Source organism: Phascolarctos cinereus, unplaced genomic scaffold (assembly GCF_003287225.1).
Source record: "Phascolarctos cinereus isolate Bilbo 61053 unplaced genomic scaffold, phaCin_HiC Scaffold_4;HRSCAF=312, whole genome shotgun sequence".
Taxonomy (NCBI): domain Eukaryota; kingdom Metazoa; phylum Chordata; class Mammalia; order Diprotodontia; family Phascolarctidae; genus Phascolarctos; species Phascolarctos cinereus.
Window position 1 is genome coordinate 202316869 of NW_027555847.1, and position 72089 is coordinate 202388957.

The window sequence follows — 72089 nt, forward strand, 5'->3', positions numbered from 1 at the left end:
TATTAATAAATATATACATATGTTTTTAAAATGTACTATATATAAAATAGTAAAACTGACTTTCTTTAAATATATTCTACAATTTTGACTTCCTACTGCATTCCAAAGAAATAATGGTGTATTGAACTTATGAACAAGACCTACTCATTTTGTATGTTTCTGTATGTACTTACATGTGTCTGTGCATACTATGTATGGATTCCAAAATGTTAAAGGTCCACATTGTGAATTGGAAGATATAGTTATATCATGAAAAATGCACATATTTTCTTAACAGATACTTCAGTGGACTTCCGATTTCATGGATGTTTGTATCCCTTGTGCAAATCACAACTCTTCTATGCCTTCTCATCTTAAGAGAATGTTGTCATGACTTTCCATAAATCTTCCATACAAGGGTTCACCCAGCTTGTTAGAGGCCTTCTTCTAAACCTCTTGCTATTGCACGGATACCATTTGAATACACTGACTTTCCATCGTTTGCTCTTACCACACAACCAGCTCATGTCCCTTTCTGGTTATATAGCTCTCTGATGGAATGCCTTACACTGCTTCTCCTGAGCAATTCACTGTGATTTTTTTTTTGTCTTTGTATACCCAGAATGCAGAATAATATTTTAAAAATCTTTTATCAGATTAAGTAGTAAAATGCTGCAATCTATTCATGGCCACCATGTGTTTCTCCAATAACCTTTGGGTGACATAACATTTTTTTCAGAGACTTTCATTCTATGACTTGCATCTATACAGTATTGCTAAAAGCATATTGATGATTAAAAAGATAAGTCTCTATTTCAGGGAGAAGCTTGGAGTCATTAAAACAACCAAATATAATGTAGCACATTCTCTTCTTCCTCTTCAATTCAATTCCCATGCATTGTGCACTTGGACAGTGTCTGTCCAAAATACATACCAGTGGACCATTTCTACGGGCTCTCTATCCAACTACTTATCCTAGTCTGAACAGTAGGCATTTTTCATCCACTTAAGTTTTTTAATGTGCGGATAGTTAGGCATAACTGTTTTGTGTGACAATGGATCTTACTTCAGAGTCTCCATGATGGACCAGGGCTTTAGTGAATCAGTCCAGTATCATTTACAAACAGGAGCATCAGGAGACTGCTGTATTTGTAGGAAATATCTCTTTCATTTGGACTATGTGGTACATGACAATGGCAAGTACCTTTGGTGAACATGTACCTTTGTTTTATGCTTTGCTTGATATTAGTAATTAGAGAAGCATCAAACAGAATTATCAGAATTGTTACATCTTGATATTTTGACACGTGTGAAAAGCACCTTGTTGTAGGAGAGTCTTTAAGATGATTCTTTGCTCTCTCAAATAAAATGCTTTTTTATAGCCAACAAACAATAATAAGCACAGTGGAATTTTCTTCCATCAATCATATGACTATAAAATGTGTTTAGCTATAAACTATCATGTGTGAAAACATGCCTCTTTAGCACACAGTCATAAAGGATGCCTAATATATATGTACAGATTATTTTCATATTTTCCCAATTAATAATACTGTAACCTTTATATTAGAGTGATTTCCCAAAATATAACCCTCCTCTCCATTGTACCAGACTTAACCACCATATCAACTTCATCAGGAAGTATCTCCACCACTTTATACTCATTGCCCTTTCCTCCTCTAATGAGGAGAAAGAATATGTATCTTCCTTCTTTTTAAAAAAATTGTGAGATTAATAATTGCAATAAATCTGAATTTGACAGCATTTTGGTGGTGTTTTAATTTACATTGTTGTAGTCAGTATTTTGCTTTTTTGGTTAAAATATCTTCTTTACTCTTTATCAGTTCATATAAATCTTCCTATATTTCTCTGTATTCCTCATATTTGAGATTTCTTATGGAATGATAATATAATCTTACCCACATTTACTACAGTCTGTTAGCCATTCTTCAGCCAATGAGCATCCACTTTACTTCCAGCTTTTTGCTCCAACAAAGTGTGCTGCTATGAACTTCCTTGGGGCATATGTCGACTAGTGGAGATAAGAAAGTAGGTAAGCAGAGTGGTAGTGATTGCTTTTCTCTTGATCATATTTCTTTTTTCAGTAATAATAAAATCAATGATTTTTCCCAGACTCTTATCTCCTCTTTTTGTCAGATATCTTAAGAATCAATCCAATGATGTCCTCAAAAGTATGTTACTTCCAATATGTACTTTCTATGTATGCACTTGGTGCATACATAATTTAGATGCTCTTCACATCTTTTTTTTTTCTTTAGTCACATTTCTATTTAATCATGTAGTATATTGGGAATTATGATGTTTTAGTACCATGATGTCGTTCAACTGTCATTTGATAGAGAAAAGAATTTGTTATGAAAGTCTCATCTAACTACCAAGGTGGGATTCTTTAGCAAGGTTAGATAATGGCAGCATCACTTGTATACTCTGGGAGTGTCACATTCTCAATTGAAGCTCACCATCTCAGTTACTGTACCTGAAGGGCTTTTTTCTTCCTGTACCCTCCAAAATATTTCCATACTGGGTGCTGTCTTTTTCTCCCAGTGTAGCTTTTCTATAGAGGCGACTTGTGACATCCTAGGAATATACTTATGAATCCCAAATAAATTCTGGTAAAATTCAGAAGCAGTAGTGCCTCTATTTAATTTTCCAAAATTTCCTGGTTCCACTCCCATCTTAGCTCCTGTTGAGCATTACATCTCTGCTAGAAAAAGTATTTCCCTATAACCCTTCCCAAACTCAAATATTAATCAAATAAAGGTCAAATTACTAGTAAATGATTTTTTAATAGTAGGTATCAACATGGTAGACCACAGACTATCAGAGTTTGTGCTCCACTACCATAATCTTCAAGAAATGAAGTTTTCCTCCATCTATGATGAAGCAGCAATGGAGCAGAATGAATAGTTTGCGTGAGAGGAAGAGGGAGCCTGCAATTGGAGAAGATATGAGAGAGAGAAATTAGAGAAACACAAAATATCTTTGATTTGCCTTTATTGGCATTTTCAAATGAGATCATATTTGGAAAAAGCACTTAGCACTGTACCTAGCACATAAGTAAGTTCTATATAATTGCTTATTCCTTTTTCCTCCCCTCCCCATTGCTTTATGAAAGAATGTGAACAATCTAAAGATGGTTAGTGTTTTCCAGATATCCAGTTTCATTATCCCCCTAAAATTAAATTAGATTTTGAAGGAAAACATTATTTGAATAGCAATTACTGCCTTCTGCAAGGCAATAATGTAGATAGATTCCTTGTCAGCATGTCTTTTCTCTTAGAAGTGGTACTAAAACACTGAATCTGTCACTCTGGAGTGGGAATCCCAGCAGTTGGCCCTAAAGTACTCTCCTAAATGTATACAAAGTTCTGAACTGACTTGCTTGAACTTCTCAGGTTTACAAGAAGTTGAGAAGTCATCTCTGCATGCAAACTTATTTTCAATGGCTCATGAGCCTGATCTTCCATGTACAAGATTTTTGGTGCTGCCTGTTCCCAGTTAAAATCATTTTTCAGCTTCTGTTTATTTGATTTTCTTTTTACAAAAATCTCCATTTACATTTCTGACTGTAAAATAAAACTATTTCAAAATGACTTGTGCCCTTAGGGGGAAAATAATCTGAACTAGTCAAAATTGCACTGTTATTTTAAGGAGCAATATACCAAGGGAGTTGGGGGTGGAAGGAGCCCTTCAGTGATCACAATCTTTCATCAAAGGTTCAGGACAAAACTTTTCATTTTCCTGGACTATTGTATTCACAAAAGTCTTTTAAATAATCCCTTCCTTTACTGAAAGATATTGAGGAACACACAGTAAACTCACCATTTTCTGGCATGTCTATTAAATGAGGCATTCAGACTGAGAGGCCACTCAGTTTAACAGAAAAAGGATTGAACTTGAAATCTGAAGACCTGAGGTCTGAGTACCATTGCTTTCTAACTGTAGGCATACCTCAGAGATATTGCAGGTTTGGTTCCAGACCACTGCAATAAAGCAAATATCACAATACAGTGAGTTATACAATTTTTTTTGTTTCCCAGTGCATATAAAAGTTATGTTTACATGATACCATGGTCTATTAAGTGTGCAATAGCATTATGTCTAAAAAAAATCCTGATGTACAAACCTTAGTTAAAAAATACTTTATTGATAAAAAATGCTAACCACCTTCTGAGCCTTCAGTGAGTGGTAATCATTTTGCTGGTGGAGGGCCTTGCCTTGATGTTGATGGCTGCTGACTGATCAGGGTGGTGGTTGCTGAAGATTGGGGTGTCTGTGGCAATCTGTTAAAATAAGACAACAGTGAAGTTTGCCACATGAATTGACTCTTCATTTCACTTGAACACTTAGAGACCACTGAAGGATTGTTAATTGGCCTAATACTGTTGTGTCTCAGGGAATAGGGAGGCCCAAGGAGAGGGAAAGAGATGGGGAACTGGAGGTCAGTGGAACAATAAAGACAGCACGTATTGCTTAACTTCACCATCTTCTATGGGTGCTGTTTGTGGTGCCCCAAAACAGTTACCATTATAACAGAGATCAATGATTACGGATCACCATAACAGATAAAATGATAATGAAAAAAATTTGAAATATTGCGAGAATTACCAAAATGGGATACAGAGACATGATGTGAGTACATGCTGCTGGAAAAAATGGCATAGACAGATTTGCTTGACACAGAGTTGCCACAAACCTTCAGTTTGTGAAAAAACAAAAAAACAAAAAACCCCCTGCAATATCTGCAAAGTGAAGCACAATAAAATGAGCTATGCCTTTGTGTGCTTTTCTTTATATCCCTAGAACTTAGCACAGTGCCTGGCACAAAGCAAGTGCTTAACAAATGCCTGTCAAGTGACTATTAACCAATTGACTGTGGGCACATTCCTTTGACCTCTCTGAGCCTCAGTTTCCTCCTTTGGTAAAATACAGTCATCTGACCATGTCATTTCCTTACTTCAAGAATGTCCAGTGGCTCCCTCTTGCTCTTAAGATGAAATACAAATTCCTTTATTTTGCTTTAAAGTCCTTCATAATCTGATTCTACCCTACCTTTCCAGTTTTGCTGTACATTACTATCCTTGTTCTAACCAAATTGGCTTATTTGTTCTTCTTCAAATGACATTCCTGATGAGGTCTAGAGGTTTAGGGGTGCTGGGACCCCGAAATCACGACACATGGGTTCTGCCTGAATGAATTTGACCCAAGCATTCTTTCAGCCGGAGACAAGGTTTATTAAAGATCCACCACATTGGTCAGACTCCTAAACAGAGTCTAAACATTTGTAAGCTATTGGCTAGGTTCTTAAAGAATCTGAGCACCTTAATGGAGACAAGATGGACCTTTTATACAGAAGGACTTGGGAGGGATCTAGGAAGAATCTGAATTGGAGTGGCCAGTAAGCTAGGGTGAACAGAATGCCAGGGACCTGGCCAAGGAAGAATGGAGTCTAGATAGGGTCAAGGGTGGGAAATAGCCAGGGGGCATAGGGAGGTAAGACAATGGAGGACTAGTCTAGGTTGAGGTAACAGGGAATTGGGAGATTGGGCTAGGCAATAATGAAAGGCCAATTGATAGGATTATAGCCTCAGATGACTGCCAGAGACCTCCTTGATCAAATGGGAGAATTCTAGGAGAATCCCTTAGACTAATGGGACCCAAATTCTTTTTGGGGTAAAGGGCAAAGGTCTCACCTTGGGCCAGTACCTCATTATTCTCACACCCATCTCTGTCCTCACTTCCCCTCTCCTCCCATGTTCTCCCTCCTAGTCTTCCTCATCTCTACATAATAGATTTCCAACTTCTTTTAAAACTCAATTTAAGTGCTATTCCTACAGGAAGTTCATCCTAATGCCTGGTCTTCCCATATTACTGCTCTCCCCACTCAGAAATTATTTTCCATTTGTTTTTCCTTTACTTTTCTGTGTACAATTTGCTCCCCATCACTCCCTATGGAATGTAAATTCCTTAAGGTAGAGATTGTTTCATTTTTTCTTTGTATCCTCAGTGGCTAACACAATGCCTAGTAGTCATTTAATAAATGCTCATTGAATGACAGTTGAATGAAGGTGGGGGGAGGGAGAATAATTCTTGCACTCTACCTTAGAAGATAGTTTTGTGGAAATTGCATTGCAAATTCCAACACTTCTAAAACCATGGCAATTCTGTTGAATGTTGTTCTTTGTCCTTTGTTTTGAAGAGGACCAGTGACATCACAGAGTGATGTCTCAACTTGAATGAATTGGATTTAGGTGAGACAGAGTTGCAAAAAGTTGCCAATCTCACTATCTCTTCCAGAGTCATCAGTGGCAAGACCAAAGTCAGGATGCAGTAGATGACCTTGGCATCTTTGATGTCTGACCAAACTCTGAGTGGTCCACATCTTCTGGTTCAGCTGCTTTCATGGCAGTTGGAACAAATTGTTCTCATTCAATCCAGGGGAAGTCTTCACATGTTTAGGGTAGATACTCCCCTAACCCACCAATGGGTTCATGGCCTGTCAGTCAGCCTCAAACTGGTTTAATTTGTCTGCCAAGACACTTACCAGGATGTGGCTACTGTATGTGCTACAGCTTCTTGGAGCTACAGGTGAGAGCTGGGTGGCAAGTGGACAGCTAAGGTGAATAAGTAGCCCTGAAAAATGCTTGGCAAACCCTTACCCCAGAGGTGCTAGCCCTCCTTGAACACCCATACCCCCAAAATGAATACACTGTTGAATGAAGGAAGGAATAAAGCATTTATTAAGTACTTATTATATGCAAAGCACTGTGCTAAGTGTTGGAGATTCAAATAGAAAAGTAAAACAGTCCCTGCTCTCAAGTAGCTCACATTCTAATGGGGGAAACAACACATATTGAAGGGTATAAGGTGCAAGTCAAATGGAAAGATCCCATGGTCCTTACTGTGTAGTGGTAAAACAGATATATTAGTACTTTTTCTTCAATGTTATTTCCATTGATAAAATCATTTCAGTTTCTCATGTTGAACTATTTGATAGTGCCAAAGATTATTAGTAGTTAATGTTTAAAAAGTTATTATTTTTTGGAAGAGACCCATGATTTCATTGGCAATTGACCTGTAATTTCTAGTCTTAGAGAATTGCCTGGGGCACTAAAACATTAAGTGATTTGCCTAAGGTCCAGCTGATTAATAAAAATCAATTTCTTGTCAAATCAATAAAATAGAAAATCAATTTCACTTTCTACTCTTCAATGCCAATAGTTAACCTTACAAGAACTCTGATATAAACAAAGTAAAAGGATGGGTAATACTTATCATCAAATAGTTAACTCTTAGTGAGGGTGATCTAGTACAGTGGTATCAGAGCATCTGGGTTCAAATCCAGACTCTCATTTATGAATTTTGTGACATTGGGCAAGCTAACAAGTCTCTCTGGTCCTTTTTTAAAAAAATTTGTTTTTGTTTTTTGTTTGTTGTTATTGTTGTTGTTGTTTTTGCTTTTTGCTAGGCAGTCAGGGTTAAGTGACTTGCCCAGGGTCACACACCTAGTAGGTGTTGTGTGTTGTGTGTCTGAGACCGGTTTTGAACTCAGGTCCTCCTGACTCCAAGGCCAAAGCTCTATCCACTGCGCCACCTAGCTGCCCTTTTTTTTTAATCTGTGAAATGAAGAAGTTAGATTATTTTACCTCCAGCTCAACATCTATGATCCTTCAGATGCCTTTTTCTGTTAACATTTTGTTATATCCAGTATGCTGATGCTACTCAAATATTTAACCTAGGGCATGCAGACCAATTTGCTTCCCTATTTTGTTGATATTTCCAAAAGTACCCAAAATATGCATTGCTTAAAATGTTTATACACACACACCCATATATGTATGTATGTATGTATATATGTACATACACACACATACACTTTTCAGAAACGGTTTCATTAAATGTGGCAATTAGGGCATATATCAAATAATATTTTGCAGATATAAAATTTAGTCCCTGGGAGAAGGATGTAATTTACCAGCAAAGCCAGAGAAAGAATATAGTAATTAGTTTCCCACAAATGCCTTTGTTACCAGTGAAATTTAGATTCACAGGATAAGCCAGGCTAAGTAATACACATAGAATGTGATGATGTCTTTTTCTCCCACTGAGCTGATTTAAAATTCAAATTAATTTGATTGGATTGTTCTGTACACTTATTTAATGACGTATAGTGTGCTGTCTTAGGAATCTTCACCATGCGAGGGAGTGTAATTGATGGGTATTGTTGGAATGTCCCATAGAAAAAGTGCACATCAACCAGACATACTGCAATGGCTCAATATGACCCACTTTATGCTACAATTTCCATCAACCAGACTGATCTCCAGCATAAATAAGGAAGCTTCTGTGCTTTTTGGAGACTAGGAACTGACCTGGTGTTTACCTGTGTATTACTCTTCATAGCAGTTACAAAAAGAGACTAGCTGGCTAATAAGAGTCCCCTGGTATGCAGTTATCTAAGGGTACTTAGAAAATTTGATTGTTGTCTATAAAAGGAATTGCTGAAAAGGGGATTTAGGAAAATAATCTCTCACAAAGAAAAGTCTGGTGTTCCAGCCTTGTACCTCACCCAGAACCAGCTGGGGTTGCCTAGAATAGAGACAGGACTTCCCTGAAATGCTTCTTCATTTTGGTTGGGAGGAGCTACGCTCTTGGCCAATTTTGGAGGGGTCCTGGTAACCTTATGTGGGATTTCTGATTATCCTGGAATAAAAATAATTCCTTTTTTCCTCCTGCAATATGTTCTTGGAAATTGTAGCATAAAATGGGTCATATTGAGCCATTGGAGTATGTCAACCTTCAGAGTTTGGTCTAAGAAAGACAAACTGAATTAGATTGTACCTGTGTTTATTTCTCTCAAAGTGGGTGGCGTGTGTGCATCCAAGCATGGGAGCTGCAGTTTGGAACTGAGATCACTTTCACGTTAGGGTGCACAGTTCATATACCTTTCAATAGGGGCTGATGTTCTTCCATCATCTTTTCACCCCTGGACAGAGAAAATATCTCTATACCAGACCACTTCCAGCCTTGGGCTAGCTAGACAAAAGAATCTGTCTTCACCCAAGCTTGAGTAGAACACAATGGACTTCCCTACTTTAGATTAAATTACTTGCAAACTTGGGTAGGAGGAGCTGACCAGGATAAGGGGAGTCAATGCAATTTCATTATCAGTAATGTGCTTCTGGAGAAAAACTGAATTTAAAGTGAGGACTTTGGTAGAAGAGGGTGGCTTGGGGGGGGAGGAAAGCTCTGAATCTCCAAGATATTTGTTATTAAATAATTTTTTCACAGGTAAAGAGGAAAGGTCATTAGATGTAGAGTCAAGAGACCTTTGTTCAAATTCTGCCCCTGCCACTTTTGCCTGTGTGACTCTGGGGAAGTCACTTAATCTTTCTGGGCCTGGGCTTCCTTACCTATAAAATTAAGGGATTAGGTTGGACTAGAGAACTTCTGAGGTTTCTTCCAGTAGTAAATCTATGGTCACAGTGTTCATAGGAAAAATGTTCTAGTTGGGCTGCTTTGTGTTCCTGGTCAGGAACTGTACACCAAATAAATCATAGCTATGGCCATATGTTATTAAAATAAAGATAGAGCAAATGGTAATTTGTATAACATTTATTAAAATAAAATTAAACTCCAAGTGTTCTTGACAAAATGTTGAGGTTCAAGGTTTGTGTGTGTCATGTCAACAGAATTTGCTTAGGCTGTCTCCAAATAAAGGAAAGGCATGTATTCCAGGTAACACACCAAGTAGGTTCCTTTTTAAGGGAAGTCACAGTCCCTCAAGGGAGGCAGCTTTAGAGCACATTATTCAATTCCTTTCTGTGGTTTCTGATAGGTGCAGAATTGTCCATGTAACTCAGATTTCTTTTCCTTATTATTTGAAGCCCTTTCTCCTGCTTGCTGGAAGAATTTGTTGTTTGTCTTTGGAATTATTAAATCTAACCACCATATGTCTCAATGTTTGTGATACCATAAACAGGGTCTTTTTTTTTTCTGGAGTTGATTTGCAGATTCTTTTATTTGGCATTTTGTTTTCTGTGTTCATAAGTTCTGGTCAGTAATCTTGTATTACTTTCATCATAGTGCTCAGGTTTATTGACTTATTGTGTTTTTCTGGGAGATCTATACTTCTTAAGATATCACTACACCTTGTCTTCTAGATCAATATATTTTCTTATGTGACATTGTTTCTTCTTTTAACATTTTCATGTTTTAATTTTCTTCTTCCAGATTGTTCCTTCATGTTTTTCTTTTTGTATTACCAATCTATTGTTTTCTTTTTCATTCATTTTGTGAGATTTACAACTCGTGGGAGATAAAGGTAGAGAAATATGTTTGAGGGATGGCTAGGTGGCACATAGAGCACGGCCCTGGAGTCAGGAGGACCTGAGTTCAAATGTGATCTCAGACATATAACACTTACTGGTTGTGTGACTCTGGGCAAGTCACTTAACCCCAATTGCCTCGCCAAAAAAAAATTTATATATATATATATACATATATATATATATATATATATATATATATATATATATATATATATATATAAATGAGGGAATAGGGGGAGAAGGGGCTTTGTGTTCCAGGCTACAGAGTTTAGACTTTTGAGTAGATCAATGAAAGTTGTAAAGCAGAGGGATTGATATTCTCAAAGCCATGCTTTAGACAAATTAATTTGGCATTGATGTGTAGAATAAATCAAAAAGAACAAACCCTAGATATGGAAAGACCAGTTAATAATTCATTTTCTGAATTTTTTCCCCACATAGAATTTGCCTACTTTTGACTGGGTCTCATTTGGTAGTTTCTTCATAATTTGATACTAATTAATGAGGAAGAAATATGCCCAATTAAGTTATTTTTAAAATTTTTCTTTATTATGAACTTAAAAACCATCCACAAATATTCCACATATAAAAAAGAACAAGAGGCTCATATAATTATAATTATGTATAATTTCTTTCTTAAGAAGAACGTAAATATACGTATGCATGTAATTTGACAAGTCATAACAAGACCATTCTATTTTGTTTGTGTCCCCTTCTGTAATTTTTGGTTTGTTTTTTACCTTGGAAATGTAGTATAATGCTTTTTTTTTTGCATTTCTATCATAACCCGCTACTCTACCACCCCCAGTGTGCCTCCCCAAGGAGTAGCACTCCTTTGAAACAAATAGATACAGTCCAACAAAACAATAAACATATTGCCGTGTCTGCTGTGTCTCATTCCGTATCTCAAGCAATACTGTTAGGCATGTATCTCAAAGAGATCAAGGACAGTGAAAAGACTGGTACATATAAAAATATTGATAACTACAGTTTTTGGAGTGATAAAAAACTGGAAACAAAATGGGTGCTCATCGATTGGAGAATGGCTGAACAAATTGTGGTAGAGGAATGTAATAGAATATCATTGTACCTTAAAAAATTACACAGTTGGGGCAGCTAGATAGTGTAGTGGATAGAGCACTGGCCCTGGAGTCAGGAGAACCTAAGTTCAAATCTGGCCTCAAACACTTGACATTTACTAGCTGTGTGACCCTGGGCAACTCACTCAACCCCATTGCCTAGCCAAAAAAAAAAAAGATCATATAGTCAGAGAAATCTAGGAAAAGCCAAATGTGAAGTTGAAATAATGATGCCTGGAAGAACAACTTATGTGATAACAACAATAACATGAAGAAAAACAACTTTGCAAGACCTCAGAATTCTAATGAGAGCAGCAAAAAATAATGACTTTGATGCACTGATCAAAAATACCTTCTTTTGTTGTTCAGCTGTTTCAGTCATAACTGACTCTTCATGACCTCATTTTGGGGTTTTCTTGGCGAAGATACTGGAGTGGTTTGACATTTCCTTCTCAAGCTCATTTTACAGATGAGGAAACTGAGACAAACAGTGTTCAGTGATTTGCTCAGGGTTACACAGCTAGTATGTGAGACCAGATTGGAATTCAGGAAGATGAGTCTTTCTGCTTCTTAGCCCAGTGCTCTATCCACTGTACCACCTAGCTGTCCTCCTAATGCTTAGCAAAGAGGCAATGGACCCATCAAATTAGACTCTAGTCACAGAGTTCCCAAAGTGGATGATACCACCTCCTGGGGGTGCTGGAACAATCCAGAGGGGTGGTAGTAGCCTTGGTGCAATTGGGGGACATTGAATAAAAATAAGGGGGCAGTAGAAGCATAAGGAAAGAAGAAAGATAAAATTTTGAAAACCTGTTCATACATGTTTCATCTGTTGTGTAACAGAGTTAAAGTTGTAGTTATTACATTATTTTCCAAATAAATACAAAATGCAAGTTATAACCAGTTTGCTGAAGGTCTTAACAAACAAGCATTGGCAGGTGAGCGTGGTGTGCATTATTGGGAAGTCCAGTATGCATTGACAGAAATATGTGTGTGTAATGACTTGTTTACAATACAATACTAATGGTTACATGACTCAATATTGTGTCATCAAAATTTCAATGCAGGAAAATACCACAAATTTACAATAAATTATTAAATTTGAGATGTGTCATTTAAAAAAATTATGTTTTTTAAAAATTATGCAAATTAAAAAAAAAACATTTAAAGGTTAATGAAAGTAGATTTCCAGAGGCATGCTGAGCAATTTTTTTTATTTAAAAGGGGGTGGTAGGCCAAATAAATTTGCTAACTCTGCTCTAGTGGGAAATTGTGGCTCTTTTACAATCACACAAACAATATTGATACCATCACCATCATCATTATCACCATAGCATTTACATAGTTCTTCAAAGTTTGCAAAGCACTTTACGAATATTTCATTTTATCCTCACAAGGAGTCTAGAAGGTGGGTGCTATTAATATCCCTATTTTACATATGAGAAAACTGAGGCAGACGGAGGTCAAGAAATTTGTCCAGTGTTACACAGCTAGTAGGAATCTGAATTTGGATTTGAATTCAGGTCTTTCTGACTCCAGGTTCAGTGCTCTATCCACTGTGCAACTTAGCTGCCCACTAATTACACATATATATGGTATATATATATATGTGTTAATAGATGTTGTATCTATCATATATATATATGTATATATTAAACAGATCTTTATATAAGCCAATTGCTGTGATGAGTAGCAAAACTTGGACAAGCTTGTATTTTTACTGGACTGAGTTCTTCATATCCTGTGAGGGGAGGACCTCAAAAAATATTGTGTGTCATCACCACCAACACATGAGTTTGCCCTTGTTATTTTATTTATCTTAGTTTCACTTGAAAAGTTTACCCAATGGTTGAATTTCAGGATCTCCACTAAAATATGCTTTCCTTAAAGGGAGCTCATGGCTAATCAGGAAGCCAAGCTGGTTTAGCATCTGGCTTCTATTACAGAATGGTTATACATCTGAATGGTGAGCTCATACCTCACAGGCAAAAGCAGTACCTTGATCTCTATCATACAGTCTTTAGGGAATGGCAGGGGAGCAGCAAAGTTCATCACTTATATCTGAAAGGGAGAGTTCTGAGGACAGTCACAGCAGTGATGGCTTTCCATTGGAAATGCTTTCATTTCATATGATATTCTGATACCTGACCTTCTAACTCTAAGCAGAACAAGGACATATTTATCTAAGGAGAAGGATGGGAAATTTCCCTCTCCTTTACACTGTCTCTTCACACCTTAATTCCATCAAATTCACCACTACTATCACTATTTCCCCCTACTTATTTTTCCAAATTATTTGATGTTGGGTTGGAGATAATAGAGAGGATCTTGCTTATGTAATCTTCAAATTTCCTCTAGTACATGGTGCTTTGTATGAGTTAGACACTGGTTAAATTGAAGTACAGGGGGAAAAATTTACAGAGAAGATTAGTAAGTGGATATAGGTAAGAGACTATGTATTTAAGGCTATAGGCATATGAATCTGGGGACACGAAGGATGGATAAGAATTTGAAGAGCATGAAATGGAAGAGGTAAATAAAGTGGAGAGTGATAGCAAAGATGAAACATAGACAGGTGTTCCTACTCTGCCCCTTTTCCCATTGATTTGCTTACTTTTTACTATGAAGAAGAAAATCAATTGCTTTTGATTTCATAAGGTAAATTGAGATTGGGATGATTATATTTCACATATGCTGCTGTAGATGCCATTTTTAGGAGAAAAGAGATATCTGTCCAACCAATTTTCAGTTCTATGTAATAACAGAGAAATTAAATGATATCTCAAATATTGGAAACCAATTTTCTATTATATTATAATGGAATACATGAGTAATGGAAAATGTGGGGTTTGAAAATAATTGTTAAAAGTTTTATTAGAAATTACAAGGAAGCAGGTGGAGCCAAGATGGTGGAATATAGGCTGAGACCCAACTGAACTCTCCCAACAATTTGAAAATAATGCCTCAATTAAACTTTTGGAGTGGCAGAGCCAAAAAAAAGAAGAAGAAGAAAGAAGAAGAAGAAGAAGAAGAAGAAGAAAGTCAGAGGGAGATATTTTTCTAGCCTAAGACAACTTAGGAGGTCCACAGGAGAGATCTGCAGTCTTGGGGTAGGTGTAAGCCTGTGGCATGGTAGGAGCACTAGTGGTGAGTTTTGGAGATGGCTTCAAAAGCAGCAGTATCACTGGGAGCTCTCAGCCCAGAAACAGTGAGGGGATCAGACAGCTGTCAGAAAGAGACTACAGAGGACCCTTTGCTGGCACTGTGTGCAGCTGTCACTGATAAGCAACTCTATTGCCCATAAGCAGTTCTGAGTCACAGTTCCAAGGCAGAGAGGAGCTCTTGTGATTGGTCATGAGGGAACAGGGGTCCTAGTCACAGTTCCAAGGCCAAGAAGAGCATTAATACTTGTGACCATACGAGAGCAAAAGCTCTTCCTGGATAAAGACCAGAGTACAGACCAGGAGAGAAGTGACTATACCTCTCCCAGGATAATACCACCTTGGAAGCACCAAAAACTTGCAAACCCCAGAACTGGCTTTGAAAACAGCAGCATGAAAAAGTCTGAAGCTTGAGACAATGCCTCCCCATCCTTAGGTGAGCAGAGCCCAACTTTAACATGAAGGTCAAAGTGAAAAAGTGGGCTGGGAAAATGAGGAAAAACAAAAAAAGAACTTGACCATAAAAAGCTACTGCAGTGGCAGGGAAGACCAAGATGTAAAGTAAGAAGAAGACAACAATGCAAAATAGCTACAAGCTGTCTCAAAGAAAAATGCTAATTGGAGCCAAGGCCAGCAAGAATTCCTGGAAGAGTTCGAGAAAGAATGAGTAGTAGAGGTAAAATTCCGGAAAGAAATAAGAGTGATGCAAGAAAGCTATGAAAAGAGAATTAAGAGCTTGGTAAAAGAGGCACAAAAAAATACTGATGAAAATAACACCTTAAAAAACAGAATTGGCTGAATAGTAAAGGAGGCACAAAAATTAACTGAAGAAAAGAACTCCTTTAAAAGCAGAATAGGCCAAATGTAAAAAGAAGTACAAAAGTTCACTGAAGAAAATAATTCCTTAAAAATTAGAATTGGGCAAGTGGAAACTAATGACTCCATAAGGCTTCAAAAAAGCAATAAAAGAAAGTCAAAAGAATGGAAAAATAGAAGAAAATGTAAAATATCTCAAAAAAAAAGTGACCTGGAAAATAGGAAAGATAATTCAAGAATCATTGGACTACTTGAAAGTCATGATAAAAAAAAAAGAGATTAAACATCATCTTTCAAGAAATTACCAAGGAAAATTGCCCCAGTATCTTAGATCCAGAGAGTAAAATAGAAATGGAAAGAATCTGCTTATCACCTCCTGAAAGAGATCTCAAAATGAAAACTCCCAGGAATATTATAGTCAAATTCCAGAGTTCCCAGGTCAAGGAGAAAATATTGCAAGCAGCCAGAAAGAAACAATTCAAATATCATGGTGTCACAGTCAGGATTACACACAATTTAATAGCTTCCATGTTAAAGGAACAGAGGACTTGAAATATAATATGCTAGAAGGCAAAGGTGCTAAGATTACAAGCAAGAATAATCTACTCAGCAAAACTGAATGTAATCCTTCAGGGGAAAAAAATAGATATTTAATGAAATAGAAGACTTCCAAACATTGCTGATGAAAAGACCAAGCTCGATAGAAAATTTGCCATTCATATGGAAGAATCAAGAGAAGCACAAAAAGGTAAACACAAAAGAGAAATCACAAGGGAATCAATAGAATTAAACTGTTTACATTCCTAAAGGAATGGAAAGATGATACATGTAACTCCTAAGAACTTTATCATTATTAGTGCAGTTATAAGGAGTCTACACAGACAGAGGGCATGGGTATGAGTTGATTATATTACAATGATATTAAAAAAAAGTAGGGGTGAGAAAATGATGCATTGGGAGAACGGGAAAGGGAGAGGTACAATGGGTAAAATTTTCTCACATAAAAGAGGCATGGAAAAAAAAGAGCTTTTATAGTAGAGAGGGAAAAGGGGGTGGTGGTAGGCATTACTTGAATCTTGTTCTCATCAGAATTGGTTCAAAGAGGGAACAATTTTAATATATATATATATATATATATATATATATATATATATATAACTTGAATCTTGTTCTCATCAGAATTGGTTCAAAGAGGGAACAATTTTATATATATATATATATATATGTATATGTATACACATACTCATTTGGGTAGAGAAATCTATTTTCCCCAATACGGAAATAGGAGGGAAAGAGGATAAGAGATATAGGGGAGGGAGCTGATAAAAGGGAGAGTGGATTAAGGGAGGCAGTAGTCAGAAGTAAAACAGACTTCTGAGAAGAGAAAGGATAAAAAGAAGAAAATAGGATGGGGGTGTGGGGGAGATACACAGTAATCATAATCACAGTGAATGTGAATGTGAATGGGATGAGTTAACCCATAAGATGGAGGCAGATAGCAGAATGGATTAGAAACCAGAATCCAACAATATGTTGTGCACAAGAGATGCACTTGAATCAGACACACACACACACAGAGTCAAAATAAAAGGCTGGATCAGAATCTATTATGCTTCACCTGAAGTGAAAAAAGCAGCAGTAGCACTCATGACCTCAGAAGAAGCATAAGCAAAAATAGACCTAATTAAAAGAGATAACCAGGGAAACTGCATTTTGCTAAAAGGTACCATAGACAATGAAGTAATATCAAAAAAACTTTTATAGCAAGTTTCTCTGATAAAGGCCTCATTTCTTAAATATAGGGAACTGAGTCAAATTGAGAAAAATAAGAGTCATTCCCCAATTGATCAATGGTCAAAGGATATAAACAAACAGGTTTCAGGTGAAGAAATCAAAGCTATCTATATTCATATGGGGAAAAATGTTCTAAATCACTATTGATTAGAGAAAGGCAATTAAAACAAATATGAGGTACCACCTCACACCTATTAGAAATGACAAATGTTGGAGGGGATGAAGGAAATAGGTACCTTAATAAATTGCTGGTGGAGTAGTGAACTGGGCCAACCAATTTGAAGAATAATCTAGAGCTATGGCCCTTAAAGGGCTATAAAACTGTGCATACTCCTTGATCTGGCAATACTACTACTAAGTCTGTACCCCAAAGAGATCAAAGAAAAAGGAAAACAACCTATATATACAAAAAAGTTATAACTTCTTTTTGTTGTGGTGAAGAATTGGAAATTGAGGGGATGATCATAAATTGGAGAGTAGCTGAACAAGTTGTAGCATATGATTAAGATGGAATACTATTGTGCTACAAGAAATGACAAGGGTGGTGGTTTCAGAAAAACATGGCAAGACCTATATGAATTGATGCAAAGGAAGTGAGAATAGCTGAGAGATCATTGTGCACAGTAACAACAATGTTATAATGATGGATTAACCGTGAAAGACTTGGCTACTTTGATCAATACAATGATCCAAGACAATTCTAAAAGACTCATGATGAAAGAATGCTATTCACCTCCAGAGAGAGAACTAATGAACTCTAGGTGTAAATTGGAATATCATTTTCTCTTCCTTCCTTCCTTCCTTCCTTCCTTCCTTCCTTCCTTCCTTCCTTCCTTCCTTCCTTCCTTCCTTCCTTCCTTCCTTCCTTTCTTCCTTCCTTCCTTCCTTCCTTCCTTTTTTTGGGGGGATGGGGGCAATATGGCTAATATGGAAATATGTTTTACATGATTTCACATGTATAATTAATATCGTATTGTTTGCCTTCTCAGTGTGTGGGGGAGGGGTGCATGGGAGAGAGAGAAAATCTGGAAATCAAAATTTGAAAAGAATGTTAACAATAAATTTTAAAAAAGAAAACTGAAAAAATATGGTAATAACAATTGTAGTGGTGCAATGGAAAGAGCACTGCACATAGGAGTCACAGGAACTTAATTCAAATCCTGGTTCTGCTACTTACTACCTGTATGACTTTGGACATGTCACCCTCTCTGCACCTCAGTTTCCTTATTTGTGAAATAAGGCCTTTGGACTAGGTGATTTCTAAGATTCCTTCCAGCTCTAGATTTATAATCATAAGTCTGTGCATGTGAAATCTGAGCTTTTTTAGGAGACCAATCCCATGAAAGGAAAATAAAACAGAGAGGAATAAGTAGTCTTGCCTCAGCATTTCCAAGCTCCTCAGTAGGAAAGCTGTCTTCCCATAGATTTGGAACAGATGAGAATTTGAAGAAACCTTGGAAACCATCTAATTTTTTTTTTTTTTGCTTTTTGGTGAGGCAATCGATATTAAGTGACTTGTCTACACAACTATTAAGTGTCAAGTGAGATCAAATTTGAACTCAGGTCCTCCTGACTCCAAAGCTGGAGGTCTAGCCACTGCACCACCTAGCTGCCAGGATGGAAACCATCTAACAACTCACTTTTTATAGATTAATCAATCAATTAATCAATCAATAAGCATTTATTTATCACCAACTATGTGCTAGGCACTGAGCTAATCACTGGAGATACAAAAGATTGTCCCTGCCCTCAGGGAGTTTATAATCTAATGGGAAAGATTATATTTAAACAAATCAAATAGCCAAGGGCCAGAGGTATAAAGTAATTTGTCTTTAGTCTCCTGACTCTCAATTCAACTTTATAGCTTTAAAAAAATAGATTCAAAAATCACAGAACCTGAGAATTCAAAGGTAGCTTGTAGACTCTATAGTCCAACCCATGCAGGAAAAGAATCCCTTCTATACCATGCCCAACAAGTGGGTTTGACATATGAAGAGGGGAAAAGTATGATCATTTCACTGCTTTTCCTTTCCAAGACACAAAAACCTATATTCTGTTATAGTAAGTTGATTGCCAACCTTCATTCAATGCAGCATGTAAATTTACAAGATTCAAGCAGATGTAGGTTATTAATATAGTAATTTTCAGCCACAGCTATGTCTGTTAAACTCCACAAGACAGAATAAGAGAATGATGGAATTTTAGAGCAAGGAGCAGAGTTGGAGAGTGCTTTAGATTACATTCCATTTCCTTCCTTGGAAGAGGCTAATTCACTCTCTTCTTCTCTCAGCCTCTTAGGATCCTAGGCTTCCTTCAAGGATTAACTCTGGAGACATCTCCTAAATGAAGCCCTTCTTCTTCCACATAGATAGGGTCCTCTCTTTTCTCTAATTATCTTGTGTTTACTTATCTGTTTAAATGTTGTTGAATATGAACTCCCTAAGGACAGAAAGCTTTACCTATTTTTCATTTTTGTCTTTGTATTCCTACATTACTTTATACAGGGTAAATACTAAATATTTGTTGGAAAGAAAGGTCTTATACACACTAAAATATTCTCATTTTGTGTAGCAGCAAACACCTGAAACAAAGTTGATGCCCGTAGACTGGGAAAGGCTGCACAAACTTTGATACCTGAATTTGATATAATATTGCTGTGCTATGAGAAAGGAAGCAGCTAGTTGGCACATTAGATATAGCACTCGGCCTGGAGTCAGGAAGAACTGAATTAAAATTTGTCCTAGACACTTACCCTGTGACTCTGGCCAAGTCATTTAGTCTCTGTTTGCCTTAATCCACTGAAGAAGAAAATGACAAACCACTCCAGTATCTTTGCCAAGAAAACCCCATGGACTGTATTGGTGTGCTACAGTCCATAGGATCACAAAGAATCAGACATGACTGACCAAACAAAATAAGAAACAGTAAATATGAAGAATTCAGAGAGCTACAGGATGACTGGTACAGACTGGAATAAGTATAATTAAGAAAATAATATGCACAATGACAATAGCAATGTAAAGGGAAACAACACAATGGCACACAGTGTAATTATTGTAACTAAGTTTGGCCTCAAAGAAAAGACAAGAAAATCCATCCCTTTGCAGAGGCAGAAGACACTATAGATGTGCAATGTGACATATAATGTCAGACTTGGGTGACCTGTGAGTTAGTTTTATTTAACTTTTTTTCCCCCTTTTTTTATTATGCTCTTAACAAAGGAGTGGGGAGACAGAAATTTGGAAATGAAGATAATGTAAAAACAAAATGGAAATATAGAATTCTAGCTGTTTATTAAATAAACTGAATAAATTAAATTTAAAAATTTTCCAGGAGCCAAAGGGCTTTATTCTCAGCTCTCCTACTCTACCTATTCCATTCCCAAAGCACTGAATTGCCCTGATACCTCAATGCAACTTGTCAACATTATTCCTGCTCACTTATTCCAAATACTACTTGCAGAGAGGAAATGAATTCTCCTATTTTACCCTACTATTACTATTTACTTTGTCCCTATGCTATATTCTTCAGGCATCCCTTTAAGAGGACCTTCCAGCTGACTGTCATTTTGCCTGCTAGGCTTATTGTATTTCCTGTATATTTCTTTTTTTGAAACTAGATGGCATAAGAAGAAGGATTTCTTTCTCCCACTCTCACTAGCTCTGTTCTTCAAACAGGTAAGGAGTATTATTATCTCCATGAACAAGGAAACACAAAATACCCCAGCTTGAACCCGACTTACATGCTATAATTCATAATTGAACAATTTATCTAGTATCAGTCAGTAAAATTTATTACTTGCCTAACATCTGCCAAGCACTGTGGTAGGTGCTGGTGGAGGTTGATTGTTGGCCTAAAGAGGACCAAAATAACATCACTATGTTGGAGTCAAGGTGCAGTGCGTCCAGCTGTGGCTGATCAGACTAATACAAACTCAGAAGAGTCTATGACAGGCCGGGTACCAGTAGTCCACATAAACATTTGGATGTCTTTAAATTTGCACATCTGAAATTTCTTTTGAGCTACTGCAATTCTGTCTTGCTCATAGAGCACAGCTCCTTCTTTGATGCAGCCATGCCATGCTAGGTGGTAATGTGCCAGTGTCTCCGAGGATTTCAAAGTTCTTCAGAGAGACCTTGAGAGTGTCCTTGTATCACTTCTTCCAACCTCTGTGTGATCACTTCCCTTGTGTAACTTCTCTGTAAAATAGTCTTTTAGGTAAACATACATTTGGCATTTGAACAATACGGCCAGTCCATCGGAGTTGCACTCTCTGCAGTAGAGTTGGAATGCTTGGCAGTTTAGCTCAAGAAAGGACTTTAATGTCTGGTACCTTATCTTGCCAGGTGATCTTCAGAATCCTCCTAAAACAGTTAGGAAGTACAAAGAAGTAACCTTTTGCTAGTTTTACTTGCTAGTTCTTACTAGTCATGAAACTGAATAAGTAAATTATCTTGGGTAGTTTTTTTCTTTTAATTACATTGTCAGGGCCCAATCATGAGTAATAGAATTTCCCCAGTTATTTAGGGAAGATATTCTGTCTTTAATTATGTAAAGACTGTTTTCTAGTGGTATTTATATAACTAAGATAGTTTCTAACATTTTCTTTTATTTTGTCTTCATTTGTTGTGAATTCTTTTTCATTTCTGATGTTAAAGATACAGCTTTTTAAAAAATTACTCATCCATTTTATTGGATTTTAAGAACAGCTTCTAGTTTTGTCAATTGAATTTTTTTATATTTTATTGAAATTTTTTTTTGTTTTCCAGATTTCCATTTTGATTTTATTTGGGGTTTAAAAAATTTTATTGCTTCTCTTCAGTTTGTCTTTAGCTACATGTCCAATTTATTGATCTGCTTTCTTTCTCTTTTATTGATGAAAGTACTTAGAAATATAAACTCTTCCATAAGGACTGCTTTGGCTGCACCCCTAAAATTTTGGTATGTTTCATTTCAATCATGGAAATTATTTCGCTAATATTGGTTCATGAATCTTCTTTGACAAAATCATCTATTATTTCTATGATATATTCTTTGACATATAAATTCTTCAGGATTAAACTATTTAATTTCCATTTAATTTTGAATCCTTTTTTCAGAGGCCTTTTATTGACTATAATTTTTATAGTGTTGTAGTCAGTAAAGGATGTTTAATATTTCTGCTTTTCTTCATTTTATAAGGTTTTTGTCTTAGTAGATGGTCAATTTTTTGTAAAGGTGCCGTGTGTAACTGAGAAATGTGTAATCCTTCCTATTTGTATTCAGCAATTAATAGAGATATATTATATCTAACTTTTCTAAAATTCTATTCAGGTGCTTAACTTCCTTTTTGTTTATCTTTTGGATAGTTTTGTCTAGGATTGAAAGGGATACACTGAAGTCTCCAACTGTATTTTCCTTTCTATTCTTCCCTGTAACGTAAATAAATTTTACTTTATGTATTTAGATGAAGACCTGAGTCCAAATCTGTCCTCAGACACTCAGACACTGTGTGACCATGAGCAAGTCACTTAACCTCTGTCTGTTTCAGTTTCCTTAACTGTACAATTAGAATAGTAATAGCACCTATCTCCCAGGATTGTAATGAGAATCAAATGAGATAATATTTTTAAAGTATTTAGCACAGTGTCTGGCACATAGGAGATAATTAGTAAATCTTTCCTCCCTCCATCCCTCCATCCTTCCATGCCTCCTTTCTTACTTTCTTTTTCCCATTTGGAATATCTATATTAAATATTGACATTGTTTCATTATCTATAAAGCATTTATTATAATGTAGTTTCTCTGTTTATCTCTTTTAGCCATGTCTAATTTTGCTGTTGCCTTGTTGGAAATCATGTTTGCTATCCTTGCCTTTTTGAGTTTACCTGAGGCATACTAAATTCTGTTGTAACCTCTCATTTTAACTTTGTGGTATTCTTTGTTCTCTAATAACAATATATTGTTGGACTCTTCTAATTCAATCTGCTACTTTCTTTCATTTTATAGGTTACTTTATCCCATTCAAATAACGATAATGATAATAATAATATTTACATAGGACCTTAAGGTTTGCTAAATGCTTTACATATATCATTTAATTGATCCTCATAAGAACCCTTTGAGATATGCTCTATAATTATACCCATTTTACAGATTAGGAAGTGAAGCATGAGAGAGGTTAGATAATTTGTCCAGAGTCATGCAGCAATTAAGTAGGCAGGATTCAAATTTAGGTTTTCCTAACTCCAAGTCCAACAACACTTTATACACTACGCCACATAATGTTATGAATGGTAATTTTGTATTTCCCTTCATTATACACTCTCATACTTTTAAGAAATAGTTTTAAAATATTTTTTCCTTTCTCTCCCTGTGTTCCTTCTCCCATTTGCAAGAAAGAAGAAAATGGTAAAAGAAGAGAAATGTGATCTATAATTAAAAGTATATGCTTCTGCTGCCTAACTTCTCCTGTATTTTTCTTCACCAAGACCCTGATCTCTGGCCTTATGCTTTATTTGTAATTCCCCCTTTACAATCCACCCTTTGAATTTGAAATGTCTTTTGCTTGTGATTATCCCTTTCTCACATCTACCATCTCTCTAAATTCCTTTTCTTTCCTTTCCACATCTCTGTTTCCCTAATGAGTTTAATATATTAGTACAACAATCTTTTTGTGTGTGTCTGTATATGTTGACCTCTTCTTTGTCCCATTCAGATAATGAGGTTCATGTGATACCCAAGCTGCACATCCCTGCCTTCATGGTTTTTTAATCTCATGCATCCTAAATGTGAGGTATAATCACTTACATCCATTCTCTCTCATTTATTTCCTGGAATATTCTCTTATCTTTCTTTTTCTGTCCTGTGTTAAAAATATCAAAACAGAACACCAACCCTACCATCACCTCATCCCACCTCAACTTTGGTGAAACAACAGTATTCTTCTGGGTTTACTTCTTGTGAGTCTGATTCATAATATTTCTTCACAGCGTCTTGTGCATTCTTTTATTTACTTACATCTCCGGTCTCCATTACTAATTTGGGACTTTGTGTCAGGACCAAGTTCTGCCATCATCCTCCTGGATGGGGTGATTAAACCCTGTTTGATCACAACTTTGAATTCCTGGGCTCCCAATGCTTCCTTGCATCTCCCCTGGTTTGGCTTCATCCAAACTGGTAGCCTTCCCTGCGGACCTAAGTCAAGGTACCTCTGTGGGTCAATTTCTTTCTCTCCCTTGCTCTCCCTCCATGTTGGATGTAGCTATGGGTTTCCAAATTTCCATTCCACTCTGCCCTTCCCTGGTCAGGGCATTGCTCTAGGTTTCTGTCCCAACTGTGGTCCCCACCTCCCCAAGCTGATCCTTCCTGTAAGCTTCCATATCTCACAGGCCTTCCTTTGTCAGTGGGCTTCTGTGGGTCTATTGACCTGAGGTCATTTTGCTGGCTTCTCTGGAGGAACCCTTTCCCAGACTGGCAGTATCTGGCTGTTTCATTATATTGCTCTGGGTTAGATGAAGTCTTTTTACTGTTACTTCTCTTTGGAGTTTTTGATCAATATTCAATCTGATTCTTTTTTTTGTTGTTGTTAATCATTACTGGAGTATATATATATATATATATATATATATATATATATATATATTATATATATATATATATGGAAGAGCTATTCTCCTTTCTAGGTGTTTGGGTTGCCATCTTGACCAGAATTCTCCATTGCTCACTTTTTAAAAGCTCTCCCAAATTAGCAGGGACTACCTCACCTCCACCCATCATTCACAAAGAGAAAAAAAAATAATAAAATAAAGGAGCAAAGTAGAACTAAGCCTCTAATAAATGCATATCAGATTGGATTGGATTGGATTGGATTGTTGGGCCATTAAACTAAGCAGCATGACTTGTTGTGTTTACATGAGAGAAGGAGAAAAAGTAATTTTCTTTGCTGTGAAATGTTGACTTGTTGAGAAATGAATTGGACATGTAAATTTTAAAGAGAATATAATAATGAAAGATAACATTACTGGGGATAGTGAAGGATAGCACTGGGTTGGGGAGGGGTTTTTCACTGAAAAACTTATGTGGTCTACAGCACAGCATTTTGATATCATTCTCAGAGTTACATAAAATCCAATAAAAAATGTTCTTTGGTGTCTGGGGAAAAAAAATAAAAACTGCTGAAGGAAAGAAGGAAAACATGCCTACTTCACAAGAGACAGATTAGATTTGTATTTTGATCTTCATAAAATAATAACTGACCTCATAAAATGTTTATGTTGTTGGTTGGTTGTTCTTCATGCTTGAAGAGGACTAAATGTATCCAACTACAGCGGATCAGACTAATATGGGGTTGGAAGGCTCCACCACACATCTGGCACAAGTAGTCCATAGGAAATTTTGGAGTGAAGATGACTCTAAATTTGAGTATCTCATGTTGCTTTTGAGCTACTGCAATTCTGCTTTGCTCATAGAGCACAGCATCTTCTTTGACGTGGGTATGCCATGCTGGGCAGTCCTATGCCAGTGTCTCCCGTGTCTCACAATCAATGCCGAAGTTCTTCAGAGAAACCTTGAGAATATCCTTGTATTACTTCTTCTGAGCTCTGTGTGAGTTCTTTCGAGTTCTTTCCTTGCTTGGCTTCTCTGTAAAATAGTCTTTTAGGCAAATGAACATTTGGCATTCAAAAAACATGATCAGACCATTGGAGTTATATTTTCTTTAGCAGAATTTGAATGCTTGGCATTTCAGCTCGAGAAAGAACTTCAGTGTCCAGCACCTTATCTTGCCAGGTGATCTTCAGAATCTTCATAAGACAATTCAAATGGAAGCAATTCAGTTTCCTGGCATAGAGCTGGTGTACTGTTCAGGTTTCACAGGAGTACAACAATGAGGTCAGCACAACAGCTCTGTAAATGTTCAGTTTGGTAGGTTGTCTAATAACTGTTCTCTCCTACACTTTCCTTCAGAGCCTCCCAAACACTGATCTAGCTCTGGCAATGTGTGTGTCAACCTCATCATCTATTTGTACATTCCTGGGAAGTATACTGCCAAGGTAAGAGAACTTATCCATAGCATTCAAAATTTCTCCATTTGCTCTAACTGATGTTTCCACGTATGGATGGTACAGTGCTGGCTGGTGGAGAACCTCTGCTTTCTTAGCATTAATTGTCAGGCCAAAATTAGCACAAGTGGCAGAGAATCGATCCATACTGTGTTGCATCTCAGCCTCAGAGGCTGCATTGAGTGCATAATCATCTGCAAATAAAATGTCATGCACCAACTTTCCCTTCAGTTTTGGCTGACCTCATAAAATGTTTATATTGTAAGGAAGTGGAGAAGGAGGCTAGTTAGGGAAATATTTGACCTTTCAGCTATAATACATGAGACATTTATTCTCACTTAAATTAGAAACATCTTCCTGCAAGTGTGTGGAGGTTTTATTTCTAACAATTAGAGCTGTCTGGAAATGGGAACCGCTGTCTTGATAGGTAGCAAGTTATCTGCCACTGAAGGTATTCAAGTGGAATCTGATGACATCATAGGAGGGATTTGTCCATTAGCAAGAAGTTTGTCTAGATGATTATTAGAATTCTAGAATTCCATAGCCACAATAACTCATTTTGACCCAGCAGCTAATTTGTGATGTGCATTACATTTATAAGCTCCAAAAATGGATACTATTTGGGCTAATTTGACAGCAGCCAATCTGATCCAGAATTTGTCAGCATCCCTGCTTACTTCATATTTCCTTTTTGTTTCAAAATGGTAATGCCTAATACATTAATATCTTTCTCCTTTGCTGGTTGTTTAGAGTAGTTTTATGTGTCTCTACATATGTTAGCTGTGTGACCATAGGTAAGTCACTTGACCTCCAAAAGTCTCAATTTCCCCATTTTAAAAATAAGTATAAAGCTTGTATTACCTAGGCACGAAGTTATTGTGAAGAGAATGCTTTTTAGACTAAAATATCAATATAAATGTGAACTATTATTATTTTTAATATCACTTTGTCTTTCAAAATATATATGTGTGTACATATTATATATACATACATATACATGTGCATATGTGTGTGTATAATTTGTGTGTAATTCATAATAAGAATAAAATCAGGGTGGAAATAAATGAAATTAAATAAATAATATAAAATAAAATAAAATGAATGAATGAATGAATAAATATATGTGTGTATATATATAAGTATATGTATGTGTATGGGGGGTGTATTTATATACACATATATACAACATTTTCTTAAATATACACCACACATATATAATATACTCATACACGTACACAAACACACGTACATATATATCTTCATGGACCTTGCAGGAAGAATAGTACCTGCCCCCACAGCTGTAATGGTGTGGCCTGACATTTCCTCTATTAGCCAAGTATCATCTTCCAATTGAGCATTACTTTGCAATGTGATAAAATATTGCAAAGAAGGTACCCCATGGTAGCCATTCTCTACAAGTTTATCTTAGAACCTTAAAGCTGTTGTGGGTTAAATCCTGTCTGAAAGCAGGAAGTTAGACTAGGGATGTATGGTTTTGTCTGAACCAAAGGGCTCAAAATATACCTTGAGGAGTCTGCCAACAGCTCAGTGCAGTCTTGGGCCTTTAGATTTGAGATCCCTAGCCCAGACAAAGCTTACAGCCAATCCCATGAAGTTTCAAGACAAATATGTACTAGGGCAAATAAAGCAATCCAAGAAATAACAACTTAATTTGTGTGTCTTTAAAGACTCCTAAGTTTTGCCAAGAGGGTGTGTTGAAGACCAGGCTTCCCCAGGAGTATATATGTTTTCCCAGTGTGAGAAAATACATGTCAAGGCTCTGATTCACAATATGGTGGAAAGGGAACTGTGGTAAGATTCAGGAGATATGGCTTCTAGTTCTCTCCTCAGCTATCCATAACCTCAATCCATTATTTACAGCTTAGCTGTATGATAAATAATTAACACAATCTCTTAAGCCCTCATTAACTCTTCTGTAAGATAGAGATAATAATCCATGAGACATTTGTACGCGCAGTACTGGACCATATGACTTCTTGAGAGCTTAGCTCTAGGATTTGTGATTCTAGAAAACATTATATTTTTAAATTTGCTATTTTTATTTTCTTGCTATTTTTTGTTTTTATGTCACCCTCATTTCCAAATGCCCTCTTTTCTTTTTCACCCAGCAAGCTGTTTCTTATAATGGAGAATTTTTTAAATAAAGAAAAAAAATTTTTTCAGCCTAACCAACCAATATACTAACTAAGCCTACCAATGTATATTCCACACTCATAGTCTTCCTGCCTCTACAAAGCGGGGCGGGGAATGTTACATATTCACAACCTCTCTCCAGGGTTAAAACTTCTTAATCATTATATTTACACAGTGTTCAATTTCAGTTCTTTTTGGTTATCAACTTTTATATTGTTGCAATCATTATATATATTTTGTTATTCTGGTTCTACTTCTTCACTCTGCATCAGTTAATATGTGTATACATCTCTGAATTTTTGTCTAGCTTCATTTAAACCTTGGTGTTCAGAATAACTCAGTACTTAAATTTATGATTCTATAGAATATACAGATTGAGTAACATAGCTAATATGAAGAAGCAAAAAGTGACCATTGTTTTTACTAATAGGTTTTTGAGGGCATAGATATTGTTTCATCCCTTATAAATCTTAACTATGGTAATTGATTACAAAAGAAGTTCCCCACTAATTTATGAGCTTGAAGTAACTTAGAACAAGTTACCCCATTTCCCTGAGAATCTGGTCACTTACAATTACTCTTTTATTACCTATTTCATAGGCTTTATATAACATGCTTTATTTTTTAAATTTGTTTTTTCTCAATCACATGCAAAAAACAATTTTTAACATTCATTTTTTAAAATTTTGAGTTCCAGATTCTCTTCTTCCCCTCCCTTGGGAAGGCAGACAATTAATAGGTTATAAATGTGGAGTCATGTAAAACACATTTTCATATTAGCCATGTTACAAAAGAAACAAAGGCTCCAAAAAAATCCCAAGAAAAATAAAGAAAGTAAAAAAAAAGTACACTTCAATCATCACTCAGACTCCACCAGTTCATTCTCTGGTAGTAGATAGCATTTTTCATCATAAGCACTTTGGTACTGTTTTAGATCATTGTATTACTGAGAATAGGTAAGTCATTCACAGTTGATCATTGTACAATATTGCTTTACTGCCTAAAATGTTCCCCTGGCTCTGCTCCTTTTACTTAGAGCAAGTACTTTTTACAATGCTTTCATTTAAATATATGAATGATTATTATTATATCTATTATTATTATTTTGATCTGTTTTCACCCATTCAACTCAATAAGCATTTATTTGAATGCTTACTCTTTGTCAGGAATTGCACTTGTCACTGGGGGTACAAAGAAAAAACAAAACTCTTCCTGCCCCCAAGGGAACTTACGTTCTATTAGAAAAAATAGCATATAAACACATAAGTATATACAAAATATGTAGAGAATAACTATAGGGAAACCAGGACAGGGATTCACTCACAACTGGGGAAATCAGGAAAGACCTCCTTTAGGAAATGGTAACTTAGCTGTATTTTGAAAGAAAGATTCTGTTGGGTTTTTAAAAACATGTTTTTATTTATTTCATTACATCTTTTCTAATTACTTTAAAAATTTTAATATTCATTTTTAAAATTTTTCAGTTCCAAATTCATTCCCTCTCTTGCCCATCCCCAGACCCTTGAGAAGGCAATGCTTGCTTTATGATATGATATTAATTATACATGTGAAGTCATGCAACATATATTTCCATATTATCCATACTGTGAAAGAAAACACACGCACAAAAAACCCTGAAGAAAAATAAAGGAAGTGAAAAAAAGTGCAGTTCAATCTGCATTGAGAGTTCTCTCTGGAGGCAAAGAATATTTTTCATCATAGGTCCTCTGAAACTGTAGCTAAGTCTTTCACATCATTACAATATTGCTATTACTGAATATAATGTCCTTCTAGTTCTCATTTCACTTTGCATCAGTTCATGTAAGACTTCTCAGATTTCTCTGAAACCATCCTGCCTTCATTTCTTATAGCACAATAGTATTCCATTACATTCATATACCACAACTTGTTCAGCCATTCCCCAACTGATAGCCATCCCCTCAATTTCTAATTCTTTGCCATCACAAAAATTGCTGCTATAAATATAAATATAAATATTTTTGTACAATAGAATCTTTTCTTTGATTCTCTTTGTTATATAGACCTAGTAGCAGTATTGCTGGGTCAAAGGGTATGCACAGGTTTATAGCCTGTTGAACATAGTTCCAAATTGTTTTCCAAAATAGTTGGACCAGTTCACAACTCTACCAACTGCATTAGTGTTCCTATTTTTCCACATTCTCTCCAGAATTTGTCATTTTGCTTTTTTGTAATGTTAGCCAATCTGACAGGTAGTAACCAGGATTCTTTTTTTTTAAATATAAATTTATTTATTTTTAGTTTTCGATATTTACTTCCACGTGTTTTTGAGTTCCAAATTTCTCACCCCTCCCCCCAAGATGGCATGCATTCTGAATACCCCTTCCCCTGTTCTGCCTTCTCTTCTATCTCTCCCCCCTCCCTTCTCTTATCCCCTTCCCCTTCTATTTTCCTGTAGTAGTAACTAGGATTCTAATCCATGTTTATGAAACAGAGCAAAAGAAATTGATCTGGATGGAGTTCAAACTCACAACTGTAGGCTCTTTATTAGAATCATTGAATCAAAGACTTTCAGAGTTGGAAGGGACCTCAGAGATCATTTAGTCCAGGCCCTACTTGAGTTCCAAACTCACCTCAGGTGTTAGAAAACTCATTACCCTTTAGAGTAGTCCATTCTGCCTTGGATAGCTCTAATAATTGGAATGTTTTTCCTTATACTGATCAGAAATCTGCCTCTCTGTGATTTCTTCCCATCAGTCCTCCTTCTGCTTTGTAGCCAAGCCAAAGAAATCTATTTTTTTCTTCCTTTTATAATAGCTATTCAAATATAAGAAAGTTATTTTATGTGTCCTAAGTCTATGCCTCCCCAAGCTAAATATCCCCACTTTCTTTAGTGAGTCTTCTTTTGGCAGGGTTCCCAATCTCCTACCATCTCCCACCTCCCAGGGGAATAATAATAGCACCTATCTTCCAGATTGTTAGGAGGATCAAATGAGATAATAATTGCAAAGCACATAGTAAATGTTATATAAATACTAAGTATTGTTATTATTAATATTAGTTGTCATCCTCTTGATGAGTTCCTACTTGTCAATGTACTTTCAGTAATAGTATCTAACATTTATAAAGTGCTTTAAGGTTTGCAAAGCATTTTCTTTACATATATTATCTCATTTGATCCTCACAACATCCCTATAATTTTACAGATGAGGAAACTGAGGCTGAGAGAGGTTGAATGACTTGCTCAGGATCACACATTTAGTAAGTACCAAAATCAGGATTCAAACTCAGGTCTTCCAAGTTCAGCACTTTATTAATTATGCCACCTAGCTACCTCAAATACGTCACTCAGAAGTGAACATAATAATACCCCAGGTGTGGTCTGACCAAGACAAAATACAGCAGAAACATCATATCCCTGTTTCTAGACGCAATATTTCTTTTAATGCAACATAAGCGCGCTTTGGCTCAGGTAAGTGGCACAGTAGATAGAATGCCAGGCCTGGAGTCAGGAAGACTCATGTCCCTGAGTTCAAATCTGGCCTCAAATACTTACTAGCTATGTGACCCTGGGCAAGTCACTTAACTTTGTTTGCCTTAGATGCCTTATCTATAAAATGAGCTGGAGGAGAAAATGGTAAACCACTCCGGTATCTTTGCCAAGAAAACCCCAAATGGAGTCAAGAAAAGTCTGACACGACTGAAACAACTGGACGATAAGATCACATTAGCTTTGTTGGATGCCATATTGCACTGTTGGCTTATATTGAGCTTGTTCACTAAAGGCTCAAGTCTTTCTTACATGAACTTTTATCCATGCAATTGATTTTTTAAAAAAACACCTTTCCATTTATCTCCACTAAAATTCATCTCGTTAGCTTGGACACATCATTTTAGCCCGGTGATGTCTTTTCAGATTCTTATGAGCATGGTCATTATATATTCATAAAGAAATAGCTCAGCTATTGTAATAACAAGAGATCGTGTTCTCATTCACATTAAATTATTCTTACTATACATACAGTTTTTGAACAAATGGTTTGGCTGTTGATGCTGTTGTTGTTGAGACTTATGATTTCATCAGTGTAGGGAATTCTTGGTGTGAAAACTCTCTTCCCCAAGCAGATTGACAATGATAACAACTCAGAGTTGTCTTAGAGTTGTCTGAAGGCACTGAGAGTGACTTGCCTATGGTCGCATGGCTTGTATGTGGTTATGCTTACGCAAATGTTTAGCTGATTAAATACATGCCTTATTTCAGGTGAGTTAGTGGGTTCTGACACCCTCAGTATTTGCATCTACCCCTTTTTCTGAGCTTATATTTGCAATCTATTTTATGGGTTTTGAATGTAATTTCTTTTTATTCAAAGAAAAAAAGAAAAGATTCTACTTAAGGGATTGATTCACTTGTATTTTCATAGTAATGTAGGTAGAAATCCAATTTGAAAGCTAATGGGATTGTTTTCATTAGTCTAAAGAAATGTCTGAAGTGCTTAACTTGGTGGGCTCTTTGATTCAACAGAAATCAGAATTTATTTTCTGAAGGTCAAGTGAGTTTGGAGTGAAAGGTGTTTTAGAATTTTGTCTGTGATCCTTAATCCCAGCCCTATTGCCCACTCCTGCCTCACTTAGAAACAGCTGTACATTCATCATAAGGCAAAAGACAATGGTTTGAAAAATTTCAGTATAGAAATATGTATTTAAGAAACCACCTTTTCCCTTAAACTGTAGTCCTAGCTTTGTAACCAACTAGTTGTATGTCTTTGGACATCTCATGAGTTGTTTTGGGTGAAAATATTCACCTTCTAGTTGACAACCTTCTGGTGATGAATCCTTTAATAATATGTAAGCAGCTAGGTGACACAAGGGTTAAAGCACTGGGCCTGTAGTCAGGAAGACCTATATTCAAATCCAGACTCAGATACTTACTAGCTGTGTGACCCTGGGCAAGTCACTTAACCCTTATTTGCCTCAGTTTCTTCATCTGTAAAATAGAGATAATAATAGCACCTACTTTCAAGGGTTCTGGTGAGGATCAAATGAGATAATTTTCATAAAGCATTTAGCACAGTGCCTGGCACATAGTGAATGATATATATTAGCTATAATTACTATTATTTAATATATTATTTACAACATTGAGGAATATGTCTTATCCAATTTTACAAATGACTAAGATGAGGCCAGGAAAAGCAACTTTTTTTTTTTTTGGTGAGGCAATTGGGATTAAGTGACTTGCCCAGGGTCACACAGCTAGTAAGTGGCAAGTGTCTGGTTTGAGACCGGATTTGAACTCAGGTCCTCTTGACTCCAGGGCCAGTGCTTTATGCGCTGTGCCTCCTAGCTGCCCTAAAAACAAAATTTGAAAAGCAAAAATAAAACAACAAACACTACGTGCTTCTAGTTATTCTAGACTGTGCTGGGTGCTATCAACAACAAACACTACGTGCTTCTAGTTATTCTAGACTGTGCTGGGTGCTATCGGACATGAAAAGGTGAACCTATCTGGTTTTATGGGTCTATCGCCCTGCCATGTTTCGACTATTTCTGGACTCATTTTCTGGGTCAGCAGCTTCCATATATGGCTTGTCTGAAAAATGATTCTAAAAATATTCAGGGACAACTCAGCAGTAAGTGTGGTTTCAAACCTGTCATTCTTCTTTGGGCATCTAAGTTTTGTATCTTGTGTCTGAACCTAAACTCTGATTGTGGGAACATATTTGACTTAACAAGATTTCCATTCTTGCTACAAATAATTAACCAGATGCTCTTGAAAAAAAAAATCCAAACACATTTCTCAAAGCTGCCTCTCTAGGCCAGTCACCTTGTGCCTCCTGGTGAAAGTCTGAGAGTCCCACGGTGTTCATCTTTTTATACACCCTTTGAAATTCGGCACAGGAATTCCAGTGCTGAAACAGTCGGGTGGCCTCTGCTGACACTCCTGTTACATCTCCTGTTACCAGATTCAGAATGTGTGAATGAGGCTTTTTGAAAAGAAATAAAAAAGAGCTCAGAGGCTAAATCTTGGCACATTTCTCAGTTAAGGATTATTTTTTTATGCTCTTTTATTTTTAGGGGAAAGTAAGGTTTCTTCTGATAGCTGGGGAGCTATGATTCCCGAGTATCATTTAATTGACTATTGAAGCAGCTTTGATATAATGGATGAGGTAGGTGCTGGGAGATGTGGCTTCAAATCCTCCTCCCTGTCAGGCCCCTTAAGTCAATTAACCTCTCTGGGCCTCAGTTTCCTAAATTGTAAAATGAGAAGACCAGACTCACTAGCTTCGAAGGTCCCTTCTAGCTTTAAATCTATGATACTCAAGGTCCCTTCTAGCTCTAAACCTATAGATTTATCTATTCCTCTACATAGATAGATATAGATATATAAATGCTATAGATTATACAATGGGTCAGCTACATGACTCAATGGATAGAGTGTTGGCCCTAGAGTTAGGAGGACATGAGCTCAAATCTGGCCTCAGACACTTATTAGCAGTATGATTAGTCAAGTCACTTAGCCCTGTTTGCCTCAGTTTCCTCATCTGTAAAATAAGCTGGTGAAGGAAATGGCAAACCACTCCAGTATATTTGCCAAGAAAACCCCAAATGGGGCCACAAAAAGTCATATACACCTGCAAATGACTAAACAAGCCTTTGGAAACAGCAAATCCCTCTGTTAGAGGACTTTGGTTGGACGATTTGTTTCAAGTTCCAGTGATTCTCTTTTACCTCTAGAATGACACCCTCCGTTTGGCTAAAGCCCTTCACAACATGGCCCCTTCCTACATTTCTAGTCTTCTTATGCCTTACTTCCTTCCATATAGTCTATGACCCAGAGACACTGGCTTTCTTGAAATTCCTTGTATGCCACACACCATCTCTTGATTCCATTCATTTTCATTAGCTGTCTCCTATGCCTGGGGTACTCTCTCTCCTGACCCCTGCCTCCTGACTTCTCTATCTTCTTCTAAGCCTCCGCTCAAATCCCATCTTCTCCAGGAAGCCCCTCCTGATCTCCTCCCCCCTGCTCACTTCCCACTTCCCACTCCCCATAGCTTTTCCTCTTTCCCTTTTTTCTCTTTCCTTCTGAGATCACCTTCCTTTTACATAGTGTGCCAATTACCATCCTTGTGGCAGGCCATTGCACATCTCCAGTCCTCAGTTTCCTTCTTTGCCAAATAGAGTGCTGGATGAATTTGTGTCAGGTTTAAGATTCCAAAGAACGAAGATAAAATCTACAGTACATTGATCTAAAAGGCATAGAGAATGATATCCAAACCACAAGGACATAAGTGCAAAACTGGCACCTGCTGGGTACCCAAGTTTGTAAGGCCCAAGGACACAAAAGATGCATATGGAACTGATTCTAAAAGGACAGCGCTATCCAGACCAGGATAATCCAAACCCAACTGGCCCATATAAGTTAGAGGCTTTATGGTTTTATATGAACGTGATCACCAGAAGCTGGATGGAACCTTCTGCAAATGTACTAATCTTAAGTAGACAGACTTACATGTACCTTTAAATTCATCAATCTTGAACAGATCAAATAAGGCTGAACACATGGAGTTGATAGACTTCCTTTGAAGTCAGAGACTACACTTATGGAGATTCATTAATCATTCTGTCTTGATTCATGTTCTCCTGACCCCCTCCTTTGTGGCAGAGGTCCTGATCAGCCTAAATCTAAAATGTTTTAAGTAATATTTTCAAGGGGAAAGTGATCTCTTCCTTCTCAAGTTTCTCAATACTTTGTCTGCATCTCCTATTTGCCTTTATCTTACCCTTTCTGCTATTATTGTGTGTGTGCATACTTCTCTTCCTTTTCATTATATATTGTAAGCATTTAAAGAACAGAATCTATATCTTATCTATTCCTGTATCCCTTGTGCTTAGTACAGAGCTTTGCATACAGCGAGTGTTTGATAAATGCTCATTGTCTGAACTCCTCTTGGGATAGTTGGAGACAGAGTAGGTATCAAGGTGTCATAAAAACTAGGGTCCACTAGTCTCAAAAACCAATGAAGCTAAAATTAGAAGAAAAGCACAAAACTTTGACAAGAGGGGGGGAAGAATCTTTGTATCAAGTTTCTCTCATGAAGTTCTCATTTCTAAGATATGTAGAGAACTGAGTCAAATTTACAAGAATAAGATCTGTTCCCTAACTGATAAATTGTCAATGGATATGAGTGGGCAGTTTTCAGAGAAAGTTGCCCAAGCTATCAATAGCCATACCGAAAAAAGCTCTAAATCATTAATAAGTAGAGAAATGCACATTACAACAGTTCTGAGGTGCCAACTCATACTCATTACATTGATGACAGAAAAGAAAAATGACAAATGCTGAAGGGATATGGGAAAACAGGTACATCAATGCACTATTGGTAGAGCTGTGAACTAGTCCAACCATTCTGAAAAGCAGTTTTGAACTATGTCCCCCAAATTATTAAATTACATACATCCTTTGACCCAGCAATCCTACTACTAGGTCTGTACACTGAAGCAATCAAAGAAAGAGAGGGAAGGAAACACATGTACAAAAACATTTATAGCAGCTCTTTTTTGTGTGTGTGGTGGCAAAGAATTAGAAACCCAAGGGATAGTCATCAATGTGGCAGAACAAGTGATGGTATATGAATATGATAAAATACAATGGTACTAGAAGAAATCATGAAAGGGATGGTTTTAGAAAAACATTGAAAGTCTTATATGAATTGATGCAAAGTGAAGTGAGCAGAACCAGGAGAAGAATTTATATAGTAACCGCTATATTGTAAAAATAATCAACTTTGAAAGATTTAGTAACTCTGATTAATGCAGTGGCCAACTACAACTCCAAAGGATGAAACATACTCTCCACCTCCAGATAGAAAGTTGATGCATTCAGAGTGCAAACTGAAGCATATTTTCTTCTCCTTTTTCTTCCTGGTTTTAGATATGGCTAATGCTGGAATTTGTTTTACATGACTATAGCTATTTGTTAGGAATTTCATTTTTCTTACCTTCTCAATGGGTTGGGATGCAAAAGAGATTTAGGAATTGAAAGTAAAATAAATTTGAGTTTTTTAAAAAGAGACATAATGCATAATTATGGCTTAAAAATTAATGTAAGAGAATCATTGGTCTCTACTTCCTGATTTATATTTTAATCTTTAAATGAGTGTTAGCCAACCTGAAAGGTGTAATGTAGTACCTCAGAGTTGCTTTGATTTACCATTTCTCTAATCAATAGTGATTTAGAGCATTTTTTCATATGAGTATAGATGGCTTTAATTTCTTTGTCTGCAAACTGCCTATTCACATTCTTTGACCATTTGTCAATTGGGGAATGACTTGTATTCTTATAAATTTGACTTAGTCATGAGATATAGTTTTAGAAGTTTGGACTCACAGAGTATATTGAACTTAAAGTAACTTATTTCCTTCACCCCTAGGCTTAAACCAACATTTGAGTGAAAATTGTGAAGTGTAATTCAGAGGTAGTGCCACCCTAGAACTTAGAAACAAGAGGTTTGGTTTAAGGAGAATAGCAATAACCCAGTTACTTGAGCCAGAATAAGAGGTCAGACACCAAGCAGTATCAAGGTGACTTCATTATAAGCCATGGACTCATGAGTCTTCATATTTTTCCTGCATAGGGACCAAAGTGCTTGTGAAATCTAAGGAAAGGTTCAATCTGCAAAGGGGGTTCAGTAGATCCAGGTCTACGTACTGAAGTAATATAGGGAAAGAGAATTAGTATGGTGTAGTGCTCTGAAAAGAACTCACGGGACCTGGCTACTTTTGTATCTGTCACTAACTCTCTGTGAGTCTTGAGAAAAGTCACTTACCTTCTCTGGGCTTCTGTCCTCATGTGTAAAATGAGAAGATGGGAGTAGATATTTCCTCAGGGCTGCTAGGTGACACAGTAGATAGAGTGCTGGGCCTAGAGTCAGGAAGATTCATCTTCTTGAGTTCAAATCTGGTCTCAGACACTTACTAATTGTGTGACCTTGGGCAAGTCATTTCACCCTGTTTGCCTCAGTTTCCTCATCTGTAAAGTGGGCTGGAGAAGGAAATGGCAAACTACTCCAGTATCTTTGTCAAGGAAACCCCAAATGGGGTCATGAAGAGTCAGACACAATCGAAAAATGACTGAACAGCAACAACAAAGGTCTCTAAAAGTTCCAAAATTTTACTTCTGTAATTCATACATATATACACATATACATACATGTATATATATATCCATGCGCACGTACATATATATACATATACATATATACATATACATATATATAGATAGATAGATAGATGTCTATGACTATAACTATATATAAACAAAGGGTGTATATGTGTATATGTATATGTACACACACCAACATTCAGAGAGAGAAAGAGGGAGACACAGAAGGAGGAAAAGAGGAAGAGAGAGAGAAAGATGATGATGATGAGGGTTTGACTTAAGGTTTCAAGGTCACCACATGCACATTTCCTTGCTGTGTTTGACTCCCTATCCATTTATCTAATTAAAAGCAACCTTATTAAAGTTAAGTTTGAGGCAATGTTTAAGCTCAGCCACTTAGAGGATAAAGTTATTTGTTAGAAAAGTACCCAAATTCATCATAATATTTAATTGTTTCTGGCACTAAAGTGAAAAACTTCCAAACCTAAGTAGTTGAGGGGTTTCTCCCCAAGGGTAGGAAGTCTAAATTTAATTCAGTTCTGAATGGCTTAAATTAACAGCAATGCAAATTCCTTGGCATAAACAGGTTTTAATTATAGCCTAAGTAATCATCTGTAACCTCATGCACAGAGGGATGTTCCTCACAAAAAAAAAAAAGCAAACCCATAAACTGAGGTGGTCTTGGCACCATAAATTTGAAATTTGAGATTTAAGGTATTGTCCTTTAAGAACTATTGGATTTAGAATTCACTTCTTCCTCTTATTAAACAGAATCCATTTTACTGAACTTCTGGCCTTATGTGAAAAATAAAAGGACTAAACTCTTATAATTGACTAGCAATATATGCCTTTGACTTTTAGCATCAGTTTTGGCTGTTTCAATAGGAAGGTATCAAAGATATCAGGTAAGGTATCAAGTTTAGAAGGGAAGATATCAAATTATGAAATATCTAGAGTAATTGATAGGAAACTGGAAAAAGCAATAAGCAGTTTATAGTCACCAAGAAGGATTTTTCCACACATTAAGTTGAAATGCTGTGATAAAAAAAGATGACATGGAGATTGTTATAAAATATTTTAATGTTTATGCCTTTGTATACTTTGGGGTGACATGGAACTGGAGTAAGGAGACAGAGGTTTTAGTTCTAGTTTTCTAATAAACTTGAGAATTTGACCTAATCACCATTCTATTATTAATTAGCTGTGTGATAGTTTGCTCATTTGAACCAAGATAAAAGAAAAAAGAAAGCCTGGATTAGATGATTTCTGAGGTTCCTTCTAATTCAAAATGTCTATGACTTAGAGTACAATTTTACTGTTTTAAATGCCAGTAAAAGTCTATTGCTGTGTCTTTGATCCTGCTCCTCACCTCCACCACTTAGAATCTGTGGCTTCCTTCATAGGTCAGCTCAACAGTCACCTTCTGGAGGCCTCATAGCAGGCCTTTCCTAATCCTCCTAGATTTTGACATTGCCCCCTGAAATTGCCTTGCATGTTTTTGCATGGTTTTTTTTTTATTTGTACAGGTTATTTCCCCCCATAGACTATAAGCTCCTTATTTGCCTGGGATTATTTTATTTTTGTGTCTATACTCTCAACTAGGAGTGTTGGATGTGAAGTCAGGAAGACTCATCTTCCCAAGTTCTAATCCAGCTTCAGACACTTACTAGCTGTGTGACCCAGGGCAAGCCACCTAACCCTCTTTGCCTCAGTTCCTCATCCCTAAAATGAGCTGGAGAAGGAAATGGCACACCAGTGTCCTTGCCAGGAAAACCCCAAATAGGATCACAAAGAGTTGAACGCCACTGAAACAACTGAACAACAACAATATACTCTTAGCACTCAGTATACTGTCTTGAAACACAGGAGGTATTTAGTAAATGTTTACTTATTGATTGTTGAAGATCTCAGGCCCCTTCCTGTAGTGTCTATGATTCTATGATGGTGCTTAAGGTACCCCATTTGTGTTTGATTTGATGCTAAGTTTTTGGTGAAAAACCTCACCCTCAATCATAATATTACTGCTATGGGAAAATATAAGCTATGGTCCTCTTTATGGAGTGGTTTCAAACTATTTATTAGAGGTGATGAGCTGAATTACCACACAGGGGTATATATAGTAGGAGTGATTTGGTATAGTAGAAAGGTGATTGAACTTAGAGTCCCAAAGCCCAAAGTTTGATTAGATGCTATACCATTTTAGTCATGTCTTCTCCAAACCCTAGTTTCCTAAAAAGTGAGATGGGAATAATAATAGTGTCACATTACCTAACTCACAAGGTTATTGAGAAGAAAGTATTTTGTGAACTTTAAAGTATTACTATGTGAGGAACATTTTGGAAAGGTTATAAGCATTCATGACTAAATAGCCTAGTTTTTTTTTCTTAATAATTTTAATAATTGCATCTATAATAAAATCTTTTCAAGGAGAGCAGTGTAAAGGTTATGTCAACAGTAGTAATCTTAAACATCTTTTTAAAAGCACCATCAAGGGCATGTATGCTTGGAAAGGAGAGGAATCGATCATATATTTAAAGGAACAACAGAGGGACAAACCAAGTATGTTATGGTACCCGCCTATATATGCCAATGATTAAATAAATCTTCAGGCCAGGGAAGAGTAATCCTTACCGGGTTCTAGAGATCTTTTAATTATTTATGAAGAGCGGGGGTGGACTTTCGAGGGTATTTGGTCCAACTCCCCCTCATTCATTTTACATATGAGGAAACTGAGGCTCATAGAGTTTAAGTAATTTGCCCAAGGACACAAAGGTAGTAAATGAAAGAACCAGGATTCAAATCAAATATCATGTCTCCTAGTTCAATGGGAAAGTACAATGTTCCTTCTACTAAATCCCAATGCCTCTCTAAGGGTAGAATAGCCTAGAGAAGATGTTATGTGAGGGTTAGGCTGAGTCACTACCAGAGGGACCATGGGGTTCTGTGATCCAAGACATTAAGACAAAGGGTAGGATGATTGTCAGAATTCAAAACTTTAGGAATCTGCCAAAAATGAGGGGACCGTAAATCAGAGACTGCAGAAAAGGAAACACTCAAGCTGCTTCCTGGAAGCTTAGATCTTCTTAGATTTCCAGAGAGGTGCTTTGGACTGTCCTGATGGATACTTAGGTCCTGCTTGGTTCTGAATGGGGACTGCTGCCTCCTGGGACTCACCCTTTGTTGGGAGGGGTGCTACTAATAGAGCTAAAAGAATGCTTTCAGGATACTGAGTGGATCTTCTATGACAGATTTATAGGACATAGATAAGGCTCACACAAGATGAGAAAATATGAAGGGAGAGTGTACCCACCTTCATGACATCATAGATCCATTGAAATATTTTTCAAAAATAGTGGCCATAGAACAGAACCATTCCTTTACATAGGCACAGTAGGCAGTTGTGCGCCTATGATTAGATATGCTTATAGTATGATATTATATGACATGATATGATTTAAAAAAGGAGAGTACTACTAACCAGTACAAAAATTGAACTTATGCCAAGTCGTGGTGATAAGTCAATCACGTGTTCTGTGTAAAGTACCTGCACCTTATTTGTCAAACAGATAATAATGATAATCATTATAGCTAGCATTTTCTTTTTTAATATTTATTTATTTTTAGTTTTCAATGTTCACTTTTATAAGATTTTGAGTTTTAAATTTTCTTCCCCTTCCACCTCTCCAAGACAGTGTGCAATCTGATATAGGCTATACATGTACAATCATATTAAACCTATTTCCACATTAGTCATGTTGTAAAGAAGAATTAAAACCAAAGGGAAAAACCACAAAAAGAAAAAAAAGAGAGAGAAAAAAAAATAGTACACTTCGATCTACATTCAAACTCCATAGTTCTTTCTCTGGATGTGGATAGCATTTTCCATCATGAGTCTTGGAATTGTCTTAGATCATTGCATTGCTGAGAAGAGCCAAGTCTATCAAAGCTGGTCATCGCACAATGTGGCTGTTACTGTGTACAACGTTTTCCTGGTTCTGCTCATTTCACTCAGCATCAGTTCATGCAAGTCTTTCCAGGTTTTTCTGAAATCTGCCTGCTCATCATTTCTTATGGAGCAATAGTATTCTATTACATTCATATATTACAGCTTGTTCAGCCATTCCCCAATTGATGGGCATCTCAATTTCTAATTCTTTGTCACCACAGAAAAGGCTGCTATAAATATTTTTGTACATGTGGGTCCTTTTCCCATTTGTATGTTCTCTTTGGGATACAGACCTAGAAATGCTGAGTCAAAGGGTTTGCACATTTTTATAGCCCTTTGGGCATAGTTCCAAATTGCTCTCCAGAATGGTTGGATCAATTTACAACTCCATCAACAACGCATTTGTGTCCCAGTTTTCCCACATCTTCTCCAGAATTTATCATTCCTGTTTTATCATGTTAGCCAATCTGATAGGTATGATATGGTACCTCAGAGTTGTTTTAATTTGCATTTCTCTAATCAATAGTGATTTAGAGAATTTTTTTCATATGACTGTAGATGGCTTTTAATTTAAGACTTCCTGTTCATATCCTTTGAACATTTATCAATTAGGGAATGGCTTGTATTCTTATAAATTTGACTCAGTTCTCTATATATTTTGGAAATGAGGCCTTTATCAGAGACAATGGCTGTAAAAATTGTTTCCCAGCTTTCTGTTTCACTTCTAATCTTGGTTGCATTGGCTTTGTTTGTGTGAAATCTTTTTAATTTAATGTAATTAAAATTATACATTTTGCTTTTCATAATGTTCTCTATCCTTCTTTGGTCATAAATTCTTCCCTTCTCCATAGCTCTGACACATAAACTATTCCTTGCTCTCCTAATTTATCGTATCCCTATGTCTAAATCATGTACCCATTTTGACCTTATTTTGGTAAATGGGGTAAGAATTTGGTCTATGCCTAGTTTCTGCCATACTATTTTCCAGTTTTCCCAGCAGTTTTTGTCAAATAGTGAGTTCTTATCCCAGATGCTAGGGTCTTTGGGTTTATCAAACAATAGATTACTATAGTAATTGACTACAGTGTCTTGCATATTTAACCTATGCCACTGATCCACCACTCTATTAGTCAGTACCAAGTAGATTTGATGATTGCTGCTTTATAATACAATTTGAGATCTGTTATGGCTAGGCCACCTTCCCTAGCATTTCTTTTCATTAGTTCCTTTGATATTCTGGACCTTTTGTTCTTGCAAATGAATCTTGTTATTTTTTCCAGCTCTATAAAATAATTTTTGGTAGCTTGGTATGGCACTGAATAAGTAAATTAACTTAGGTAGAATTGTCATTTTTATTATGGCCTACCCATGAGCAACTGATGTTTTTCCAGTCATTTAGATCTGACTTTATTTGTGTGAAAAGTGTTTTGTAATTGTGTTCATATAGTTCCTGGGTTTGTCTTGGCAGGTAGACTCCCCAATATTTCATATTATCTACAGTCACTTTAAATGGAATTTCTCTTTCCATCTTTTGCTGTTGGGTTTTGCTAGTAATATATAGAAATGCCAACGATTAATGTGGATTTATTTTATAACCTGCAACTTTGCTAAAGCTGTTAATTATTTCAAGTAATTTTTTATTTGATTCTCTAAGTATACCATCATATTATCTGCAAAGAGTGATAGCTTTGTTTCTTCATTGCCTATTCTAATTCCTTCAATTTCTTTTTCTTCTCTTATTGCTAAAGTATAGCAAGCTTTTCACAGCAATATGAAGTTTACAAAGCACTTTACGAATGTTATCTTATTTTATACTCATAATAACCATGATACTATTATTAGTTCCATTATATAGATGAAGAAATTGAGGCAGACAGATTAAGTGACCTACCCAAGGCCACACAGCAAGTAAATTTTTGAATCAGGATTTGAAACTGGCCCTGACTCCAAAGTCAGTGCTGTATGTCTTGCATCTATCATTTTTGTTGTTATTTTACATAATTCTTTAATAAATACCTAAATTCAAATTTTGGTCAGACATTTATTTCTGTAATTATATTTTAGAGCACTAGAGTAAAAAAAAAAGTTTAGCATGTAATTCTATATCTTTCTCATTAACCTATAGCATATCTTTATCAGATCAGATTTTATCTTTATCAGATCTGAATTTTATCTTGGTGTCAAAAACTCTTGCTGTTTTTCTCCCTGTTCTTCTGATTGACTCATCATTAAAACTTTTTAGGTTACTTATCTCAAGATGGTTATATGACTTTTCTGCCTTCATGCAGAGATGGCATACATTATAGTTGAAAGAGCACATGACTTACAGTCACAAAGATTTGAATTCAAGTAGGCTAGGTGGCACGGTGAATAGAATGCCAGCACGGAATCAGGAGGACCTGAGTTAAAATCCAGCTGCAGACACTTACTGGCTGTGTAATTCTGGGCAAGTCACTTAACCTCATTTGCCTCCGTTTCCTCATCTATAAAATGAGCTTGAGAAGGAAATGGCAAACCTCCCCAGTATCTTTTCCAAAGATGGGGTCACAAAGAGTTGGACATGACTAATTGATTAAACAACAAACAACATTGTCTCTGGTACTTTATTTGCTTTCTGAACTTAAGTCACTAACTCTCAACCTCAGTTTCTTCACCTGTCAAATAGTGATAATAATTGTTGTGTGAGTTACATTACCAGGTTCATTGTGAGGATCTACTGAAATGTATGTGAAACCACTTTTCAAACTGTAAATCACAATAAACAGTTTTCTAGGAAAATTTGTTCTAGACTGTTTGATATAACTAAAGGAAATACCTTAATTTACCTTTCTGGCACTCAGAACCTTTGCTTTCTTTAACAATTCAAGAAGCTTTTAAAAATGATGTGCCTTTCATGTATCAGATATAATGCTAGGTGCTGGGGCTATAAGGTTAAAAAAATGAGACAGTTCCTGCTTTCAAGAATCTTACAGACAGAGAAGTCAATACAAGAGATATACCAAGTAAATTATGGGGGTGGTAATAACTGGGATGATAAGGAAAGGCATCCTGTAGGAAGAGCATCAGAACCGAACCTTGGAAGAAGCTAGGGATTCCAAGAAGTGGCAATGAGGAGAAAGTATTACAGGCTTGGAAAGCAGGCTGTGCAAAGGAATGTCATGAACAGGAAATAGGAAGTTTGGGTGTGTGTGTGTGTGTGTGTGTGTGTGTGTGTGTGTGTGTGTGTGTGTTGTAGGGGAGGAGCAGACAGGTAATAGGGGAAGAGGGAAATTAAAAAGCATTTATTAAGCATCTAGTATGTGCCAAGAACTATCCTAAGAACTTTACAAACATTATTTCATTTGATCCTCACAACAGCCCTGGGAAGTAGATGTTATTATTATCTCCATGTTCTAGATGAAGAAACTGAGGTAGGCAGCAGTTAAGTGACTTACCCAGGATCAAATAGCTGGTAAATGATAGAGGCCACATTTGAACTCAGGGCTTTCTGACCCCAGGCACAGTGCTCTATCCACTGGGCCACCTAACTGACAAAGAAAATGTGATTTAAAACTTTAAAAGGTAAACTAGAAATATCACTTCTAGTTCTGTGTCCCAAAGAGAACATACAAATGGGAAAAGGACCCACATGTACAAAAATATTTATAGCAGCTCTTTTTATGGTGGCAAAGACTTGGAAATTGAGGGGATGTCCGTCAGTTGGGGAATGACTGTACAAGTTGTAGTATATAAATGTAATGGAACACTGTTGTACTATAAGAAATGATAAGCACATAGACTTTAGAAAAACCTGGAAAGATTTATATGAACTGACGCTGAGTGAAGTGAGAAAAACCAGAACATTGTACACAGTAACAGCCACACTGTGTGATAACTAACTTTGATAGACTTATTTCTTCTTAGCAATGCAAGGATCCAAGACCACTCCAAAAGACTCATGGAAAATGCTGTCCACATTCAGAAAAAGAACTATAGTGTCTGAATGCAGATCAAAGCATATTATTTGTGCTCTCGCTCTCACTCTCTCTGTCGCTCTCTCTCTCTCTCTCTCTCCCTCTTTTATTTCTTCTTTCTTGTGGTTTCTCCCATTGGTTCTAATTCTTCTTTACAATATGACTAAAGTGAAAATAGGTTTAATATGAATGTATATGTTGAGTCTATATCAATTTACACACTGTCTTGGGTAGGAGTAAGGGAGAGAGGGAGGGAAAATTTGGAACTCAAAATCTTATGGAAGTGAATGTTGAAAACTAAAAATAAATAAATAAATTTATTTTAAAAATAATAAGCCAGAGTCAGACTGAGGGTTCCAAATGTCAAGCTGAGGAGCTTGAGCAGGGGTTCTTAACCTGTAGTCTATGAACTCTTTATTTTAATATTGATTTTGACACCTGTATTCAATGTAATTGGTTTCCTTTGAAAATATATATATTTTATTTTGTACATTTAAAAACACTATTCTATCTAAAATGTGTTATCATTATATGAAAGGAACTATGGAAGATAAAAAACTGAATAAGACACAGTCCCTTTCCCTCACTACATTTAGTCTTATAAGCTACACATTAGAGTTGTACCCTTATTGGAAAAAATAAAAAGCTGTGGACATTCGAATGAAAGTGTATCAGTGAAAACTTTGTGGAGTTGCTATCATTTCAATAGGGCCTTGAAAGATGGCCTAGGATTTCAACAGACAGAGATGGGAAAGAGAGGCCACTTTTCTTGAACAAAAGTGTAGAGAAATGAAATATAAGATATACAGGCAAGAGTGAGTTAGTCCAGTCTGGCTAGAGAGAAAGATTCATGTATTTCACACCATTTCCTTCTTTTCACCATACATTCCAGACAAGATGGACTGCCTATTTTTCCCTCTCTCCAGCCTTCTGTTTCATACCTTCCACAAGCTGTCCCCCATACCTGGAATGCTTTCTCTCTTTGCCTCCATGTTTAGGAATCTCCAAATTCATTAAATGCTCAACTCACATGGTACCCACTATAAAACACCTTTCCTGATCTTGGTTGTTAGGGCTCTCTCTGAATATTCTGCATATACTTTATACACGTATCTGTGAAGTTCTTTGCCCCCAGTAAAATATAAGCCTCTCAAAAGCAGACACTTTCCCCATTTTTGTCTTTATATTCCCATTACCTAATTTAGTGCCTGTCACAGACCTGTAGGCTATTCCTAGTGCTGGTTGACTTGAACTAAATTATGTAGGGGAATAATAGAGGCTAAAGCAAAAAGATAGGTTGAGGCCAAATTTTGGAAACACTTAAAATTAAGAGCAGTGAGTTTGGTCTTCATCCAGTAGGCAATGAGAACCACTGATGATACTTGAGTAATGAAATTATTTTATTACAGCCCCACATTAAAATTAATATATGGTGGTAATACTGGAGGAGAAGACTGAAGGCACTGAGACTGGTTAAGAGGCTATTGTAAAAGTCCAAACATGAGGTAATCAGGAACTGAACTTGGGTCATGGGAATGGAAAGAAAGGGACACAGATGCAAGAGATATTGGGAAGTAAGAAACAACAAGATTTGGCAACATTCATGTTCAGGAGCAAAGGAGAAAGAGGCACCAAAGATAATTCCAGGATTGCATGACTAGGTTTCTCAGAAAATGGTGGTGTCATTTACAAGTATAAAGTAAAGATATTATTTTTTCTCCTTATCTCATAGACCCAGGGGCACATAGAAAGTGGAGAGGCTGACTGATAATGCATTCCAATTTTGAAAAACAAGAAAATTTTCTTTCTCACCTTACACAGTGAGGATGAGAAAGCCTGGCTCTGGGCTTAATAAATGGATGTTAAATGACTGTCCATATCCATGCATGCCTCAAATGACTTATTAGACAAATAGTGGCATGTAGCATCACTCCCCCCACCCCGATTCCAAATCCCAACCCAGGCCATTCTATGTATTGGGTTAAAACCCCTCCCTATTATGAACTTTAATGGTACCAGTTATTTTTCATGCTCTTTGCTACTCAGCGTTGTCATCTACTTATCTGTGAAATAGTTCCTAAACTTTCTATTAGATTGTAAACTCTCTGAGGGCAAGTACTATGTATTGCTCATGTTTGCAACTCCATGATATGTCATAGTTCTTTGCTTTTAGTAAGTCATCAGCAAATATTTGTTGGATTGAATTTCACAATGTTATATAGTTCTCCGAGGGATGTAGCTCCTAACGGGTTCAAGCATATGACTACTGTGATCTCACCCTTGCAAATGGCCTTGAGGTCAGGAGAGGGACAGTTGGATGCTCCTGTTTTAGAGAATGGGAAACTGACCTATGACTGGGTTAAATAACTTACACAAAATCACACAGGACAACATAGATCTTGTTTTAAGCAAAAGTTTTCATTTAGATCACGTCTTTTCAGCAGTCATTTTTCTATTACTGTGATGAAAAGTGAACAGTACTCTTCTTATCTGCTCCTCCGAATTCTCCTGTGGCACACTGCTAGGGTAAAAACGATTCATCCTGAGTGAGTGAGTGTGTGTATATATGTGTGTGTATATTTCCCAGGTGTGTGTATGTACCCATCCACATGAATGCCTACATGCCTACTGAAGAGTAGGGGAAGTCAATTCCGTATTCTTCAAGAGTGATACTAGAAGACAAGATACCTTCTTTCCTGTCTCATAGAAGTTTCTACAGAGAAATCTCTTACTTCCTCGAATTTCCACCTCAGGCAAAATATTCTTTGACCTTTGAATCCCACTGCTTACCTGCGATTCTATTACATCTTTAAGTAACTCAGTCAGTAAACATTTATTAAGCACCTACTATGTGCCAGGCACTGTGTTAAGTGCTTAACTTGAAGTTAATATCAATTCTTGGTTCCCTGGTATCCTATGTTGAATTGACCTCAAGACCAGCTCTATATTTACTATGCCATGTAATCTCTCCTATAAATAGCATCTTAATTTTTACAAAATACTTCCCTCATGACAACTGGGCAACACGTAGTGAATTGTCCTCTATTTTACAGATGAGGAAACTGAATTTGTTGAGAAGTTAAATGTCTTACATATATGACCATATATTCAGAGACGGAAGGAACATTTGAGGGCATCTAGTCCAATTCCCTTTTTTTATACATGAAGAAATTGAATTTTTCTGGCCCAAGGCCACACAGGTAGTAAGTTGGAAAGGTGGAATCTGCTTTCCTGAGTCGAAGTTTAGCATTCTTTATACTATACCATGCTGGGTCCCAACACCTTCATTTACCTTTGTCTTTGCCCTGTATTGATGAATTTTGGCACTGGGCTTAATCACTTACCAATGTCCTCTTATCAAAGCAACAGCCTGACTGACACATTGTTGAAGAAAAAGTATTAGGTGTCTAGCACTCTATGGGAAAATTGCTCTATCTCAAGAGGCAGCAGTGGTCTGATAGAAAGTGCATTTGCGGGAGGGGGGAACTACTAAAATAGACAAACCATTAGCTAATTTCATTCCCCTCAAAGAATGAAAAACCACATTGCCAATATAAAAAATGAAAAAGCAGAAATTGAATGAATTAATAAAAGAATTTGTTAAAAATTATTTTGCCCAATTACATACCTCCAAAACTGATAACTTAGAAATAGGTGAATACTTAAAAAATCATAAAATATCAGGATTAACACAACAAAAAAAAGAGGATTTTAATAACCTGATTTCAGAACAAGAAATTAGATTATAAATGAACTCCCAAAGGGAACAAAAACAGGCTCAGATGGATTTAAAAGTGAATTCTATCAAACATTCAAAGAATAATTAATTCTAATGCTGTATGTTATTTGGAAAAAATTTCAAAAGTATCCAACTGAATTCTTTTTATGAAACAAATATGATTCTAATACCTAAGATGGGAAGAGTCAAATCAGGAAAATATACAAATATCCCTAATGATTATTGCTGCAAAAAATATTAAACAAATTTTTGGGAAAAGCCTACAACAACAGATTAAAAAGATTATCCAGTATGATCAGAATAAATTTATTCCAAGAATGCAGAGATAGGTTAACATTAGGAAAATATATTATATACCATGTGAAGGATAATAACAATAAACTCGCATAGTTATATCAAAAGATTCAGAAAAAAATGAGACAAAATGTAGTATGCATTTATGTGAATAACTACTAGAAAGCACAGGAATAAGTAGATATTTCCTCGAAATGACAAATAGTATCTAGCAAAAACCAAAACCCGTCATTCTCTGTAATATAGCAATAGTAGAGATCTTTCCATGAAGATAAGGGATAAAGGAAGGATATCAGTTGCTACCAGCATTATTTAATATAGTTCCAGTCATGTAAGCTATCACAATACAGTAAGAAAAAGAATTTGAGGAAATTAGCACTGGTAAATAAGTACCAAAATTATCTGTATTTGCATGTGATGTGATGGTTTACCTAAAAGAAAACCCCTAGAAATTCAACTAAAATTAATTGAAACACTCAATTAACTTCAGCAGACACATATAAAATACTGCCAATCAACTTTTCTGTATGCTATTTAAAAAACCCCCAGCAGAAATAGAAAAAGAAGTCCTATTAAAATTAAGTACAGTATATATAAAGTATCTTTAAGTCCATCTGCCAGGACCCAGTCAGAATCTATATGAACACAATTACAAAGCACTTTTGCAGAAATAAAGGAAGACCTAAAGATTAAGGAATAAAGAAATAAAGTAGAGAGGTAGTAATATTTCATGGTTGGGCTGTACCAATATAATTAAAATAGTGATTTGTCTAAATTAATTGTTAAAGTTAGTGTCCTACCAATCAATATCAAGGAGTTATTATATAAATCTAGATAAAATAATAACACAATTTATTTGTAGGACAAAAGGTCAAGTATCTCAAAGGAAGTAAAATTTTAAAGTGGGTAGTAAGGGAGCCTAGCAGTATCAGATCTGAAACTATATTATGTATCAGTAAAACTATTTATTATCAATTAAATAATACAAAAGTTGATAAATGGAATAGGTTAGGTAAACAATACCCAGAAGTAAGCAAAAATAAAAAGTACAACATAGTGTTCAATAAACATAAGGACATTCACTTACTAGTGTGGAATAAAAACTCTTTTACTCGAGTACTTTGAAAGTACTTCTAAAATTGCCAAATGGTCTAATAGAACACAATACCTTAAGCCATACACTGTAATAAACTCTAAATGGATACACGACCTAAATATGAAAAGTCATATAATAAAATTGGAGGACAAAGGAAGGAGATACCTTCCACAACTAAATTAGAATGAGAATTCTTACCTGAAGAAAGAGCAGAGATGATTATAAAAGATAAAATGATTTTTTTTGATTACATGACATTGAAAACCTTCTTAATAAGCAAAATAAATGTGGGTACAATAAGATGAGAAATCATTTGCTTGAGAAAATCATTACAACAAATCTAATATATAAAATATATAAAGAATTTATAGGAATATATAAGAAATAGAGCCATTCCCCAAGAGATGGTCAAAAGACATGAACATCTGGTTCTCAAATGTAGAAAAGCAAGCTGCTAACAACCATATGAAAAAATGCTCCAAATCACTTAAGAGAAATTCAAAGCAAAACAATTCTGAGGTTCTGCCTCAGACTGACAAAGAAGACCAAAGAGAAAAATAGCAGTTGTTAGAGAAGATGCGAAAGGATAGGCACATAAGTGCATTGTTGGTAGAGTTGTAAACTGGTTCAACCATCCTAGAAAACATTTTGGAGCTATATCCCAGAGTGAGGAGTAAACATGGTAAAAGGAAAGGTCACAGTTGTCATACCTCCCCAAAAACTTCTTTTACAATAACCACAGACATTATACCAAACCAAATTCGGAGTGGGAAAGCCAACAAAAAGTCACACTGAGTCATTTTCCTAGCCCAGGGCAGCTTAGGAAGATAGAGGGGTTCACAGAGATTGGAGTGGGGGCTGGCCAGGAGTACAGGGAAATGGACTGGGTGGTGGTGAGGCTGTGATGGCAACAATGGTGCTAAGCAAGGGGACTAGACAATTGATTAGAAAGAGATCTCAGGGGACCCCATGCTAGCAATAGGCACAGATCCAGTTGCCATTTTGCAGGTCCATTACCCAGTTCCAGGCCACAGTTCTAGGATGAAGAAGAGAGGTTAGCTCAAGGGAGCAGGGGCCCTACCTGGCTAAAAACCAGAGCATAGACATGGAGGGCAGTGAACAGACTTCTCCCCAGGTCATACCATGTTGGAAGCATTGAAAACTTACAGGCCCCTAGACCAAGCTTGTGCAAACAGCAATAGGATATAAGACACAAACTCTGGTCAGTTATTCATTCTAGAGGTTAACAGAGACTAACTCTAACATAAAGTCCAAAGTCAAGAAGTATGCTGGAAAAATTACAAATAACAAAATAACAAAAAGGAATCTGGCCATAAAAACTTCTGTGGTGACAGGGAAGCTCAAGACAAACTTAGAAGACAGTGACTTGAAAACATCTAAAAGCAAAGCCTCAAAGAAAAATGTAGGTTGGACACAAGCCCAACAAGAATTCCTAAAAGAGCTAAAGAAAGATTTTTAAACTAGCCCTGCCCCCCCCAAAAGACTTTAAAGATAGATAAGAGGAAAATTGGGGGGGAAATGGCACAAAAAGTACTGAAGAAAATAACTCCTTAAAAACCAGAATTGGCCAAATGGTAAGTAAAAGAGGTACACAACTTCACTGAAGAAAAGAACTCCTTAAAAATGAGAATTAAATAAGTGGAAGCAATGGCATGAGAAACTATATCCCAAAAGACACAAAGTTGGTGCATATCCTTTGACCTAACAATGTTATTAGTCAGGTACCCCAAGGAGATCAAGAGAAGACATATATGAAGACTATTTGTAGTAGCACTTTTTGTTGTAGTAAATAATTAGAAAGAAAATAAATGCTCAGCAATTAGGAAACTGATGAACAAATTGGGATATGAAAGTATAAGGATAGAGACTAGACCTGTGATTTCATAGCTATAAGTAACTCCCTCAAAAATGCAGGTCAGAACCTTCTCTGTAACTTCATTTTAAATTGATGCTTAAAGCATTAAGAAACTAAAATGACGTAGCCAGCATGAATTAGAGGTTAGACTGAAACCCAGGTCTTGCTGGCTTCAAGGACTGCTCACTATTCACTATACCAAGTTGTTTCTCATATAAAAATAGTGGGATTTTATTATATCACAAGAAATGAGGAACATGATAAATTCAGAAAAATATGGAGAGACTTACAAGATATGTTGCAGTGAAGTTAGCGAGAGTCAGAACAATTTACATGGTGACCATAGCAATGTGAAAGAAAACAAGTGAAAGAACTCAGAACTCTGAGCAAAGCACTGACTAATCAAAAAGTTGATGATACCTTCTATCCCTTGGCAGAGAGGTGATGAACTAGTGGTTATAGAACTAGACATTCATTCAGATTCAAGGTCAGTATTAATTTTTTTGGCCTGATTTTACATAGTTGCTATAAGGGATTGCTTTAATATGGGGAAAGAGGTGGTAGAATACTGGGTAGTAATAGACATGGAAAAAAAGAGAAGCAACATGGCATTTTCTTCACTGAAATTAATTGAATAAAATAAAATAGTTACTATAAAAGTTTAGGTGGTTGTAATGATGGTCATTATTACATTTTAAATACAACATTGATTTTTTTTTAAAGTTGAAAAACACTGGATTGTGAGTCAGAAGACACATGTTCGGATTGTAGCTCTGTTGTGTAGGTTTGTGGGATTTAGTCCCGTTTTCTGTACAACAGTAAGCATAGTTTACTTTTATATAGTATATTACATGCTTTATCTCATTTGAGTCTCATAGCAACTTTGTGGAGTAGGTACTATTATTGTCCCTATTGTAAAGATGAGGAAACAGAATTTCGTAAGGGCAAAATGACTTGCCAAAAGTCACACAGTTAATAACTGAGGTGGTATTTGAATCCAAGTTTTCCCCTGGTTCAGTCTACTCTCTGCGACTATACATATATTCCTACTTTCCTCACAGAGCTGTCCTGAGTGGGTCCAGAAAAGTGAGGAAATCAGGGCCTCTGAGGTTCCTGATACACAAAGTTACTCTCCTTTTGTGATTCTTTGGGAAACAGACCCTTCTGAAAAAGTAAACACTGGCAAATGTATAACAAATGTATAACATCTTTTTAAAACATGTTCTATCTGCATCTAAGGCATCTGTGGTGATCTGTAAATGAAAATATTTTAATTTCTACCCTTACATTTAAGTCTCATACATATAATTCAGCAGGGACCCAGGCTCAGGTACTACAACTGTTGTTCCCAAGAAACAGGATAATGGAGAAAGTACTGGATTTAGTGATCCGGTTTCAAATCCTGACTCTGCCATGTGACCTTGGTAAATGAATTAACTTCTCTGAGCCCTAGTTTTCTCATCTGCCAAATAGGTATAATATGCATATTCTATATCTCATAGAATTTTTGTGAGGTTTGAAAGAGATAACAGAAAGAGTACATTGTAACCAACAAGATACAATATAAATATCAGTTCTTACTATTAATTCATGAGTGAGGTCTTATTTAAATGAATAAATCTTTTATAACAAAAGCACAATGGAGACTGAGTTTTTGTGAGGACAAAGAGATAGCGATTATAAAGGACTTTGGAAATTACAGAGCACTGTGTAAATGTAAGCTATTATTAATTCACAGAAAAGGTCTTATGTTAACAAATCCTTTACAATAAAAGTATAAACAGAATCCCAATTCCCTTATTTTCTAATTGTTCTTCCTTGCTGTGGACATTGGCCAGTGTTTGGATTTAGGCCAATAACCTATTTTCTATAGGCAAGTCAGATCTAGCAAGGGGAAGTCTATATGCACAATTGGAGAAACTGAGCACATCAGCCCCTGCTGGTTTTATAAGAATGGTTCACAGATTCTAACACATTTTACAACTTTGAATTTGACTTAGTCACTAGAGGTACCAATGAATTATGAGTCTATATGGTTAATAAAATAGCCTCTGTATTTAGTCAGTAAGAAATGCTTCTAGAGCTGATCTCTGGCTGACTGCCTTGTTTTCGCAAGCAGTGCACTTCTAAGGCTTCATAATTGGGTATGGCTATGAGAGATCTGTGACACTTACTGATTCCTGTCTCTGAAACACTTTTGTCTCCTTAACAAGGAGCTTGTGTCTGAATATAAAGCCCTTAAGAAACAAAAGAAATCAATCATCACACAAGTCACCATGAAAACTGCTACTTCAAGGAAGAATTGCCCAAGGCCTGGGCAGTATGTGTCTGAAAATTCTTATGAAGCTCTAGCCTTTGACTGCCTTATTAGAATTGTACTTTTGAGGAAGGAAAGAGCCCAATATAGTTGGAAGTCCAAAGGGAACAGTATCTTGACAATGAGTAAATGATTTATTTTCCTAAATCTTCCTTAAGAATCCTTAACAACAGGGGCAGCTAGGTGGCTCAGTGGATAGAGCACCGGCCCAGAAGTCAGGAGGACCTGAGTTCAAATCTGGCCTCAGACCAAACACTTAACACTTAATAGCTGTGTGAGCCTGGACAAGTCACTTAACTCCAATTGCCTTAAAAAAAAAAAAAGGAATTATTAACAATAACAAACATTATAGTAATGACCCCCTACACAGAAGGGAATCAATCAATGTTGAGTTGTATTGCATTACATTGAATTAACTTACCACTGCCCAAGGTGCCATGATGGACACTGTGGATACAATAATGAAAATTGATTCTTTCCCTAGAAGGCAGGATAAGGCATACACACCAATAACTAGAATGTAATTTAAGTTATGAAGCACATAGCTAAGGTCCAAGTGAATGACCTGAGAGGTTTAAGGAAGGAGGCATGACTTAAAAAAATTTTTTAAGACTAGATCTCCCTGTCTTACACAGGCTGGAAGTGCAAGGCTGATTGGCATGAGAGCTTTGATCTGCTCTGTTTCTAACCTGAGCTGGTTCACCCCTTCTTAGGCAAACTGGGGATTCCCCTCCATATTAATGCCAAACTTAGTGCAGACTTATGCCAGTCAACATAGCCCCGTGCAGCTCAGAATTTCAAACTTAAAGAGATCTCAGATTCTCCAGTAGCTGAGATTACACATTTATCCCATCCCTTGTAGTGGAGGGATCACTTTTAGCAGGGAACATAAGATCATAGGATTATAAATTTAGAGCTGGAAGGAACCACAGAGGCCATGTAGTCTCATTAATCCTCATAATTCTCTCATTGTATAGATGAGGAAACCAAGTCCAAGAAAAATGAAGTGACAAGGTCAAGCAGGCAGCATCATGTAAGAGGTGGCATAGGAGTTGAACCTTGAAGATACTTGAAGGACTTCTGCTGGTGAGATAGATTGGTGGTCCAAACAAGAGAAGGCAGCATGAGAATAGGAAATGGTTCAGTATGATTGGAGGATATAGTACTTGAAAGAGAAGAGTATAAATTATAATTGGAAAATAAGTTAGAACCAGAGCATGGAATGCCCTGTATAATAAGTAAAAAGTTAGTACTTTACTCTTTATATGAATGGGGGCTAGGAGAAGATTGATGGTTCTCAACTGAGGGAGAAGAACATGAATGGCCTGATAAGGATTAATAGAATGATTAATTTGTAACAGTGTGAAGGCTGGACTGAAAGGCAAGAAAAATATAGTCCAGAAAGCAAGTTAGTAGACTATTGTAGTGGTCCAGGTAAGAGATACATGCACTGAATTAAGGCCATATGAGTTTAAAGTAAGTGGATAAAAAAAGTGTCAAAGGTAGAATGGGCAGGTGTCAGTGATTGAATGGATATGGGCTGGAGAAAAGTTAAGAGGTTCTCATTTAAAAAATGAGTCTCTGGGAGAAGAGTGGTATCAACAATAGAAATAGGGAAGTTATAGGAAGAGGAATATTCAGAGGGGAAAGTGATGAGTTAAATTGTACATAGGTTGAGTTTGAAGTATTGACAAAAAATCCAAATGGAGAAATCCTGTAGGCATCTGGATATGTAAAATAAGAATTCAAGGGAGAGGTCAGATCTGAGATTTAAGGAGTCATTCGCATACAGGTGATAATTAAAGCCATGGAAGTGAATGAAATCACTAAGGGAAAGATGATTGCTATTATACATCACCTTTGCCAATACAAATAATAATGGAATAACCATCTCTACAGATTTCTCCTCTTACAGATGCTTCCTCTTATTTGGGTATCTAAAGGGGTCATTCCTAGCCTTTCTGGAGTTGGGATATCATATTGTCAATTCTGGAACAGAGCAAACATTTCCCTTTCCTCTCTATATTGTGTCCCTGCCACACCCAAAGAGAAGGTGGTGTGAATCAATGGAAGAGAGTGTGTAGTACTTGGAGTAAATAGATCTGGGCTACACTATCATGTGTCCTTGAGCCAGTCACATAACTTCTCTGAGGCTCAGTTTCTTCATCTATAAAATGAGTGTATGGGACTAGATGTCCTTAAAGACCCTTCTAGTTCTGAATCTTCAATTCTATGATTTCCTGTGCATAATTACTCTAAGTAAATCTAACATTTTAAAAATTAAAGTGAATTTTTAAAGTAAGATATACTCTTCTTTAAACATCTGGATTATCTTTAGTATTGCTTCATCCCAAAGTTTTACCACTATAGAATGATAAACAAGTAGGAATTCACAATATTTCATAAATCTTGTACTTATTAACATGCAGAATGGGGAAGAGAGAAATCAGCATGGGTTTTAGATTTTAGTCCTGACTGTCATTTACTGGATTTGTGACTTTGGAAAGTCACTGAAATCCCTTCAGCCTTACTTTCCTCATCGGTAAAATGGGGACAATAAAACTGAGGCAGGTAGGTGGCACAGTAGAAAAAGTGCCAGACCTGGAATCAGGAAGACTCATCTTCCTGAGTTCAAATCTAGCCTGAGATACTTATTAGCTCTGTGACCCTGGGCTAGTCACTTCACTCTGTTTGCCTCAGTTTCTTCATCCATAAAACGAGCTGGAGAAGGAAATGGCTCCACTCCAGTATCTATGCCAAGAAAACCCCAAAAGGGGTCACAAAGAGTCAGATACAACTGAAACAACTGAACAAAAACAACAAAATGAGTCCAGTCGAAAGAACACTGTATTTGGAGTCAAAAAATCTGAGTTTAAGTCCTGGTGCTGCTAGACACTTCTGTGTGACTTCAGGCAAGCTATGTCACCCCTCTGTGTCTCAATTTCTTCATCTGTAATATTAAGATTTTTCATTGGCTGAATAATCTCTTACCTCCCTTTCCACTATACTATTCCATTAACTCCAATTCCATCGTCCTAAAATCTATGAATCTATGAATACTTGTACTACTATGTAGCTCACAAAGAATTGTTTGAAGGATTAAATGAAATAATGTATGCAAATCTCTTTGTAGTCATAAATTGCCCTAAAAATGTAAACCTAAAACAGATGTTGGCAGCTCATTCACAAGAGTCAAAGACAGCACAAAAGTAGCTTTACAAGCTGACTGACACCAATTGCATCCTGCCTCTATGATTTAGGAAAGCTGTTGCGACAGTTGGCATCTTCTGCATGCTTCCCACCCTGGTGGACGTAGTCACACGGTAAGTGGGTACTCATTTCTAGTTCTCATCACATCCCAGACCCCAATACAGCAGAAACAAGCAGGTCTGGAACTTGGCATACCCCTTTTGAAAATGTTGTGACTTCAAACCCAAGGTAGGACCCCTTGCTTGGAATGGGGAGTAGAGATGTTAAATGACTAAAAGCCTATGATTCTATGACTTTCATTCACCTGTCAGAGAGGGGTGCTAAAGAAAAACAAGTGCTCTGAATTTGAAATTTGAGGTCTAAATCTCAGCCTTGTCACTTGCGACCTATGTGGTTTTAACAAGTCACTTACTTTTTCTAGGTATCAGTTCCTTCATCTATAAATTGAGTTGGTTAGTATAAGTGACCAGAGTCAGGGGATGAAATGGAAAGAGCAGAGACTTGGAGTAAGAGGAGTAATCCTGCCTCCATCTCTTGCTTACTACATGACCTTGGGGAAGTCACAACTTCTCTGGGGCATAGTTTCATCATTTACAATGAGGAGATTAGGTAAGATGGCCCTGAGGGTCCCTTCCATCTCTAAATTTGTGAATTTTGCTGGCTTTAACTTTAGTTGAGGCAGTCACTATAGTAGTCCCTCCCACAAGCTTCTAAGGTATAATGAGAGAGCTCCCGAGGATGCTTAAAGCTATCTGGTGTCTGAAGTGCACATCTGCTCTCATTAGAACAGTCTTTCCTCTCTATTCCACTCATCCCTTGGTGCCCCCAAGCTTTGTGTAGCTAGTAGATCTTATCCCCTTTCAACCCAAACCATAAGCAGCATTGATAGATAATCCACTCCCCCAGGGAGCTATCTTGTTAGTGTATGGAAGCTTTCACAGAGGCTACACTATGATAATTTAGAAGTCAAAGTGGAATCATTTGGGGTCCTTTTGTTGTTTTCATTGCTAGTATTAAAGATAGTGATTATGAAAACGAGTGCTGGAAGAGCTTCTTTTGATGTTGTTATGGCAGGAAATGGAAAGTTGCCTCTGTCAGTCACTTATTCCAAGTAATAATTTATGTTGTACCACAAAAAAGGGTTGTAGAAGACTGAAAGAAGTTTTCATCGGGCATTAATAGTACACGCAGTGATATCTTTATATTGCACAAAGGTCTCAGCTACATTCTAAGGATCTAACCATAGCAAATTCTGAAGGTTTTCTTTCACCCTGAAGGCAAGATGTTAGATCATTTGTATCTGCCTCACATTAACTTAATTCAAGGAGAAAGAGCTAATTTTCACTCCTTAGTTCTCTTTAACCTAGCAATAGATTTATTTTAACATATACTTTGTCTTGATTACAAGTTTTACCCTTCCACTTATTTATCTCTTTCTATTTAAAGAATATTGAACTGTTAAATATTTTATGGATTTTTCTGTCTTTCTTACCACCAAAGTCCTTGGCACTGTTAAGTAGCTCAATGTCAGAAACATATGTTTTATCAATGGAAATTACACTAAAGAAGAAATATTACTATCATTTTGTTATTGTACTCCAAGGACCACTAGGCCATCCCATCTACCTTGGAGCTAAAATCTATACCAGAAGTGGGGAACCTGAGGCCTCGAGGCCACATATGACCCTCTAGGTCCTCATGTGTGGCCCACCCCTGACCTATACAATATGTGCTGTGTCCCCTTAATAAAATGTGAGCTTGAGAGCAGCGGCTAATTTTATTTATATCCCTAGGTTTTATTTTTTATGACTTTTTAAAATATTCATTTCATTTATTTTTTGTTACATTATGAGTTCTAATCTGTCTACTTCTCTCCCTCTCAACCCTGCACTAGAGAAGGCCAACATTTGATATAGATATATATATGTGAAATTATACAGTACATACTTCCATATATCAATTCTTTTTCTGGAGGTGGATAGTATCTTCATTCAAAAGTCCTTTGTAGTTTATTTGAATATTCATATTACTTATAGTTATTCACAGTTACTTTTCAAACAATATTGCTATTGCTATATACAATGTTCTCTTGGTTCTGCTCATTTCACTCTTCATTATCTCATGCAAGTCTTTCCATGTTTTTCTAAAATTAACCTGCTCATCATTCTTTATAGCACAGCGGTATTCCATCACAATCATATGGCATAATCTATTCAGCCATTCCCCAATTTATGGGCACCCCTCAATTTGTGGTTCTTTGCCATCACTAAGAGAGTTGCTATGAATATTTTGGAACATATAAGTTCTTTTCCTTTTTCCTGATCATCTTTGGAAACAGGCCTAATAGTGCTATTGCTTGGTCAAAGGGTATATACAGTTTTATAACTCTTTCAACATAATTCCAGATTGTTCTCCAAAATGGTTAGATCAGTTCACAGTTCCACCACTAGTGTATTAGCATCCCAATTTTTCTGCATCCTCTCCCACATTTGTCATGTATAATTTTAGACAATCTGATAGTATGAGATGGAACCTCAAAATTGTTTTGATTTGCATTTTCCTAATCAATAATGATTTAGAGCATTTTTTCATATGTCTACATATAGCCTTGATTTCCTCATGAAAAATGGCCTGTTTGTATCCTTTGACCGTTGTCAATTGGATAATGATTCATACTCATAAATTTGACTCAGTTCTCTATATATTTGAGGTATGAGACCTTTATCAAGAAACTGTCTATAAAAATTTCCCAGGGCAGCTAGGTGGCGCAGTGGATAGAGCACCAGCTCTGAAGTCAGGAGGACCTGAGTTTAAATCAGGCCTCAGACCAAACACTTGACACTTCCTAGTTGTGTGACCCTGGGCAAGTCACTTAACCCTAATTGCCTAAAAAAAAAATTCCCCAATTTTTTCTTTTCTTCCTGATCTTGGCTACATTGTTCTTATTTGTACAAACCCTTTTTAAATTAATGCAAAATGCTCTCTATCTCTTGTTTATCCATAAATTCTTCTCCTACTTATAAATATGATAGCTAACATGTTGCATGTTCTTATAATTCACTTATGATATTTCTCTTTATGTCATGTATCCATTTTAGTTTCTGCCAGACTGCTTTCCAATTTTCCCAACAATTTTTACCAAATAGAGTTCTTATCCCAAAAGCTTAAATTTTCATGTTTTTCAAACACAAGGTTACTATAATTATTTATTACTGTGTATCATATACCTACTCTACACTGATTCATTATTTATCCCTAGCATTTAGCACCATGTTTTATGTACACAGTAAGTATTGATAAATCTTTATTTCTTCATCTATTTATTTTTGCATTTAATCATTCGTCTTTTCTCTTACATATGCCTAGAGAATTCAGTCAGAGCTTTCTTGAAAAATCTAGCAAAAGTTGTACCAATGATACCTTGCAGGTGATACAAACAAAAAGTTTTGCCAGGATAAAACTTGCTAAGAGAATAGGACCAGGAGCTGCTTTATAAATGGTTGAACATTTGAGGTTAAGAGAAGGGTACTTTGAATTACTTAGCACAGATTCTGGCATATAGTTGGTGCTTGTTGATTTGACAAGTACTTTGAAATGCTTAAAGAGATTGCAGACTAGTGTCACATTTTTGTTATACGTTTATGTCACTATTTGGCCACTATCACCTTAAATATTGGCAAGACTGTGTTCATAAAATAAGATAACCACAGAGGAAAGAAGTGAAGCTAGCCTACCTGCAGTTTCTCCTGTGTATCTCCTTACCTGATGCTTCACTATTTATAAACCTATTTTTTAATCTCATTGTGATCTCATTCACTTGATCCCCAGTATGTTCCTGGTTCATAAAATCACAGAAATTAGAGCTAGAGGAACCCTAAGAGATCATCAGTCCTCTCATATTTTACCTGAGGAAACTGAGACCCATCCCTCTTTCTAACTTTATCTCCCTTCATAGTCTTGCCCCTAAAAGTGAGATATTTAAACAATGTACCACTTTCCATCCTTGAACACCTTTCATTTTAATCGTTAATGTTTCCTCTGATTATCTTCAATTCTAGGTCACTACCACCAGCCATTTTCTTCATTCCCTTGCTTAAGCCTCAGAGAAGATAGTCAGAAAACTATGCTAACTGGTTCTACTACAAATTCATTCTATCTAAACTCAAATAGGCCTTTCATGCTTCATAGTAACCTTTTATTCATTCCAATTTGCTCCAAATCACACTTCCCATATTGACTTCTATAAATTTTCTTTTCTTTCCATGAGCACTGCCCTTACCTCAAACCATCTCTTTTTACTGACCTGTTTTGACTGAGAAGATCAAGACCATCATTATCTCCTATTCTTGATATTCTAGAATTTCTCTGGACCCTCATGTCATTCTTTCCTCCATTAATTTAGTTTCATACTGAATCAATCACTAAGCATTTATTGAGCACATACTAGATGCCTTGCACTGTGCTAGATGCTGTAGATACAAAGATAAGAGTGAATCCCTGCCCTTGAAGAAGTTAATGTCTAGCAGGAAGTGAAAACATGAATACATGTATGTACAAAGTGTCACAAAGTGATGGAAAGTGGGGTGAGGTGAAAGAAGGCACTAGCAACTTGGAAGGATCAAAAGTGGCTTTGTGTTAATGAAAGTGTTTAAAAGTATAAATTTTCCTCTTATGATTGCCTTGACTACATCCTAAAAGTTCTGGTACATTGTCTCTATGGTTATTTTCTTCAATGAATTATTTTTACTGTTTTTCTGATTTGTTCTTTGACCTGTGAATTCTTTAGGATTAAATTATTTAATCATAATTTTCAATATAATTTTTATTAAGTTATGATTATAAGGAATATGTTTAATATTTCTACTTTTCTGAATTTGTTAAAAAGTTCTTATGTTACTATTAATTTTTTAAATTTTATTTTAATTGTTTGGAAAGGTATAATACACAACCAAGAAATCAGTGGGCTCCTTTCTGTTCTCATTCAATAATCATCAGAAATCCATTATATCTAACTTTTCTAAAATTCAACTTGTATCCTTTATTTTTTTTTCTTTATCTTCTGGTAGAGTTGTCTGGGTCTGGGGTAGTATATTGAGATCCCATATACTTAAGGTTTTACTGACTGTTTCTCCCTTTTATTTGATTAACTTTTCCTTTAAGTATTTAGATACTAAGTTCTCTGTGTGTGTGTGTGTATATGTGTGTGTATGCATAGTATTGATATTAATTCAATTAATTCATTGTCTATGGTGCCTTTAAACATAATACAGTTTCCCTTTTTATCTTTTTATTTTTTTCCTATTTATCTTTTTAGATCCAATCTATTTTTATTATTACCTTGTCTGGAATCATGACTGCTCATTCTGCTTATAGCTAAAGCATAATAGATTTTGCTGCTGACACATTTTCAGTCTGTGAATCTTTGTGTTTCAAAAGTGTTTCTTTTAAGCAATTACTGTTGGATTCTGCTTTCTAATCCACTTTACTACCCTTGTCAATTTTATGGGTGAGTTCATCCCATTCATGCTAATAGTTATAATTGTTAATTTTGTATTAATTATGTATTTCCCTCTACCTTTTCCTTTTATACTTCCCCTCCGCTCTCACTTCCTTCTTTAGAAAGAAAAGTGTATTGAGAGAGAAATATGCTAAACACTAATGATCTATATTTGGTTCAATCTACTTCTTTTCCACTACTCCTCTTTCCTTCAACCCAGTCTCTAAACACATGTGCTTACCTTTTTTTCCCATTCCTTTTATTTTCCATTTCATGCACTAGTCTCTGAAGATAACAGGTATTTGCTTTGCTTATGACTAATCCCTCACTAAACATACTCCCTCTCAATGCCTGTTTCCTTCTTCCTGTAGCCTCCTTATTCCCGTTGAATTTAATGCATTTCTAACATTATGTGTGTTTGTGTTTTCAATAGAAAGTCTCCAATAGAAGGTGATGCTTGAGCTGAATCTTAAAGAAACCTGGGAATTCTAAAAGGCAGGAGTGAGGAAGGAGTGCATTCCAGCCAGTAAAGGAGTACAGGAGGAAGGGGTGGGACTGGGGGGAAGGGAAGGGAACAAAGCAGGACAGTCAGTATGAAGATATACTGCTCATCTCTTGAAATCCTTCTCCCAAGGCCCAGATCAGTTGTGCTGCCATAAAGCCATCCCTGGTTTCCCTCCTGAGTTTTCTCTCTCCTCAAATTTTCCTAATGCCCTTTGTCTTGATCTCTCCTTTGCCCCATTACATTTTATCTTGTATCATTTCTGTCTTTATTAAATTGAAAATTCTTAAGGGCAATGTCTGTGTTGTTTTTCATCTTTGTATCTCTTAAGGGGCAGCTAGATGGTACAGTGGTTAGGGTACTGGACCTGGAGTCAGAAAGACTCATCTTCTTGAAATCAAATCTGGCCCTTGATACTTACTAGCTATGTGACCCTGGGCAAGTCACTTAACCTTGTTTGCCTCAGTTTCCTTATCAGTAAAATGAGCTGGAGAAGGAAATGGCAGACCACTACCATATTTTTGCCAAGAAACCTCCAAATGGGGTTACAAAAAGTCAGACATGACTGAAAATGATTGATCCACAAAAATCTCTTGCACTAAGCATAATTCTTTTTATATAGTAAGAACTTAATAGACGTTTTTTGATTGGTTTGAGTTGAATTTCAAATACTCCCATTATTCCCCAGTTGTTAACTGGGTTTAGAAAGTTATTGAAAGCATCTGTGGCATTGCAGTTACTATTTACTAAACAGAAAGTTTTTGCTCTTCTGAGCACGGCCTTTTCTATTCCCAGGGCAGCAGTCTGGTGGCTTTTTGGGTGACCTTGGTTAAAAACTTACTTTTCTGAGTCTCTATTTAGTGAATGGGATCAAGAAATATATTTTGGGGGCCTGAGAATCTTAGGGCATATTTTTTAAAGATCAAAATTATAATAAATAGTAGTATCCACTTTTTGAAACATATCTTACAGTTTGGTTTGGGGCACCAACACATGATAAGAATAGTTCATAATAATATAGAAACTTTACAAACACTTATCTCATAACAATCCTGTTCTAGGTTTACACAGTAGGTGTCAGAGATGGGCTCTCCATCTACTATACCACTATGAATGTCATAATAGATTTAGTAATAGTAGAAAAAAAATAATAAACTGGAAACAATCTTAGTGTTCACCAACTGGGGAATGTTAGACAAATAATGACCTGTAAATGAATAAATTTAGTATTTATTACGTGCTTTCTATGTTGAAAGCACTATGCTAAGTGCTGTGGATACAAATAATAAAGTAAGACAGTTCCAATCTCCTTTAACAGATTGCCCCCTCTGTCATCCTCACTCTTATTTTCTCTCTCCTCATCTATTGACTCATTTCCCTCCTGCCTATAAACATGCTCATGTCTCCACTCATTCTCAAAAATCTATCACCTTGATCCTTCCATCCCCAATAACTGTCATCCTATATCTCTTCTGTCCTTTGTATCTAAATTCCTTGAAAAAGCCATCTACAATAGGTGCCTCTACTTTCTCTCTTTTCTTAATTCCTTACAATCTAGCTTCTGGCCTCATGATTCTACTAAACCTATTCTTTCCAAAGTTACCAATGATCTCTTTTTTGCCAGATTCAATGACCTTTTCCCAATCCTCATTCTCATCCACCTCTTTGTTGCCTTTGACGTTGCTGATCACTCTCTCCTTGATACTCTCTTTTCTCTAGGTTTTCAGGATACCACTCTTTACTAGTTCTCCCTCTATCTATCTTACCACTCCTCCTTAGTGTCCTTCGCTGGATCTCCTCCAGATCACACCTTCTAACCATAGGTGTCACTCAGAGTTCTGTCCTGCACCCTCTTCTCTTCTCTGTCTATACCACTTCACATGGTGTTTCCATCAATTCCCATGGATTTAATTACTGTCTCTATGCTGATGATTCTCAGATCTACCCATCCTGACCTAACTTCTCTGCTAACCTCTAGTCTCACATCTCCAACTGTCTTTCATACATCTCAAACTAGATATCTGGTAGATATCTTAAACTCAACCTCCCCAAACTGGACTCATACTCCACCTGTCCCCTCCCTCCTGGACCCTGCAGCCACCTTCCCTATAACTGTTATGGGCAACACCATCCTTCTAGTCCCTTAGGTTCTCCACCTAGGTGTCATCTTTGACCCCTCACTATCTCTCACTCCATCCCGCACATCCAATCTGCTGCCAAGCCTATTGATTTCACCTTTTCAACATTTCTCTAATATGCCCCCTTCTCTCCTCTGGTACAGGTCCTCATCCTTGACTATTACAATAGTCTGCTGGTGGGTCTACCTGCCTGAAGTCTCCCTACTTAAATTCATTCTTTATTTAGCTACTAAAGTGATTTTCCTGAAGCACAGGTCTGATGATGTCAAACCTCCCCTTTACCTCACAGTAAATTTCAGTGGCTTTCTATCACCTGCAGAATCAAATATAAAACATTCTGCTTGGCATTCACAGCCCTTTATAACCTAACCCCCTCCTACCACTCTAGTCTTCTTAGACCTTACTTCCCACCACATACTCTCAGATCCAATGATTGTTGGCTGTTCCACTCCATCTCTTGACTCCAGACATTTTATCTGGCTGTCCCCCATACCTGGAACATTATTCCTCCACCTTTCTTACTATTGACCTTTCTGGCTTTTTTAAAGTCCCAACTACAATCCTACCTTCTGTAGGAAGCCTTTCCCAACCCTTCATAATTCTAGTGTCTTCCTTCTGTTAATGATTCCCTATTTATCTTGTATGTAGCTTGTTTGTACATGGTTGTTTGCCTATTGTCTCTTGCATTAGATCGTAAGCTCCTTGAGGGCAAGGACTGTCTTTGCCCCCTCTTTTTTCATCCCAACACTTAGCACAGTGCCTGGTCCATGTTGTTGTTCAGTCATTTTTCAGTTGTGTCCGACTCTTTGTGACCCTATTTGGTTCTTTGTGGGGGAGAGGGCAAAGATATTGGACTGGTTTGTCATTTCCTTCTCCAGCTCATTTTATAGATGAGGAAACTGAGACAAATAGGGCTAAGTGACTTGCCCAGGGTCACACAGTTAGTGTCTGAGGCCAGATTTGAACTCAAGATGGTAAGTCTTCCTGACTGCCTGGCATGTAATAGGTGCTTAATAATTGTTTATTGACTGATTGACCTTAAGGTGCAGTGGCAAAGCTGATGATACATCTTCTTTAGTGTCATTTCCACTGATAAAATGATGTCAGTTGCTGATATTTAACCATTTGACAGGGCTAAGAATTTTGGTAGCAAGAATGTTCTTTTGTGGGTCTTCAGTAGTCATGGCTGTAACATCTGCTACGGAAGTGGCATCTACACAGATGCATCTACTCCATCTACATGGGGGTCACCTTCTAGGATGATGTCTGTGGACACTGGGCTGGAAGCGTTGCTGTTCCTAAGGCTCTTGGGTTCAGGGCCTTGGGCTGTTTTTGTCCAGGTCTAAGAGGAGATGGTGGTTAAAATGAAGGTAAACATTTAACTTGCCTGGCACATGCTGCCTCCTGCCTCTTCTTCAAGGTACCTCTCTGTTTCAGCTAGGCTTGCCTGCCCTATGTGTGGCCATTGGTTGGCGGCTGGGGGATGGCTAGCCTTTTTTTCTCAGGGAGTTGCCTCCCTGGATGATGACTGTGAGGGTGGAACTGGAAACAGGACAGGGGAGGTGCTACCAATCTCAGGGCTCCTGAGACCTTAGGTGGTAGCTGGTTAGCAGTTGCTGCTACTGCTGATGAGAAAGGTGGGCTCCCTGTCCACAATGATTTCTTCACTCATAATGGAACCAAATAAGGAAAGGTTTGTATGAGGTCATGCAGAATGAAGAATGCCGAATGAGAAAAATGTACATGCTGACTACAACAAAGCATGAAAAAAACACAAAAAGATGAAAAAATACTCAGAAATACATGAGATAGTAAGGGGTCAGAGAAGCAAATGAGGTTTTTCTTAAGATTTTGTTAATGTATACTATACATTTTCTTTTTAAAATGTAAATAGCAGCTTGTGGTTTCATGCAAGATCATTTTTAAATTAAATATTTGAATTTTTGTTTTTGTGATTGATTATTACAAAGTTGAAAAAAATTTAAAGTACTTTCACATACCTTATATCATTTGGGCTATACAGATTATAATAAACTCCTCTATTTGGCATGTAAAGCTCTTCACAACTTGGTCTCTTTGTTTACTTCCAGTTTTCTTATATAATATTCTGCTCCACACATTCTATGGTCCAGTCCCATTGCTCCTCCTTGCTGCTCTTGATATTCCATTTCCTCCCTCCATGCTTTTGAATTGACTGTCCCCCATGCCTGGAGTTGTTCTTCGTCTTCACTTCTCTCTCTCAGACTCCCTGGTTTCCTTTAAAAGTCTGCTTGTGTCATCTTCTGCCAAAGGCCTTTCCTGGTCTCTCCAGTTTCCAGTGCTTTCCCCTCTAAAGTTACCTTATCTCTACTTTGTATGTGTCTTATGTATATCTTTACATGTGCATGTTTTCTCCTCCATTAGAATGTAAGCTCCTTGAGGGCAGGGACTAATATTGCTTTTTCCTTATAACTCCAACACTTAAGCACAGTGCTTAAAGGATTGATCAACAAGCATTCCTGTGAAGTAAGTGTGTGTAGGACAAATATCATTACTTGAAACTGAAGCTCAGTTTCCTGAGGTGAAATGACTCATGTAAAATCATTCAGCTCTTAAGGGGAAGGACTTGAGTAGATAAGATTTCTGACTCTGTCCAGCACTCTATCCATTACATCATGCCATCTCTCAATAAATCACACACACACACTCAGGTCCTCCTGACTCCAGAACCAGTGTTCTATCCACTAACTGCTTCAACAAATTACACACATTAGCTCAATTATTAGTTCTCACTCCCAATGCCAGTAACACAAAGGGCTTCTAAGACACCTTATGATTTCCCTTTTACAGATGGGCCAAAGGAGGCTAAATGAATCACTTAATGTCACATGGCAGGTTGGTCATGGGGTCAGGAATAAAATCCATCTCTCGCCTCAGATTCGTTCTTACACCAGATTGATCTCTCCCACTCTTTTGTCCTCGTCATTCTGCAATGATCTCTATACCTTTTTCCTTTGACAGGAAATAATTTGGATTATCTCCTTATTATTACTAGAGGGGAATGAGATGTTTGTAGATATTTGCTTTCAATAAAATAGATCTTTCCTAGTACCATATAATAGAATGTTAGAGCTGGAAGAGACCTTGGGGTCATCTAATCCAACTTCATGTTATAGATGTAACAGCAGGTTGAATAATAGCATTTCTCATGAGCTTGTCAGATGCTTTGGCTCCATGAGGAAGGACATGTGTACTCTGTGGCCCTTGGCTAAAGGGATATATGACCAGAACTTCCTGAGTGGTCCTGTGGTCCCCACAACAGGGAAAAGGGAACTGTGTCATAGACGATTGGTGATTGAGTCAGGAAGCCCTCATGGACCATGAGGAGTAAGGAGAGAAGCCTTCCATTCTTTCTAAAGGAGCTTTTTGTCAGTACACACTCCAAACGAGTTCTCCTTTGGACTTGTAGCAAGCCTTTCCTAACTCTTGGGTTGTATAATAAAGGTGATTGAAAGGATCTTGGGAGATCTGTGGGAGTTTAGAACAGATTGTCCTTTCACCTCATTCTGTACTGTTCCAGCAGCAGCTTAAGGTCCAGATCTCTGGCCAGCCAGGGCATAGCTTATTCTTCTAGAGGTGGTCATCTGCTCTGAGAAGGGTGTAATTTTAGCTGCCTCCTAGTAGGCAACAATCTGTTCAAAGACCCCAGGCTTTTGAACTCCCTCCTTGTTTTCTCTTTACTCCCTCTCCTGGCCTCAGTTACCCAGAACTCATCTAGACTGTTTGATTACTCACGCTGCTTGGATGAGAAGGAAGTCACTAGCTCTATTCATTCAGGTAAGATGGAGGACCACTTGGCCTACCATGGAGTCCTAAGGTCCTCCAAGCCTTTCCATCTGCCCTAAATCTGTGACATCCAGACCTCTGGCACTGTTATCTGACTTACTGATGAAATGTAAGGAACATAGGCTTTGCCATCTGCCCTGAAACAGAACTTTTAAAAAATTTATTGTCTCCCCCAATTAGAGTGTGAGCTCCTTGAGACAGAGCCTGTCTGAATTTTCTCTTTGTCTCTTCAGAGTTAAACACAATGTTTGGCACAGAGTAAGCACTTACTAAATATTTTTAACTCCATTCATTTATTTATTCATTCATTGCCAAGGCTGGAACTATAAATCAGTCACAATTGTTCTTTGGTGAACTGGGCTCAAGAAAAGAAATAGACATCCAGGGACTTGAGGTCCAGTCTCAGCTAGTCTCCTCACCTACACATAACGTAAGCGTGGGTGTGCGTACATTTTTTTTTCCTGGAGAGCAGTTAAGCATTCACCTGTAAACCCTGTATAGATCTATAAGCATTGCTTGAGTTTAGTAGGAGTGTATTTGAAGACTCAGGAATGAAGTCATCACTTAATTGGAGGCCTGGTGACTGTTGGCTAATAATGATGATGACAATAATAATAATAGGCTTTTATATAGTACTTTAAAATTAGCAAAGTGTTTTATATCCATTATCTTATTTGAGCTTCATAACACCCACAGCTCCCTCCCCATGGAGCCCAAAGGGCACACATCCAGCTCCACAGAAAGTGCACCAATCCAAAACCATTGTCCACCTATGCAGATAAGGAAACTGAGGCCCAAAGAGCAGCATTTTTTCTCTTTTTTTTTTCTTTTTCAAAGTATTAGCAGCCATCTCCCTAAAAGATGTAGCAGAAAGAGCCTAGACTAGCAAGGGTAGGGAACCTGTGGCCATAAGACCACAAGTAGCCCTCTAGGTCCTCAAGTGTGGTCCTTTGACTGAATCCAAACTTCACAGAACAAATCCCCTTAATAAAAGCATTTGTTCTGTAAAACTCGGACTCAGTCAAAAGGTGGCACCCAAGGACCTAGAAGGCCACATGTGGCCTCCAGGCTGCAGGTTCTCACACCTGGAGGGAATCTAGAGCCACTCTGGTTCTGATTCTGCCAGTAACTTACTCTGTGATTATAGAGACATACTTCAACTGTCTGGGTCTCAGT

At 36.8% G+C, this 72089-nt stretch overlaps 1 long non-coding RNA gene across 1 annotated transcript; it reads right to left on the reverse strand.

Annotated features, from left to right (window-relative positions):
* Positions 1 to 2674: 2674 nt before the first annotated feature.
* LOC110200850 (uncharacterized) lies at positions 2675 to 53781 on the reverse strand. Its single transcript, XR_002322324.1, has 4 exons — positions 53715 to 53781; positions 4168 to 4283; positions 3823 to 3983; positions 2675 to 2930 (listed from the first exon to the last, which is right to left on the reverse strand). It is a non-coding gene; the product is annotated as an uncharacterized LOC110200850 (long non-coding RNA).
* Between the last annotated feature and the right edge of the window lie 18308 nt (positions 53782 to 72089).